This window comes from Hetaerina americana, unplaced genomic scaffold (assembly GCF_022747635.1).
Source record: "Hetaerina americana unplaced genomic scaffold, ioHetAmer1.1.p SCAF_6, whole genome shotgun sequence".
Lineage (NCBI taxonomy): Eukaryota > Metazoa > Arthropoda > Insecta > Odonata > Calopterygidae > Hetaerina > Hetaerina americana.
In genome coordinates, this window is record NW_027287205.1 from 76,942,885 (window position 1) to 77,013,589 (window position 70,705).

The 70,705-nt window shown below is 35.8% G+C and overlaps 3 protein-coding genes across 4 annotated transcripts in view; 2 read left to right on the forward strand and 1 right to left on the reverse strand.

The window, feature by feature from the left end:
* Nucleotides 1-1,941: 1,941 nt before the first annotated feature.
* Nucleotides 1,942-9,163, forward strand: LOC139695023 (histone chaperone ASF1A-like). Its single transcript, XM_071593608.1, has 5 exons — nt 1,942-2,121; nt 2,258-2,373; nt 2,988-3,103; nt 3,731-3,907; nt 7,907-9,163. Exons 2-5 carry the CDS (start codon nt 2,265-2,267, stop codon nt 8,174-8,176), a joined length of 672 nt encoding a protein of 223 aa, XP_071449709.1. The 5' UTR covers nt 1,942-2,121; nt 2,258-2,264; the 3' UTR covers nt 8,177-9,163.
* Nucleotides 9,164-22,446: 13,283 nt separating this feature from the next.
* ohgt (E3 ubiquitin ligase component cereblon) lies at nt 22,447-44,212 on the reverse strand. 2 transcript variants are annotated; one of them, XM_071594114.1, is made up of 8 exons: nt 44,033-44,212; nt 40,784-40,929; nt 34,762-35,066; nt 32,786-33,052; nt 26,496-27,510; nt 25,164-25,360; nt 24,705-24,785; nt 23,780-23,817 (listed from the first exon to the last, which is right to left on the reverse strand). In XM_071594114.1, the coding sequence occupies exons 1-7, from the start codon at nt 44,070-44,072 to the stop codon at nt 24,713-24,715; spliced, it is 2,043 nt and encodes a 680-aa protein (XP_071450215.1). In that variant the 5' UTR covers nt 44,073-44,212; the 3' UTR covers nt 23,780-23,817; nt 24,705-24,712. The 2 variants fall into 2 exon arrangements, with proteins under 2 accessions (XP_071450214.1, XP_071450215.1); XM_071594113.1 differs by lacking the exon at nt 24,705-24,785 and having other exon boundaries at nt 22,447-23,817.
* Nucleotides 44,213-57,234: 13,022 nt separating this feature from the next.
* The window catches only part of LOC139694964 (endoplasmic reticulum resident protein 44-like), a 16,335-nt gene continuing 2,864 nt past the window's right edge, over nt 57,235-70,705 (forward strand). Inside the window, exons 1-7 of the mRNA XM_071593514.1 lie at nt 57,235-57,356; nt 58,055-58,130; nt 58,572-58,727; nt 62,379-62,566; nt 65,772-65,887; nt 66,731-67,023; nt 68,127-68,386. Coding sequence (XP_071449615.1) covers nt 57,294-57,356; nt 58,055-58,130; nt 58,572-58,727; nt 62,379-62,566; nt 65,772-65,887; nt 66,731-67,023; nt 68,127-68,386 — 1,152 coding nt within the window. The 5' untranslated portion in view covers nt 57,235-57,293. The remainder of the gene's footprint in view (nt 57,357-58,054; nt 58,131-58,571; nt 58,728-62,378; nt 62,567-65,771; nt 65,888-66,730; nt 67,024-68,126; nt 68,387-70,705) is intronic.

Here is a 70,705-nt window from a genome sequence, read left to right on the forward strand (position 1 = left end):
GAAAAATCTTATTTTTTATGAGCAAGGCTTGAATTATCATCTAATATCTCTATTGATACTACAGTGCATTGTTCTCTCTTCCCACTGCCTCGGATAATGTTGAAAAGTACTGTGATCTGTCATCCCAGATTTAACTCCCTGCCTATTTCTGTCATTCTCATGCAATTACTAGGGAAAATGGCGAATGATAAGGTGTGAATTGACTCGTGGAGAGCCTAGTATAACTAAGAAAGAAAATAATGGATTCAAAGCCACTCACTTGGCTAGGCTTCGAAGCAACGCTACTAATAATTTTGAAAAACTACCACCTTGCCTCGTGGTATTCATTTTCTCCAATATGATGTTGAAATAAGTACTTGCTCTAAAAATCATAATCATACATTTTGAATTCGTTAAGAGATAGTTTCGGTGAAGTCTTCAAGTGATTCCTGAAAGATAATTTATCTTTTCCCAGAAATGCTCAATCTTCTTTTCACTCTTGGTGAATAGTTTCCCACATGAGTCACTTGAAATGATTATTATTAAACTAGATTCAATTTGAGAAATGGTACAACCATATTAAATGTCAAAATGAATATTTCTCGACAAATAAGCGTGGCTTCTTATGTATGATTCAGATACAAGAATTTATTAATGGAGTGAATTGGGTTAGCAAGTAACCTGGTATACACCCTTGTCTTGAAATTAGGGATACAATCCGATTTTAACTGAGCTGGCAGCCAGTTGTACAATCGAACGTTGTTATGGAATGAGTTGTAAGTTGTGGAAAGTCTTCAATAGGTAGTAATCCAATTCACTTCATACCTAATGGTGTGGTTATGGAAGTGAATCTTAGTTAGTACTATTTTAGATGAACTTTCACATGAATCAGAACCTGAAAGATATATAAACTATATGATCATGATTCCATACCTAACAAAAGAACTGAGGGAATCATGTGATGGTATATTGGCATGCTCACATGTAAATAGACTTCTCAACAGCCCAGCTACAGGTATCTCTGGGGTGGCTATTGTAAACAATTTCCTATTTTATGGTTCAATGAAAATTAATATGGTCTACGCTAAAGACTACACAAAACTGTAACTTCTGTTTAAGCGATTCCCAAGATTTTGATAAATGGCACCCCATTTGTAACCGTCGTGTATGAAATACCTGTAGTATTTTTCGTTGAAAATGTTTCATTTTGTGAATCAGAGGTCCTTCGCATTTGTTCATGAAAGGTATCGTGCATATATTTCTGTATTTTAATTCACATTGAGTATTACTTACATTTTTACGGATAATAATTTTCGACTCATGCAAACACGTTGTGGGGTCATTGTTTCAAAGATAATAAGAAAATTAAATAGTTTTTATGAGAGAAAGTTATTTTATAATGCACTCAAGATGCGGCATTGATTTTTCATGACAAGACCAGCTTTTCCTACCTTAGGAAAATCCTTCACACTTACTCAAACAACCTTAACCGTCGATGTGAAAATCTTTTCCTTCCTAACTACCCCCCACAGTGATACTCCTTTCCTAAGGGTTCCCTGATACGAACGCAACATTGGTACTACTTTAACCTAGTAGCTATGTAAGTAATTAATTACATAATAAAGAACAATGTGAAACTAATGATGTATGCAATTATATTCTTTGAAAGCGATCCAAAAGCTTACGATCCGTTGATATGAACGACTTATTCTCCCGCTAATCAATTAGGTTGTTTGAATCATTCTGATTTCGTTACTCATATATTTTCCTACGGAAATATTTAATGACCTATTATTATATTGTTTTATTTAATACATTAGCATTTGCTTTTCAAGTTTTCATATTAATTAATTTGGTGGTTTTTTTATATTTTTCCTGAACAGCGAAGGTTTTTAAAATCAACCAATAATATAAATTGGTTTAAATTTAACACATTCTCAACAGCGCCAGCCAATATGCGATCAGCTACTTTTATGTCATGGTGCAGTGACTTCCCGCCAAGTCGTGTCGTATCATTCGGTGAAATATAGTTTGCTGATTGTTACATTTAAAATCGCACTGAGTGAACTAGAATAGACAGTATTAGTGTTCGAGTGTGGTTATTAAGTGATTAAAGATATACTCTTGAACTGCGTTCAGCAGGTTTGTAATTTCTTTTGGCAACCGTGCAAGCTTAGCTGAATAGTTCATTCGTACAGAATTACTTCTTGTATTGTTTGATTTTGTACAATTCCATTTGTTAGATATACGAGTAACCTAAGCATTTTTCTATTTCCAGCACTAAAATGGCAAAAGTTCACATGTGCAATGTTGTGGTTTTCGATAACCCATCGCCCTTCTTGAATCCATTCCAGTTCGAAATAACTTTTGAGTGTATTGAAGATTTAAAAGAAGGTAAGACAAGGTTTTTAAGCTGCACCATTCGGGTGATTAATTGGTTAAAATGTGATGTTTGCGTTGATATGTCTGGTGTTCCGATGTACTCGAACGTTGATTAATCGTGCTCCATTTTACGGAGAACACCATATCTTTCTGGTTTTCATTTAGTTCAGACAAGTTATTACGCGAAGGTACCCAACGTTAAATTGAAGTAAAGCGTCTTACTCCAGCATGTAACACCGGATGTCGTAATTTTGGAGCATGGGTTTGTGTATTCACTTAGCAATGGTAAGAATGGGCTCGAGTGTTGACACTACCACTCACGTTACATATATTTTCATTGGGTCCACGGTTACTGATAAATTAGGAAAAAGGGGCATGCTACATTTGATTCTCAGTAACCGATTACACTGGTATGTAATTCGGTCTGAAGGGAAATGAACACGAACAATAAACTTGCGATCAGAAAATCTGACTTATTGTAATTGGATTAAACTCTTAATTTCGGAATACCTTTAAGGATTTTCATGAAATGCCGTTGAAGTGGGCATTGATTTTCCATTGAATTAATATCATAGTTGACAATAATGGAGATACTTTCAAAGTCTCATCACCTTTTTGATTTGCAGACCTTGAGTGGAAAATGATTTATGTTGGATCTGCTGAAAGTGAGGAGTATGATCAGGTGTTGGACACCGTTTATGTTGGACCAGTTGCTGAGGGAAGGCATATGTTCGTTTTTCAGGCAAGTCATATGGAATTTATTTCTTATTAATGTTATATATTTGCAATTTATAATGATTTATACAATTAATATTAATCAATATTGTTATGCAATACTTAACATTTTGAAATCGTCGTTCGCCTCAATACCTTGGTAATTGATACATAAGTGAAGTACCTTATCCTTTCCCAGCTTACCTACCTTTCCTATTTATCAGCGTCTTCAAATTGCATAGTCTATTATTATCCCCTGCATCCGTTTTCCCTGCCGTATTTTATTTCGGAAACAACTCCTCACTAACGTTAACACATGTTAGTTTTCATTTTTGTGAGGTTTTTCGCGATTTCTATGATGTCTCAAAAGAGACGTTTCTAGCTAAACTGTTCCCTACCGAATATTTGATGTAAAAATATCAAGGCGTTCGAGCTACTTAATGACCGTATGGTTTATAAATGCTAAATATTTACCCTGTTGTTAATAATTTCACGACTTTTCACTATGCACCTCGATAAATGTCGTGAATACTACTCATTTCACTTTTTCTTAACGTTTATCTGGTTTTCATGAATGCCCTCCGAAATATGATCAAGTATGAATGTGACATCATTTTTTCAGTATGAATATCGTTAACTTTATTTAACATTACAGGCTGATCCTCCTGACGTCCGTCGAATCCCCGATGGTGATGCACTTGGTGTTACGGTAGTTCTTTTAACATGCTCTTACAGGAAGCGAGAGTTTGTTCGTGTTGGCTACTTTACAAACAATGAATATTCGGATCCCGAGCTCAGAGAAAATCCTCCTCCTCATCCAGATTTTACAAAAGTAAGTTAATTGTTGAGTTAAAGAATAAATTTAGAATGCGTATGCACAGTTTGCTTTTTGAATTCTTATTTGGACTCCTGCAATTTCTGTTAAACCAATGAAATACCCAGGAAACCAAAAAAATGTGGTGAGATTTTTTGCAATTGTCAGGGAAAATAAACTTATGGCTTGTTCACTGAATAAATAAATTTTGTATTTTTTCACTTAATTTTTATTCTTACACTACCGGTTTTCACCCATAGGCGGCATTGTCAGGTATTGATGACCGATAATGTTGCCAATGTGTCGAAAGTGTAGTAGTGGTATTATAATAAAGTTTTTGTGTGAAAAGAAACATTAATTTATTCAGTGATCATTAATATCAATAATTCAATAACTTCCATAAAGTAGAGCCTCATGCCATCGAATTCATCATGCCTTGTTAAATGATTAGAAAGTGTTAATGCATGATAACTAAATGCTGTGTTAAAAGTAATTATAGAATTTTCCTGTTTTCTTAACATGGAAATTACTGGTGAATGCTTCTAAAACTTCTCTCCATTGTGAGTTGGACTGAAACAAGCCTACCTTTGATTTTTATTTTATATTTTCACTGGTGACCTATGGTGAATGAAGGTTAATTTTCCCCATGTTCCGAATAAAACTTCTACTCTTAGTGGTTTGGTCTGTAAATTTCGATTGAATCAAAGGGGCACGAGTAATATGATACCTTAATTTACCTACGAGGTGACAAATTTTGTTTTTTTTTTAAGAAAAAATTGAGTGCCATCCAAGCTGTATATACTAATTTTTCTAATTATATAAATGCAATCAAATTTGTTGTCTCAGGCGTAACTTTGTGGAATTTGCATAAAATATTGAAATGTAATGAAATAATTGACTTTGTAATTCCACACACTTTATTTAAAAACACGACCCAGGTTTCGACGTTGAACGTCATCATCACCTGATCAATTATTTCATTACATTTCAAATGCAATCAAGTTGGTGGTTTCCGGCGATACTTAATGGAATTTGGTGGACATTTTGGTTGAATAAGGTATATTTTGTTATACTACAATGAAATTCAATAACTTAAGACCATGGTTTCGATGATTACCTAATTCAACCAAAATATATAAATGTAATTTGGATGACATTAGAACACCTGCAGCATGTGCAATACTGTGTAGCATTACTTTCTCTCATTGACAGACAATGGAATAATGTTTGGCTGTATTACGCCAGTCGGGAATCTTAGGATGACTTTGCAAATGCAGCAGTAACTTTCATGAAAGGTACCTTCGGACTAAAGTGACCTAAAATACAGTAAAACTTAAAGTTAATATGCTTAAGTGACTTAAAATACTGCATTTCTCTGTAAAGAAGCATTGTCAAATATTTCTAGAATTCCTATGCAACCAACTGCAGGTGTGCATGTATAAATGCATAGGTCTGTGTGACAACTATATAACAATGTAATCATTGATTGATCATTCATAAATTAAGAATCTAAAACATTTAAAATGAGGATGCTATGCAGAGAAATTTGTAACACAAAATGCTGGAATGACATTTGCTGGTAATCAGGCATGGTAATCTTAGTGCTACTTATAAGAAATCAATAGCACCTGTCATGTTCTGGACATTTTTTCAAAGGACCTGATTGGTAATTAAATGAAGAATACAATGTATCTTTCTACTGTCCTTAATTCACGTACAACCAGTTACAACACTCGAGCATCATCACCAGGTAGATTGTATTCTTCATTTAATTAAAATGAATTTCCACAAAGTTAAGCTGGGAACAATTGAAACCTGATTGGTTTCAACACAAATATGTAGTCAAGAGAATACAGCACAAGATTTTATGGCATTTTGTTGAAATGGTTCAGGATTATTGAGGGAAGGATGAGAAGTCTTGAAGGTGAGGGCTGGAGGAATTTCGGTATTTTTGAGTTAATCCTTCATATGGGTGGCAATAATTAGGGGTGGAAGATAATTAGAATTGGTAGTGTATATATTTGTCTAGTATGTTTCTTCCTGCATATTATTCTTTTTATTTAATAGACCCGTCTTGAAATAGTTCTACGGCATGATTTGAATGTATGTATCCTGTTATTAAATATTGTTGCCTGTATGTACTTTCTTTCATGTGATTAAGGTTTGTTGAGTGCTTGAGCAATCTACGTAATATTTGTGTAGGGGTAACATGATTTGGTGTTGCATGTGATTTTATTCTAGTTAATGGGTGGTGACCTAACGCCCCTGCCGCATGCCCTTGCAAGGTATTGTGTTGATCTAGCATTAAAAGAGAGAGAGCATGGAAGTGAATATCATTTATACAGAATCAGCTGTTCTAAAGGCACAGTGGCATTGGGAAGGGGGGGTGAATGCCAAGTAAAATGGCACTTAACTTTCTCTTTTCATAGATGTTACATGGTTGGCAAGATCAAAATTTTAAATATCCAGCTAACTGACCATTTAAAATAGGTGGAATAGAATGAAAAGGATGGCATATTTACTGAGTTAAATTTCTGCAGAAACTTTACTTGCATTGATGAGTAGGGCATTTTAAAATGTTCTGATGGTATTTTAATTTTTTCTATCCTACCCCATGTAAAATGCATTCCAATTGGAATAATGAAAAGTATTTGTTTTCCTTGAAACATCCCTTTGTTGCTCTTGAAGTACTGAGTGCCATAGTGAAGCCTATAGTCCATTTGCATGATTTAAGTGTGGGATCTGCATGGGGTTTAAGCAGCATTAATGTAAGAGCCATAGAAGTCAATGCCTACCTGTACTTTGATTGATCCACTAAAAGTGTAAGCATTATCATTATTTAATTTAATCTTAGTCTAAGTGCAACCTGAAAAATTCTATTAGAATAGAATTGCCTCCTTTATTATGCTCTTGGTAAGTTTCAAATTAAATTATTAAAACATTTAGATAAAGCTGCCATTAAATTCTTTGCACAACAGCCATTTACTTAGGTTGCTAAAATTCTCCAAAATTGACTGGTTTCCCATGGTGTGTAATTACTTGAGCACAGGGAAAGGAACTGGCCCTCGTACAGTGATGTGTGTATTGCACATACCATTCAGTACTGTGAGAGCTCAACCCTCTAATGTTGATTGCTGTGAGTAGAGCAGTTGATGTCACTTAATATCTCCTCTCGAGAACTTCAGCACTCCTCCCCTGTAGTGCATAATTTTAAATAAATATTTTTTAATGAAGTGCAATACTAGTGGTGGCTGGCTTAGGTAAGTTTTTTATGGATCCTGGTATTACACACTAATATACACATCAGCCCTAACTAATTTTTTTAAAGTCCTTAGTTGTGCTGCATATTACAATCACTCATTCTTTAACTCTAATGCTTTGTTTCTTCCTTAGTGGTATTCCAAGTGCCTTATTTTCCTCCCTCTTGGTCACTCTCCAAATATTCTCTACTCTATGATAATGTCCGGTATCCACTTGTCCTACCTCTTTCAAATTTCACCCAATTTCAACCCACCTTGGCCTTTTTTGTTTTCCTTGCCATCCATTTTATCTTGTCCATGCCCACCTTAAAGTTCTCCAAGCAACACTGCTCCTATTGCCTCTGCTACCTATTTTCCAAGCCTTGCAAAAATGTGCTCCATGTTGAAGTTTGTGCTCATTTTTCCTTTGCATCGTTTACTTAAGTAAATGATGTATTCGATGAATGATTATTTGTTAATTTTCCCATTCGATATTTCATAAGTTTTTGCTATTATTTGTTTCCCAAGTTGTTTGGCTTTTTGAGTGGGTAATACTCAGCAGAGATGTAGGTTTTACGTCGCCAAACTGGTCTTGTGAAGCTGGGAACATTTTGGTTGTATATGGGTAAGTCATTTGTTTGTTGTTTTGATCCCCATCCTGCAACAGTTACTCCTACATTTGAAGTAAACTTTGATGTCTTCATCATCTCTTGGGTATTGATTCTGCTGAGATTTATTATCTCTGTGATATATTTATATTTTGATTCTTACTCCATAGGTAACTCGCAATATACTGGCATCTGAGCCCAGAGTCACCAGGTTTAAGATTGATTGGGATGATGCCGATGGTAGCAGCACATCAAACGCGAAGGAAAGTTCTGGAGTTGAGGTTGCTCCTGAAGAAATAGCTATGGGAGGTACAGACACTTTGGATGGAGTGAATAGTGGGGACGTTTCTGAAGCTGTAGGATCCATGAAAGTAATTGTCGGGTTCGCTGCAGGTGCTGATGGGAACAGCAGTCAAGGCAGTGCGATGGAAGTAATGTGAAGTGTCATGGAAAGCGTAGTGAATGGAAATATCAGTTAAACATTAATTTAAACCTTCATCCCACTGAACAAAAAGACTAGGTGTTGAGGGTGATCCCCAGTATTTGGGAAAGTTATTTGAAACATGTGCGGACAATAGTCATTGTGAAGTGTATCATTCTTTGAAACATTTTGTCAAGTTTATTTTTCATAATACATAGGATACTAGGTAGGCACAAAATTTTAAGCTGATAACAACTGCATTTAACCCAGTTTGCTGGATTGAAGATTATTGAAATAATTTTTAATGCCTTGGAGAAAGATACATGGAGTATTAGCAATTTAAAATAGAAATTTTTGCTTTTTTAATGGTTTTTAGATGTGGTGAATGTGTTAATTTGATTTCCCGTGGATATAATCCAAAATAAAATATTGTTATATTTTAAAGTGATCTTGGTACAGGTGTAAAATCTTAATGAAGTTTTGAAGCTTAATGTTGAATATTTTGTGATTAACTTTTTTAACAGCTGTTGGTTTGAATGGTCTTCAGAAGTGTTAGAAAATTTGGATGTGTTGCAGGAAAAAACTAAGATAATTTTCTATAGCAATTTGCTGTGTATCTTAATTTTAGGAAGTGGATTAGTGTGATATAGTAAATGGGTAAGGATTTTGTGGACATTCGTATATTTTGTGAGATAGTTCTGTCTCTGGTCATTGTTTTTAGTTCTGTCTAAATTGTCTACTAAATGTACTTGTGTGATGCAGCTTGCTTGAAGTTGATGTTGTGCTCTAACTGTGTGTCAACCTTCAATACATATACTATTTCACTTGTGTAGGGAATTTTGTCTGAGAAAGTCATTATTTGAAAGAATTATGTAATGTTTGTGAGGTTTTTGTTTTAAAGATTGAGCACTGGTACTGAATGTGGATAGTAATGATTAACATTATTTAAACTAATTGTATATGTCAGAATTAATCCCTGTATATATTTCTTATATTTCAATACACTTGCATGTTTATAGTAAGAGTTTTTTGTTTTTTCTTTGGTGTATGGTTCTTGAGGAACTACTTCATTTGGAGATAGCTGAAACCATGTCCAAAAAATGGATCGAATCTGAGCTTTTTGGTTGAATGAGTGTTGTGTGCTGAAAGGAAGATTATTTCGGAATATATATTTAAACTTTCTTAATATTTTACTGGCGTTTAATTTATGGCTTGTGTGATGATAATTATTACATTGTCATGATCATAGTTTTCTTTCAATTCCATTTGTAATGGCTGGTGTCCTGCTGTGGCTACTGTTAAAGGTTCTAGCAGGAAAATGCTGTTATCTGGTTTTTTTACCTGAAATGTCTTGTAAGGCCAGCTTATCTTCCCACAACTTTCTCATTAGTGTATGCTCATCGTCCATCGTTCAATCAAATCTTATTTGGGTATTACTCAATAGTTAACATGAGAGATTTTGAGGACCTTACAGGAGAGGAAATATTACTTATATAGGGTGGCCACTGTGTTGTGAAAGACTGGCATTATTTAAATTCTGAAAATTGTCAGGAAAATGCATAACATAAAGGGAAATTGGGGAAAATTTTGCACAGATGGTCCAGAGGGACTTCCTTTTTGTTTTGAAATGTGTTTACTGCACAGGGAGCATTACATTGTCATACCAATGTAAGTAAAAGTGAACGGAGTGATTAGTCGAGCACGAGTGCTTTGGAAAAAAATTTTTATGAGATCTATTCTTGACAGCTTGCAATAGCTGAGAGCCAAGATTTTGGCAAATGACCATGATATTATAATTATCACTGCATTCAGTGCACATCATTTGGATAGACAATAATGGAAGTAGTGATTTGAGTAAAAGGGAAAGACCAAAGGGGCCATTTCTATCTACACCTTCACATTTTTGTCATTATATAATATCTACAATAAAATGACGTAGTAGGAAACATAACATCCCAGTTTTGTTTTAATTATAAGATTTCAAGACCATGCACTTAGGCTTAAAATAGCATTGGCACTAGATTGGCATTTTTTTGTTCACACCTAGCGTCCTGTGGCATCATGCTATGTTGAGGGGGTTGAATTTATGGTATATTCATTCTTCTGATAATTTCCAGTGTCATCCAGAACAGGTCTTGGGCATCTGGAACTGTCTCAAATGGTTGCAGAGGTTGGTTACAGCTGCTCTACTTACCATAGCAGTTATGAGATCACTGATAATAATAATAATTTTATTTCCCCTATTGACAAGTAAAAAGTATGGTACAAAATATCATACAATTATGTAGTCGTATAGGGTACGTCAAGAAGTACAGTAACTGGATTACTAGCCAGAGAAAAGAAAAATAAAATTACACCTACACACACAATTAAGAATTTACACAATATAAAATTCAGAATTACCCAGAACTGAAGTAGTTGTTCACACTGTGAAAACATTTTTCATTTAAGTACATAAATAACTTATTTTTAAAAGTAGAGAGTGATTTCTCATTTTTTAAACTAATGGGAAGCCTGTTGAATATTTTGATGCCCAGAGAACGAGGTCCCTTGGACATCATTATCATGCTAGCAGACACTACACACAGATGATTTCTTGTCCGAGTCCCATAGGCGTGTGTGAATTATTTTTCCTGATATACTATTTATATCAGTTGAGGCTTTCTTTCCTACCTTGGTAATGTGTGAGCCAAGCTCTGAAATGCTGCATGGTTTAAGAAAAATAGACTTGTAAGACCTAGGGAGATATTGATATCATGAGGAGGATCTTGTGCATTAACAATCAGTAGCTTTAAGAAGGAACTATTGAATCCGTTTGCCAGTTTTATTGGATCCGCTGGTTTATTTTTATCATTCCTAACTTGGTCTGGTAACTCTACTAAATTAGATCTAGAATTTTGTTTAATAATATGCCATGCCATTTTTGTGTCATTGGTTGCATTTAAGATTAGTTTATCATTATATTCTTTCTTTGATTTCTTTATCATAATACGGTACAGCTTTTTTAAGTTAGAATATTCATGGTGCAGTGTGTTATCTGCAGAGGACATATTATATTGTGATTTTATCCTTAATACCCTGGACAAATGCCTAATTTCTGGTGTGCTCCAGTTTTTTTGAATGGGTTTAGGGTGCTTAAATGGTACAAGGGGAAAGGCTGATTCAAAGTGAAATAAAAACGTTCTGTAGAACAGGTCAAAGTTACTGTTCAGGGAGTTATTCTCATTCAACAACTTCCAATTTTCTTGACTCAAGAGAAGTTGAAAGTGGCTGACATTGGAGTCACTAAAGACGCTCTTTAATATGGTAGGGGCAACAGCAGATTTGCTAATTTCAGACACATTGAAAACTGACATAATTGCCCTGTGATCAGACAGAGCTGGGTTAAAAACAACAGTTTTAACTTGGGATTCTGGATAGTCTGTGAAGATGTTATCCAACAGGGTTTTAGAACTAGCTGTAACTCTTGTAGGATTATTCACCAAGGGTTTTAAGTTATAGGAGGCTAGTCGAGACAGCAGTTCTCTTTGATTATTACCATCAGTAAGGTAACAATTTCAGAGTGTAAAAATCATTCGCCTTGACTGGGATTCGAACCCAGATCCCTCAATATCCGGTCGAGTGCTTTAGCCACTTAAGCTACCGAGGCGTCCTCTTAAACTCTGAAATTTTGGGGCTTTTAAAGGAACAAGATTTTGTGACGAAATACCGTACATACAATGTCACAGGCATTCATAGTCGTGCGCAAAGCGCCACTCCACGAGGTTAAAGCCAACTTTAAACACATATGGTGTTTTCACTTTGACAAATTCCAAAGAAACTGCGGGAGATGCCGCAACTAACTTTTAACGGAGTCATCCGCTAATGTGCATTTCAATGCAACAATTTCAGAGTGTAAAAATCATTCGCCTTGACTGGGATTCGAACCCAGATCCCTCAATATCCGGTCGAGTGCTTTAGCCACTTAACCTACGGGATGCCTCGGTAGCTTAAGTGGCTAAAGCACTCGACCGGATATTGAGGGATATGGGTTCGAATCCCAGTCAAGGCGAATGATTTTTACACTCTGAAATTGTTGCATTGAAATGCACATTAGCGGATGACTCCGTTAAAAGTTACTGTTGCGGCATCTCCCGCAGTTTCTTTGGAACCATCAGTAAGGAGGTTACAATTGAAGTCTCCTGTGAGAATTATTGTAGGCCTCTTAGAATAAGTTGTCATATTATAGAGAAAATTGTCCAATTTATCAACGAATATAGATATAGAGGAACATTGAATATAATGTGGATTAACTTATTTTTTCTTCGATTTCAAGAAGGAATTTTTTAGAGTGAGTTGTTGAATTAATGAATGCATTGCGGAAAATTGAAGTAGATTGCAGGGATAAACAACTTATCCACAATCTGTACGAGTGTAAGACTGCTCAGGTGCAAGTGGCAAATAGAGAATCAGGAGGAGTAATACAGGGATATCCATTATCATCCATGCTTTTCGACATGTACATGTGTGTGTGGGAAATGGTTGAAGGGGCATGAGAAGAACTGGAGATAGGAATGAAAGTCAGCGGGATATTCATAAAATCAGTCGGGTTTGGGGATGGTCAAGTATTAGTTGGCCAATCAGGGAAAGGGTAACAGTAATCATTGCTGAGTTCAGACTCAGTGCAGTAAGCATGGGATGAGAATAATTGTAACAAAATATAGATAATGCAATTTTTGAGAAAACCAAATTTCACATTAAAAGAATTCCAGTTCGTCAAGCCATCTTCAGGTACGACCCGAAGATGGTTTGATGAACTGAAACACATTGTATGTTACAATAAACCTGTAGAAAAGTGCAAATTTGTTTCTCATAATTTAAAGAGTAAACTAGACCAGGTGGAAATGTTTTGGACCAAAATGGTGCCAGTAGTAGAGACAAAGGAAGACTTGCATCAGACAATAACGCTTTCAAAAGGAGGAGGAAATTGACTGGGACATTATATGATACAATATTCTTGCTAAGAATAGACTCATTAAATTTTTATGGGGATGTGATTTTGTATGGTGCAGAAATGTGGCTGTTAAAGCCAGATGTATTTTGTGGATTAGGGGCTTTCAAAATGCAGGTATGGAGAAGGATGGAAATGGACTGAGAGGAAAGAGAAGCAACAGGCATGGTGAGGGAAGAGAGGGTATTTCTGTGATAGAGGGGAGAACTTTAGATAAATGAGGATGGGGAAGGAATAGGATAGGAAAATTAGACTGAGTGCAGAGAAGCATATAGAATAGAAGAAGCCCATGTAGTGGCAGACGTCGTTTTGTTTTGAGAGGCAAAGAAATTATCTTTGTTTTGCTGTATAGTGTGTCAATCTAAAACCTACCTTAAATTGTTAATGTACTTCATTAATATTGATAAATGGTGCAACCATATTAAATGTCAATATGAACATAACTTACTATTTCACCCAAATTCTTCATTATGATGAAGATTGTCACCAAATAATTCAACAGTTGACTAATGTGGGTTAGCAAGTAATCAGGTATATACCATCTTTTCTTGAAATTTGGGATGTAATCTGGTTTTAACTGAACTGACAGCCAGTTTTACAATTGAATGTTAATGTCATGAAATGAGTATAAGTTGAAGATGGTCTACAAAATGTAATATACAGATTCGCTTTATCCCTAATGGTGTAGTTATTATGGATGTTAGATCTTAATTGGTAAGTTTCTAGATTAACTTTCACATGAATGGCTGAATACTAATTATAATATATTCAAAGCAAATAGTAAATGCAATTTACTTGAAAACCAAGTAATTGGCTTCTGTCTCAAAAAATTCATTCATTTCAATTTTGGCCAATGATGCAGTTTGGTTTTTGATGTTGGTGCTTTAATCTGTCTGCTGAAACTAGCCAGGGTCACTCATGTGCTTTCAATGGATTTCACAGTTTTGGATGCTAGCCAAGCAAGATTATGATGTGTTTAGGTTGTTTGATATTTTGCAAATATGTGCTGTACCGAATTGAGTCATATTATTTAAATTTTCCTATAAATCACATGCATTTACAAATATGTGGGCTGTGCAGTCATAGCATAATAAGCAATGCACAATGGTTTGCAGTGATCTCTAGGGCCTGCATTCCAGTTTATAGCACAGCTTCCTTTGTTAAAGGAAGACAGATTTGAAACTAAGAGTGACTGAGCTATATTATCCATCCATATATGTAATTAGAGCAAACATGTAAAAATGATTGTACGTATCCGCTAAAAATGGTTGCAGTAGTGATATTTTCAGTTTCCATAGTAGGTATATTTCTTGAGATAGTCAATAGACACATGGTGAATATGGTATCCCTGATTGGTTTAGTCTAAAATGAAGCCATGTGGTTCAATAGGTTGGCTCTTTTTTGCGCAATGTTAACAGCAGATGTTGGAGATTTAGTGTGCTGATATCTTACAAATTACCCCACCACTCTGCTCTCTCTGGGTTAATATAACAGGGGTGCCCCAACCTTTTGCTCTGCGGGCCAGAGTTTACATTGCCCAAGGACAAGGATCAAATTTTTTTTATATATAACTTTTTTATTATATATTTTAATTATTTATTTATGAATCAGTCCTCTGACTTGAAATGAGCAAGAGAAAGTTTAGCATATTACCTGTCATGTGTCAATAAGTTACTTGACAAAAGCCCATTTTTTTTAAGTGTTGCCATTTGTTCACATGAAAATTTCACAGATCCAGATCTGAAATTGTAATATATGATATTATTATTACATACTTAATATTGAATGAATAATAATGAAAACATACACACAGTAATCAACCCAAAGGTTGGTTTGGTAGGTAATGGTAGAGTTTACCCGATACTAAGCCCTAAGTGTGTTAAATTCACACTTCAGGGCGGGGTCAGCTCCTTTCTGGGTGTCGACTATGGATTCCCAAGTAGTTCTGTTACCCGAGAAATCACAAAGCTTGGGTAAAGCTGAGAGTACCGTGAGAGGTAGGCCCGGAAGTTGAACCTCGGCCCTCCAGTCAGCAATCCAACACTCTACCCCTGGACTACCACTTCCTCAGAGTTGACTATGTAAGGGTTAAGTCATTGCAAACACCAGTCGAATATTTGTACAAGAATAACACAACTATGAAGTATATTGATAAATATCAGATCAAGTTTATTTCATTTGATTCATTTTATACATGTGCAACTAAAATTTTCCTGAAAACTTTGAATCAACACTAGATGAAGAAATTGATTTTTCTTACAATATTAAAAAATTATATATCTACAACTATATGAGATATCAAAATCTGCAATGAACAGAAAATAAATGTACATATAGTATCAAATGAAAACAGCAGTTCCTTCAATTATTTTGACACCAAATCGTTTATCAGCAAAAAATAATTACAAGTTCCTTCAGAATCATTCATTTAAAATGTACATAATTTAAGAAAGTATATTGAATTTCATTATACTGTTTTTACAATGACTTGCACCAAGTGGATTTTGGTGTTTTGCTTCTCAGCTAATTGAGAAGTACCTATTATACTAAAGACAGGCAAATTTCTAATTGAAATATGTTGAGAATAAATACATGAATAATTTAAACAGCTATGTGAATCTCTTACATTTTATGGGATTCAACTGTATCATTATCACATTCTTACCAACAAAATGTAGGCCAGCAAATCAGTCTACTGTGTTTTTAGCACACTGTAAAAAAATCTGGATGGAAAAATACTTCCTAACATGTAATTGTGCATTTTGAAACATGACCAGCATGGTAGAAAATATTGGAAATATAGGTAGCAGATTTCATTTCTCAAAGTGAAATATAAAGTACACAGCTCTAGTTTTTCATCAAGATCTTACCTGAAAATTCAGTTAAGGAAATGAATTGAGCATGCTAATTTCACTCATTCAACTTTTAGATGACATGAATGTCTTACTACTAAAATCACACAAGTATTTTTAATGAAAGCAGTTAACTGATTACTGCTGGATTGTGTGGTTCAAAGCAACACAATTTGAAAACATCAATGGGTTTCAATGAGGAAAAATAATCTGTGGAACAAGGTATGGGCATTTCGTTGAACACCTTCACCTTCTGTGATTTTAAGCAGTTGTGGATACATGAGGAAAGGAATATTTCCTTTCTTCCCACATAGTCTTAAAATGGTTCATCCATAATTAGTAATTAAAGACTAACATAGAAATCGCTATTGATATTGGTTCCTTACATCCCTGTATATATCCAGAAGTAATCATCACAGAAAATTATTCAGTATGATTAAATGCTGTTTGGGTACCCTTTTGGTATGACTTAATATCAATTGAATTCAAATATCAGTGCAAGTAGGTTCTGCAGAGGTAAATGCCATCAAATAGAAACTATGCAGACTGAATGAAAAAGCAAAGAGGACTAAGATCTAAAACAAAGGTCACTGGAATAATCGATTACCCTCATATCATTATATTCCATTGTGAATCCTGTGCATCCACAACGACACATGCAATTTAATTCTTGGCAATGCAAAAATTGAGATACTTTGAATCATTCCGCTGATTCTGTCCTCACTAAGCCTGACAGTGAAGGTAAATTGGCATCACATTTACCAAAAGAGGGGTTTGGAGCAATTTTTTTCTCAGAATGTCAATCATTCCAACCTTAACTTAAACTTTCCCACAGCAGTTTCAAAATGCTTACAAAATTTGAATATTGTTTAGCATAATGACTTGTGTGAAATGACCTTTAGAAAAATGAAGTTTTGAAGGGTCAATGCTCACTTAAAGTTAGTGATTCATGCACATTCTATGGATCACTTTGGAGAATCACTTGAATGCATGCATGATTTTGTTCATGCAACATTCATTCAAAAGTCAAGTTTGTTATATCATTAGAGGCCCATATTAAGATTACCCACATAAATATTACTATAGCTCTTTCCAACTGCCACAGAGAATCACAACTTCTTCAATTCTTAGTTTAACACTTGCCATTCACTCTCAAACTTGTATACTTTGAATCAAAATCCCACAGTTCAATATATGGTTAGATATTTTTCCATGAATAACAAGATTTAAAAATATTGGTGGCAACCCTGCCCCGACATGTTTTTCCCCGATATTATTTCTGGCTTTAATTAGTATCAACCTTTACATAGAGACGTAAATGATGTAGGTAGGCATACGAAAACACCATCTCCAGACATACTTAGTTTTTGCAGACGGTACTGTCATTTGTGGCAGTTTTCAATGAATAAATGTTTTCTTAATGGGTCAAGGGTGGATATATCAGTAATATAAATTTATATCATGAAAGGATATGTCATCTGTTCCATGAGATAAGAATTAATGTGAACAAAAGATTGGCAATTAAGGAAATAGAAAATGTAAACGAAGAGTGAAATAATGAATAACTGATTGTCGCACTTTTCCACTTGATAAAATTTTATTTTACGGCTGGGTTTCGATGTATTACATCATCATTGAGCAACAAAAAGTTACCTGATGAGGATGTAATACATTGTACCCGGATGTAAAATTAAATTTTATCAAGTGGAAAAGTGCTACAATCAGTTATTCATTACGTTAGACTTCCATCACATCACGCCTGAAGCTACTCGAAGAGGGAAATAATTTAATGTCAATTTGTAAATTATTGGTCTCATGGAACCTAAAGATTGGGCACTTAGGTGGAAGTCCCAGTTACCTTTAAAATTTGTGATTTCCTGGTGAGTGGGAATATTGCATAAATAAGAAACTGTCACCTAATTCAATTTTTCCTTCTTATAGACAGCTGCCCATGATTAAAGAGTGGATGAGTAAATGAAAATGATCAAAACAATACCTCCAATCATTGAAAAGCATATTCTATCATTTGGGTACTTCATTTTGGTTCAGGTATCAGTTCAGTCCTTGGTTTTGATTCTCAGTTGATTTCCATGGACCAGAATTATACAACTTGCTTCTTTAAAATTCCTTCAAGAAAAATTAAATTTTTCTTCTGTTTAACCATGAAACTGTATTCAATGGTTCCTGGCTCAACCGCATATCAAGCGTATATCAAACTGTATATCAAGAATATAAAACAGCAAATGCACTTTGAATAACAAAACCAGACTTTGACATTAAAAATATTCATCTAATATATTTTTATTAATATTCTGAAATATGGTGACAAGATAAGTCCTTGGATTCTCTTTTGAAGGAAATAGGCTTTACCTAGAAAAACAGAATTTGAAGAACAGATGCATAACCAAGACCAAGACAAATTTAGTACACCTATAACTATTCCACTGTAATATATTTCCTTTGGAAGCAAGGTTGTTGGATAATTGAGGTAATGCTTTTCATGTTTTACTTAATTTTTTTGTGGTGAAAGTTGGGCAATTTGGAGTTAGGATATTGAAGGGTTTTTCAAAGTTTTAATCGATTTGCTGATATTCTGCTGCACCTATTCTGAGGGCCATCATATTTGCTACACTAAATTGCTTATATGAGCACAGTGTAGATTTAGGGATGAGGCTAGGGAAGTGAAAGCATCGAGGAATGCTGTGGGGCTATCGGTATATGGTAGATAAGCTGGAGGGACTGCTGCATAAATTTAGACCAATCAATTTCGTCGGGTTCGGGGATGGAGTATCCTGGGCTGATGTTGAAGTAAGAGATGGAAGGAAGACTATATGAGGTTGGGTCGTGTGGAATGGGATTGGCTGTGTGTGGAGATATAGTATAATCATCTTGGGGAGGGGTTGTATGATCGGAGGCTTCATAAGTATCAAATGTATCAAGGAAAATTGATGGAGGTTGAATATAGGAATAGGCAGAATTTCAAGATTGGGGGCAGAGAGTGGGGGAGGTGGGAAAATAGAAAGGAAAGCGATCATTTTTTCATGCAAGTACATGAGGAAATACAAAATGTATGCAGTTATTTTTAGCTTTTTAAAATGATAAAAAAAAACAGCTTATTATTCTTGAGGAAAACTGAAATTAACATATCCAAATAGTGTCTATGATTTAATCAATGCTATCCATCAATTTCATCACTGCTTACTGAAAGGACCACAAGGAAAGAAAGAATGTTTTATTTTTTTATTATCTTGTTCCCTGTCACACGTCACGATTTTTGGAATTGCTTATGTTTTTTATTAGGATACTACTTACTAAATCTGAGGAAATAGTAGTATAATCCCTCTATTCCCAGTAAAAGACCCTGAGGTAGGCTTTGATTAATTGTCAATTAATATAGGTCCTTTATGCTGCTCTAAAATAAATAAAACATCTCCTTATCCACCCAAATCACCCTCTTCGCAGAATAATTAATGTTCATATCAGAGGCTCTTAAATCTTTTTTGCTCCCCCACCAGCCCTATTAGGGTAAGAAAATTGCCTCAGAATCAATTATTATTACATCCACTCACACCAGAAAACTAAAATAACATGCTTTCTCCATACAAAATTAATACAGCAAGAGATAACTTCGCCAAAGGTCATTTTAAACAATGCTTAAAGGGAGCCTCAATAAAAACTAGCTTAAATATAGCAAAATGTGAAATATTACCATAAAAAAATCATGATAATCAAAACCACAGAAAAAACATTTGCTCGCAATATCCTATGAGATCATACATTAACTATAGGTTCAGAAACTTAAATTTGAGGTTAATGCATTCATGAATATTTAGACGGAGACCACAAATAATTATGTAAATGGTGGTAATTTAAATCTGAAACTTCACTGCATTAATATTAGTGATATTTTTGCAGTGAATGATACTCAGATATTTTTAGTCCAGATGCTATAATCTCAATAACTAGTGAAATCTTGCACTCAAAGCCAACTATTTACTGTATTAGGCACTTTTTCAACTGAGTAGGCAGTTGATAAAGGAAAACTATGAAAAAGAGATTTACTCTGGGGATAGGAGATTTCTTGGTAACAAACCTGGAAGCTAGACAGCAAGAAAAGCATCTTGTTTTGAAATAAGTTCAAGCATTTATCTTTTTCAAAGATATCACATCACAATCATCAAACAAAAAGTATTTCTTAAAATGAAACTGACTGGAGAATTGTTGACTCGGTACCAAATTTATGACAACAATTAGACACAGATACACCAGTTAACTGAAACGCATGATGAAGATTTCAGTGAATGAAAATGAATGGAGATGCACATTATGTATCAGAGGGGAAGATTGCTTCTTCAACAATCTAAAAAGTAGATAACCAACAGTAATTGAACCACTATGACAAAAACTGCACACATTATTTAAGTATGAAGTGAAGATAAGCAAACTTTTGATCAGAAAATTGTTTCAACAACACAGAACTATTAACGGTAATTATTTTAAGATTAATCAACAAATTGCATCAATGAAAAGGGAGGTTTCACTGCACTTTTATCACCACTCAAGTTTTCCATGGACTGACATTTAATTTACCTGAACTTTCCAAGGTTTCAGCTCATCATTTATATAACCTATGAATTTCAAATCATTCTGCTTCCTTGCTCATTTTAATTATAAAAAACTCATTAAAATTAGTATTCAGTAAAATTTACAATCATTATTCTCACTCTATTAATTTATATTTTTAGATATTATGGCAAAATTATAAAACCAAAAATTATTCTTTTATCAACAGTGAAACTTTTTCACAATGGACATTGGCACTAATTTTTAAAATTTCAGTACTTTGACATTATATAGGGATATTCACTTTTATATTAGCTCAGCGGTGTTGCACATGCAATTGGATATAAACAATCCAGAAACACTTGAAGCACAGAGGCAGAATTGAAAGTTTCATGAGACTTAGTAAATGTCTGTGAATTTTTGTCATATTTTGACCTTTGCTTTAGGATCGGAATAAAAGTTAGCCAGGGCCTCTAATAGAATGGACAGGAGCGTTTTGATAGAATGTGCCATTCTATCAAAACTCATTAAAGAAATTATTTTTGTCTCATTGTCAGCATCTTCCTAATATTTTTAAATTCTAATTTTTGAATAAGCCATATATTTTATAGTGAACAAGTAGTCCATTATACTTGTAAAACATTTTTGTATAAATAGGGAGAACAATAAAATGGAAAATAATTAACTAATTTTCTTTAAATCAATAAATGATAAAATTTGACATCACCTCTCCATTATCCCTTGGCTGATAAGGAGAAATTATTACTCCAGAAATGGTTGCAATCCAGTGCAAAAAACTTTTGCTATGAAAGACCACCAAATCATTATTAGCAGTGTTTTTCATTCAGGAAATTTGAACTATTTCAGACTGCCATTCAAACCTGATGGAATCATAATTACCTTATCAATAATCATTACAGGTCCTTTTTTCCCTAATTTATCCTTCAAATATCAGTGCACAGCCTACAGGGGTTCATTTCCATATTTTCTTCCAACTAGCCATTATTGCTAGTACAGAGGATGGAAAGTTATGCTATTTAATCACAAATAATTCAAGAAACAGTAGCAATGAAAAAGAAGTAGGGAATAATTAGATAGGAAAATGAAAAAAAATGCCTTTTCATAATAAGAAAAAAAACCCTTTCATTGATGACAAAATACAACAGCCTTAAAACATAATGCTCAATGCAAAAACTGAAAAAATAAAACATAACTTTGTTATCTACAATTCTTCTCTTGAATACATTGCTATTGAACATAATTAATTAACAAGTGTAGTGAAACGGATACATATATGAACATAAATGGGGCAATTTAATTGGCTTTATGACCTACTAAATATAATAACATAACATAATCCCACTCAATGGAAAAAAACTCCAATGATAGTATTTGCAATAATATTAGGGATATGTTTATATGAGAGGACATTCCCCAACTACAGGCGATGAAGAAAATTTAATGGGAAATATCTGTCTTGAAAATTTCCCTGAACACTTATATCATGTAATTAGTTAACTGATTGTGGAAGAAAATATAAATATTAATTAGTCTTTAAACTTCTCACAGTTAAATGATGCATTCAAGTTCAGACTTAGGGACTTATTGGCATGCAACATTATTGGAAAACCATAATACTTCATCTATCATTTCACCACACCCGCAACTACATTAAATGGCTGCCATTCTTAGCTGGATATGTAGTGAACAAAAGATTTTAGTTGAATTAAATATTTTTGTTTATGCTCAATCCTGCATTACAGGGATATATACACAGGGATGCAGACAGCAAACTAATAATTAATAATGGTAGCAAGATTTACACCCACATTCAGAAAACTTTATCACATACTTTGCGGCCAAAATTCACAAACTTTAGTCCACTGAACATTATATACAATATTTAATGATTTTGCAACATTTAACTCCTACATAAATTTCATCAGATCTCAAGGAAATGCACATCCAATCAAAATGTGGTAGCTTCACAGGTGAATGCTTATTATGAAATCTGGGCATGGTTAGTAGCAAAGATAATATGCCATTTTTTTGCTCACACACAAAAAGACCTCATGATTTTTTACTGGGCCACAACCAAAGTGGTTTACATAAATCTTAACTTTGACTACAAGGTCTACCATCGGTAAGGATAAATGATCTGGCCAGATTTAACAGTCTCACCAAAATTTTCTGATAGTAAAAATAAAAACGGTGCTCCCTCCACAAAATATACTGGTTACTTCATGCAACTTGATTAAACATTGAGACACAACATGGAAATGGATTCCTTACATTAATATAAGTGTAAGTGTCGTAAGTTTGCTAGCACACATACATTTTCGCATTATTGAGAGCAACTGATTGTTAAAAGTAGATGCCATATAATAATGGCTTGTGACAGACTTACGGGAATCTCATCTTTATTTTCTGTGGCCAGTGACAAGAGTTCGACTCTGCAAAACCAGGCTGTCATTTACAAGCAACTAGTAGTTGATTTCACAGACTACTAATGCATTCTTTGTATTTTATGCTCTACCAACCAATCAACACAGATTATGATAATATAACACCTGTAACACAGATAAGGTTCAAGAGCACCAGTGTACAAATTCATTGGCAAATCAAAATTGAATCAATGGAGAGGCATTTCAGCAGAACATTTTGTGCCTTATTTAAAAAGAAATTGGGCAAGAAAATAAAAGCATAATGTTCAAATATGCAATTTTCCCATAACACACACTTAATCATCTGATGTGTATTATTCATCTGAGAAAATTCCAAAACAACAGATATAAAATTAAATTTCATATTATTTTCCCAATATCTTTTGTTCCCAATTCAATCAACTAGTCTTTACAAGTCAAAGTATTCTGGAAATATAGATGCTACTAATTTACTTCAATCACACATGAAGCATCATAGATTTGTACTAAAATATACTTGATCAATACAGTTATTCCAAATATATTATCTTACATAATATGTTTATACACTCAATTTTTCTAGGTATTTATTAGCAAAGTTTAGAGAAAACACTTAATACAACAAAAGTATTGAGAGAAGAAGAGTGACAAATATTTACTTTACATAAGTAAATCTTCTTCATTTAGTTTAGTATGACCAGTAATTAAAGACTTGCGGCAAAGCCCCCAAAAATGATGAGGACGAAGCTGTTGGTTGCCTTCAGGTGCAACAGTAAACAACCATCCCATGTGTTGGGTGCAGCGTGAACATTCAACAATACTCCATGCATATCTGCGGAAACAAAATATTTTCAGATTATGAAAATGGAGCAGACAATTTGATTGCCCAAATAACCAGACCCATATTTTTGTCATTCATAGTATGTAACGTAATAATTTATTATTCACAGTTAGACCATTACCTACCACATGTAGGTGTTAGTTAAACCATAAACAAATTGTAAGGTAACATAATAATCTATAGTGAAACTGAATTGGAGCAATTCCTTGTGGTAACTTGTTTCGGTTAACATCCATCATATGACCAGATATATTTAGTACGCCTAAAGCAATAATATTTACTTCGTCCAATGATTTATACATACAAATGACAAGACAATTAGCATGTATTCTTCACAAAAAAACTAACAAAAATTGCAAGATGGAGTGCATGCATGAGGTAGATATTGAAGAAAAGCCACTCTTTTTCCATGAAAACGATCCTCAGTAAAAAAAATAGGAATTGCATCTACCAAAATGAGGCTGATTAAATATGAGAGACATTTGAGGCCAGGACTTTGTAGAATCCCATTTATGACGATAGGAAAGTAACACGAGACAGATTTGACATAGATCCACAAAAAAATTTATTTATTCTTCAACAAGTTTCACAACGCTCTTACATCTTAATGCTAAATCATTCCTGAAGATGCAATAGCAGAGTGGAACTAGTCAAAGGATTCATATATTTCCTGTTGAATGCTTAAGTCTGAATACTGCGTTGCTTTCCTATCATCGTGAAGATGATCTATCAAATAATGTACCTATTACCATTGGGCATACGCCTACCAAAGAATCTTGATTGAGGATAAAACCATTTGTGAAACTGGGCCACTTCACTTAAGAATGACTCCCTTTACTCCTGCTTCAATAATTCTCCAGTTCCTCAACAATTTTTACCTAGACGTTTATTCGCTCGTGCGAGAGTTGATCCACTGGGAGTGCGCAGGAAAAAATGGCCTGAGAAAATGTTTGGACCCACTGAAAATTGAGAAGAGAAGATGGGCCCATTTATTTTATGCTGCGGAAATGAAGCAGTAGTTCAGTTTTTAAATTCAAAATCCTAATTCCAAGATGCTTATCACAGGTCAATGGCAAACGACTTCGGGAACTAATACATGAGAGGAGCAAGAAAAAATACCCGTCTGTCTCTTAATCCCGCCCCAATGTCACTTCCCTTCCTGAAAAGTGTTGTCCGAGTGATAACTTGACCAATAGGGGGACCTACTTCAGCGTCAAAAATCCCTCTCAGTGAGGGCGCCAAACAGTTTAGCAGTTTAACTGTATATCATTTGAAATACTTTTTCTAACGTATTAAGATCTAAGAACTAAGAAGGAAAGAAAAATCCTGCGTCTTACCCTGGGAACCAAGAGTGTTCCGTGGAAGGAGGATGGGTCACCACTTTTAAACCCCTTGCTTTGGAGAGCGTTAAAGCCTCATGAACATAGCCCCCAGGATTCACATATGTTCCTTGAGGTCCAGCGACTGACATACAAAATGCATTCCTCTGATCAGCAATTTTTTGCCCACAATTGCAGCATTTAAGTCGGTGACACTAGAAAGAGATATTTTAATCAGCTTTACACAAAATCGCACATATATTTCTGAAATATTCTCATGCCTCTGGCCATAGAAAGCCGGGAAAAGGCATTACACATACCACATCATAATGTGGAAATTCTGCATTGGATATTCTCAATGAACTTATTAGCTTACCAAATATATAAAAGGCAAACATTGAAAATCTCATTCTGACCAAAATGAAGAAATGATACAAATAACATGAATGCAAGTCCAATTGGAAGTTGACATTTTTGTCAAGAACCCTTTTATGCATAGACTGCAAGAAACCCAAATCAAATCAGGTCAATTAAATGGCCAAAGAGATAGACAATATGGCATTTTTAAAGCAGAGACATTAATAACACCACTATCTTTAAATTATCACTCACCATAAGAAAAATTAAGACGCTGTAAGAACAAAATGATTTTAAAATACTGCCATCATTGTAAAATATCCTTACCATCTTTTTAGAAAATTTATAGGCAGCTAAAAGTAATCAACAAGGATTTCATAAAATTTTTCAACCACAGATTTATCAAGCAGTAGTATTTATGGGAGGCGACCGACAGCTAAAGTCATTTGTGCCATTAAGGATGGATAGGAAAGGGAGGGTGGAGAGAAACCCAGAGTCGGCATTTGCTTACTCTTGTCGAAAGGTGCCGTCCGTCGCATGGGACGGACGTCCCATGCGACGGACGTCATACTTAATCAGAGCTCTCCACAAAGCACCTCAAGTAGGGATTGGGACACCACTGAAAAATATTTGTTGCCTCCAGGATTTGAACCTAGCAGATTTATCCAGATCACCCATAAAATTCAATGAATTTTCAAAATTTTCCTAGTATTTCAGACTTACTGGATACCCTTATTTATGTTTGCAAAAAAAAATTATCGATATTATTTGAATAATATGGAATAACCACTCGTATACATTGAAAATAAGCATTTGAGTGGTGGTAACAAGTTGACCAAGAACTGGGCCACTGGTCTGAATGCTGCTGTTTATCTCAGATTATTTGATTACTCATCCCTCCATCAAAATTGGCAAACATAATCTTCAAAGATGCTCTAGGATCTAATGTAATTTTTATCACATTTTGTCAAATATAATTAAATCTTCACTTACCTTTTCTAAAATTCCCAGTTCCCACCTTAGTCGCTGAATCGCTGAGTTCATGCGAAGCAATTTGACCCTCTGGTTATCATCCAAAGGGAGATTCTGCACCACCCAAAAGGAAAGCTCTACAGGATCCTCAGACAAGCATGGAAAGGAATTATCCAACCCCTTATCTGAGCACTTGAACCCCATGGGTGACCTCACAAACAGCGACCTGTCCCTTTTCTTGCTCAAGTGCAACGACTTGAACTCCTGATGCATTCTCTTGACCAAGGTTTCCCCATCATACAGATTGTATATCCAGTCCGGCCAGGCTGTGAGTGCAGAGTCCTTCTTACGACACCACCTGCCATCAACAGGTGCTCGCCTGCTCAACCTCCTGACCTTTGGGTCTTCCTCAAAGGACTTCGAGTCACCTAACCTCCCCTTCAGGAATCCCATGCCCAACAAATGCTCCTTTATGGTAGTAGACTTCTGAGTTGCCGTATGTCCTTGAGCACCACTCTTCTCTTCCGTTTCAGTCATGATGGGGGTCGCTCCAACGGCAGAATTTCCTGTTTCTGTCAACACCTCCTTCTTCCTACCACCATCAAGCAAACTGGGACTCTGGGAATTGGAACTTTCTGATTCTGTGGCCTTGCTTCCCTCGGCCTCAACAACTTTATTTGTATCCACATGAAAAACTTGACCCTGCTGTTCAACAACTCTGACTGACTCAACCTCTTTGAACGGACTGCTCCCCACATTGTTTGGATCATAAAGACGCTTCACTTCACATATCTTTTCCCAGGATTCTGTATCATCACCCTTCCTCTTCTCCTTGATCAACGAGCAAATGCTGGCCACCAAATTGACTTGGTTTTCACCTTGATAGGGCCGCTTCAAGGCCTTATCTCTGAAGTTTTGGATTTTTGGGTTGGCAGGCAACTCATGCCTCCGGCGATCCAAGCAGGTTATGCGGCACTCATGGAGTGGATGAGGCAAAACGACTTCAGGTAGAATTTGCACTTTGGCTAAAAGATTTCTGTAATTAAATGTAAAGAAAATTCCAAATCAATTGATTACAAAGATAAATCCGTCATGCTCTCTTAAAAAATAAACAGCACAGATGGACATTTTGACAAAAAATAATGTACCTTGGTTAGGGCTGAACCTAATTAAACATTGGGGTTCAGTTTAAGAGAAAAATGCCCAGCAAGCAGACAACTTTATTCTTAAGATTATCAAGCATATTTATGAACACATACCCCTGATTAACAACAAACTGATTATAATTTGGGAGAGCAAAATTTAGCACCATGTATATATCATATTAAATTAGGTAGACATACATTCCCTTGCCACTTCCATTTCAATACTAATAATATGATGACAGTATACATAATTCACGGACAAATATAAAAATCCCTTAAAACATGGCAACACTTTGAAAATCATCCACAAATAATTTTAAATGTTTTCATGCATAATGCTGATATGAACATTATTAGATGAAGCACCTTTCAAAACTTCATTAATAGGTGAATATTATGTTTATCAATGGGATTGCATAATACTTTTTGATATTTGCAATTTAGATATGTAAAAATTTCTACAGGAAGAAATTTTTCTAAAAGAGAAATAGGAATGTGTGATTCTGACAATACTTGGCTGATTTCATCATTGAAAATATCATCTACTGTCGCAAGTATGCGACACAATATCCCTTCCCTGGCTCCTCCGAATACTCCAAATGACCAAAGACACAATGTTGCAAGTACGTGACTTGGTACTCCTTCCCTGGCTCTAAGTTGGGTGTAAAAGCCCTGGTCGTCGGGCGAAAAGCGGTCAGTTGGTTATCTGGTGGTGACCGGTAGGACACGATGCTTCAGCTGTGTTGCGCTTGTCGCGACAGCATGTCCTATTGCTGACTCAACTTCGGATGAGGGCCCTGCCTAGGTTACGTGCTTCGTGACCGCGTCCACCCTGCCTTATCCATTCCTTTCCAATGGACTAGAGTTCTGCCTAGGTTACGAGTTTCGTGACCATGTCCACCTTGCCTTATTCCCTTCTTTTCTGACGGATGGGGGCTCTGCCTTGGTTACAAGTTTCGTGATTGCGTCCACCCTGAAATACTCCCTTCCTTGCCGATGGACAAGTACTTAATCCATGTTACAGTGTCTGTGACAGTGTTCGCTGTTCCCGCACTCCTCGTTGGACCCTACCTTTGGACGAGGGCTCTGCCTGGGTTACGAGTCTCGTGGCCACGTCTAACTTGTCTTTACCCTGTCCCGGGTAATGTTCTGTCATTTTAATGTTGTCCGCACTCGCGTTGGTTTACCGAGGGTCTAGCCATCCATAAACTGCTTACACTTATGTAAATGGTGTAATATGACCGCTGTTGTATAATATACGATTGTTTTGGTAAGACTCGGCATATTTATTCTAACTTTCCCCGATACCCTTTGTGCCACACTAGACACAATACTCATATGTTTATAATATTTTATGATAAAATATACTAAATTTATAATTAATGCCAAGCAATAAAACATTTTAACCCTCCATAAAATTGTGTCCCTATCATTTTAACAGTTTTAAAACTAAATGACATGGTTGATACGTAACGCTATGCTGATGCATTAAAATATTTTTCGTTTAAAGTATATTGCACTTATATGTCGGTCTTAGTAGCAGAAGAGGTTTGTTTATAGTAAGTGTCATCTCCCACTACACTGCTGTTAAAGTTTCAGTCATATTCATCATGTGGTTTCATTTACATAGTTGATTGAAACATTTGTTTATTCAAAAAATGGAAGAAATGTATTTTGAGCAGTATTTAACAATTAAGTAAAGGATTTAAAATGCGATTGCACATTCACAAATTATGATCATTGTTTGGGACACATAGTGGAAGTGACTTCCCCGGCAATGGTTGACAAAATCCATGATACAGTTATGAATGACTGACAAATCATGGTTTAAGAAATAGTTGAGGCCACAGGCATTTCACAAGCGCAATGTTTTCAATTTTGCATGAAATATTGGGCGTGAAAAAAATTACAGCAGAATCATCTAGACTGATTACTAGCAAACAGGACAAATGATAAATGGAGAGTATAATAAGGGTAAGGTGTAAATTTCTCAGCCTGACATAGAGATGGCGTTCTTATCAGCAAAAATTTATGATTCCTGCCTGAGTGCACCTTATTAGTTCGTAAGACAAGTTTCAACTTGTCTCAAGTAGTTTGTTTACATGTATTGTTACAGTAATGTCTTTTGTGTTTTTAAATAAAATGGTAAAACTTGAATTGCGTGCAGTCATAAAATTCTTCTTTTTGGATGGATTATCTCCTTAGGAAATTCATCCTAAGTTGATAAAAGTGTATGGGATCTCTGCTCCTTCAATATTAACTGTTAAAAAGTGGATAGCTGGTTGCACATCCCTCGTAGATGACCCATGAGAAGGAAGGCCAAAAACCGTAGCCACACCGGAAACCATCGAAAATGTGTACGACATTGTGTTGGAAGATAGGCGAAAGAAGGTAAGTGAGATAGCAAGGCTGTGGGGATACCAGAAGAAAGGGTGCAAAACATCTTGCCCAAAGAATTAGGGATTTGAAAGCTCTGTGCAAGGTTGGGGCCACATTTGCAAACAAATGAAAATGATTTTCACAGCAATGTTTGGACCGATTCAAGAAGGAACTGACCAATTTTGTGCATCGATTTGCCACTATGGATGAGACATGGGTCCACAACTACATGTCAGACATAAAACAGCAGTCAAAGCAGTGGGTTCAGCGCCAAAGAAAGCGAAGTGGATTACATCTGCCAGAAAGATCATGGCCAGTGTGTTTTGGGGTGCAAAAGGGATCCTATTAATTGATTACCTTTATTAAGGCTGAACAATTACAGGCGAATATTACTCCAACCTTATTGACCAGCTGGATGTCAAAATTCACAAAAAGAGGCCTGGCTTGAAGAAGAAAAAAATAATCTTTCACCAGGACAACACACCTTCTCACTACAGTGTGAAGGTGCGTTGTCCTGGTGAAAGATTATTGCTCGGCCATCTCCCCAACTCTCCTGATTTTGCACCCTTGGACTTCCATCTGTTCCCAAACTAGAAAAAATTTGTTTCTGGGAAGGGCTTTGTATCCCATGAAGAAGTAGAGAGAGCCATAGATGGATATTTTCACAGCCTTCCAGGCTCTCACTTCTAGGAAGGAATACTGATGTTGGAGAAATGCTGGACCAAGTTTATTGAAACCAAGGGTGATTATGTCGAAAAATGAAATAATTTTTTAAATGAAAATTGCAGTCTTTCATTGTCAGGCCGAAAACTTTTCACCTTACCCTCATATATGTTGTTTTTACACCAGTTGAGCAAAGAAATCAAGAGAAAACATCCACATTTGGCGAAGAAAAAAATCATCTTCTATCAATGGGTGGACAATGGGTGCATACAGTGCAGTTTCATTGACAAAATTATGAAATTAGAGAGTTCATTATTTACCATATTCACCAGATTTGACCCCAGTGAATTTTTTTTATTTCCAAACTTGAAAAATGGCTTAGCAGAAAATGATTCACATTCGAACAAGGAGGTCATTCCTATCACAGATAACAATTTCGATGACCTTCCAAAATTATACCTTTTGGACGAGAAGTTGGAGAAATGCTGAGAAAAGTGTACCATCCTAAGAGGAATTATGTTGAAAAATAAAATAAATTCTACCCAGAATGTTTTACTATTTTTTCTAAGGATTTAGCAAATGACCCACACTATTATGCATTGAATGAAGGAAGTACTTTGTTACCATTTCCATTCTCTTGCCAATATATTCCTACGTCATTATAGCAGTGAGCAGAAATCCTCAAATCTCTTGCACAAAGCTAAAGTAATTCATTGGCACTCTTAAACATTTCCTTAATTCAGAAAAGGAATAACAATCTAATGTGCTGCCAATTCAAAACACTTGAACAGCCAACACAATCACTTTCTAGGCTTAAGTTTTAGTTTTCCCCAGGGCCTACACATGAAATAGCATAATGCCAAGTATGATCTGGTCTCATACCTAAAATGATCATTATTTTCATTATTAGGAATACCTGATTCATTTACCTATCATATTTCTCACTTTTCAAACATTTCAACTAGGTCCAAATTTTTTCCAGCTGGCACACTGGAATGCACTCCAGATAAACGATTGAAGTATCTAATTAACACAGGGAGTAATGTAGCTTTCTTACTCATAATATTATTTTTTTCTGTAAGCTGCAACTGTACATTTTTGATCCCAAATATAACTTTTTTAAATGATGAAATATCTATGTTATTTACCGCATTCTAGGCCATATTTAACTTATGTCTTGAAGAGAGGGGTGAAGCTCATTTGGGGCATAACTCTTCCACTATTTCATAGTCTTGCATATCAAAAGATTGAGACATCCTAGCTCATTTTAAATCTGCAATTACTTGGACCTATCTTCCAAAAAAATATTCCTTTCTATCTCAATCTAAAGTGTTACGAGGTAAGTAATTATGATTATTATTGGTCTTCTACCGGTTAAGTTAGGTTTTGGACGGACGCAACCTATACAACTGTACAAGAATACATTTACCTGTCTCTCCTGACAAAAAACACAACCTGACATCCAACAATAGTCAATTCTCTTCAATTCTGTGGACTTCTTTCCTCTCTTCATTCCGTCCAATATCCATATCTTTTTCCAGCCCCTTCCTAGTTTGCCTAACATTCTCCCTTCTACCAGTCTTCAACATCTCACTGCCAATTAATGTGCTTTACATTTATTTTTCTTGCCTCCTTATCATTTCTCCAAACAAACCCTTATTCCCCCCACCATGCCTCACACTTCATTTATTTTCTTTTCTATCCACTTCATCCATCTGCATCCCTCTTTCCAACTGCATTTCAAAAGATTCCAATCTACTTCCAATCTATGCATATCATCCTGCTTCAATGACCATGTTTCCGCACCATGCACTACTATGCTCCATATCAAAGTTTTGACGAAACTTTCTTGTCATCCTCACTCAAAGTCCCTGCCCTGTCATAAATTCCCTCTTCCATATGAAAATTGCTTTACGTCCCAACTACTTACATTGACCATTTTGGTCCAGAACACTTCCAAGATAGGAAGTATGGAGCGTCCCATGAAAGCAAATAATCATTAAAAATACACAATTTTACAGCATACCACAGCACCATGGCTCCTGGTTAATCACCAAAAAGTATTTAATAAAGAGGACAATACTTTGTAAAGGACTAATCAATAAGAAATTAAAATTATCTCACCCATCAACTTGTCGATGAATACTGAGTAGACGAAACCGCTGGCTGCCCTTGGCCTTCAGAGTAAATCCACAGAGCACCCTGTTCTCATCTGGTGTCATCATTGTGTCTCCTTCATCACCTTGAAATTCATAAATCTCAGCTGTGGTACCCACATCCCATAAGGGGTAGTCCTCATTTATTGGCCTCCTGGGCAGACTTCTGGAACTATTCCTTCGAATGGAAAGGAAGTACGCACTCCTCTCCTCATCTTCATCATCAGAATCATTCCTAAACATATCAAGAAGAATATGGCAAACTCGACTTTTTGATTGATCAATAAGATCAACCAACCAACCATAACCAACATAAACAAATAATATAGGATAACTTTGAATCCTTAACATAAAAAAATCAAATTAAATTTTCCAACTGAGTTCATACATCTATTGAATTGTCAAAGCTTTAAAATGATTAATCAATTATTAAAAATAAATGTTTCTATTTCTTGAAAAATTGGAGACCCTCCTTTAGGGATTAACCTTTTGTTCCAACAGAAGATTCACTACTGATCAGACTCATTTAATTATCCAAAGGTGACGATAAAAATGATCACATCACCCTTACATTCCCATCCTATCAATTCAGGGCTTGCAAATTCAATTAAAACATAAAATATTTAGGGAAGCATAGATAGGGTTCTTTAATTGCAATAGTTGAATCCTGGTGGGTGGAATGACTTCAACAACCAAATTGTTGGAAATTCTGTTTTTTTTTAACCATGTACTAGATGTAGCAAGAGGGATGATTTGAGGGATATATTTGGAAAAACAATAGTCAAATGAAACTTTGCGGGAGAAGGCATGCCTTTGGGCTAGAGTCTGAGAGGAATATGAACTGCAGTAAATGGTGGGGATGGCAGAGAATGTAGGGGTTTTGTCTACATTAAATGAGGGCCACCGGTTACACTGTCATAGGTATACGACCTTTTGAAATGCAGTTGCTCTGGGATGAAATTGCAAGTGGGCTGGTGAGAGTGAAAGGGGAGTGGATTAGAGTGCATGCATGCAATGCATCGCAGCCGGAGAGGGATATGACATGGGAACTTTGAAGGAGAGAGTTGTTCTTGGAGGGTGGTGAGGATATAGAATGTTGTGGAGGTTGAAGGGTCACCTGTAGGGAATATTGGGACATTTGTGAACAAGGGAGGAGAGTCTGGCAAGATTGGGATAGGGTCTTTTAGTAAGTAATTTTGTCAATTATGTATCACAGGAAAGAAGGTTGGGCAGAGGTTCTATGGTGCATGGGTTTTCAATTTGGGGCTTATCATGACTAAGGAAAAGGAAGGGATGATAAAGTGATAAAGAATTAAGGATAGGTAGCCATTGAGGGAGGCTTTGACGGTTTGTCAGGTTAGGCCCAGTGACAAGTTATTCTTGTGAAGGCAATGGGTATGGATCACAAGTGAATAGGGGTCACACCTTTAGTGTGTAGATAGTGGCAGCTATTGAAATGGAAATACAGATGGTGAGCTCGATAAAAACTGATTGTTTGAAACAAATCACTTCAGCATCAAAAAAACAATTATGGTGCAGGAAGTAAAGGAGATCGAAAGAGTGGACATGGAAATATGGATATTAATATGGAAATAGATTCGAGGTCAAAGATTTAGATTAAAACTATGTATCAATGAAACAGACCCACAGATATGGTACGAGTACCCAAGAGAAGAATAACTTTTCCTCCAGAATGACCGCAAACAAATTGCCTTAATAGGGTCCTATTGCCCATTGCAGTGCCTTTTATCCATAGGAATATTTGGTCTCTAATGGAAAGAGCATTTTTTTAAGCACAAAATATGTCAAATTGAGAAGGAGAAGAACAAAACCTCAAGATTGAGTGGCCTTTGCCTCCTTCATTTGACCCATTTGGCTAATAGATAAAATTTATCAATCAAATGGAATAACTAACATGATAATGTACAAAAAAAATATTTTTACCTTATAGCAACTATTCCAAAAGTTCTTCCACGCTGGAGAGCAACCCTGAGCATGGAAATGGCTTGAGGGTGAAACAAGGTCATTGGAAGAGTTTGCCCGGGTACCAATGCCATTGAGACGCCTGAGTAAGGTGGCAATATTGGGATTTGGCATATCTGACCCCGCGACCTATCGTATAAGCCATGTGTTGAAGTGCCAACGCCAGAATCCACGTCAGATGTCCCAGGATCACTTAACGGTGCTTCTGGTGCCTCAAGATCCATTAATGTGTGCCCACGAGCTTCTTGTAAATTACTCCCCAGGTACTGAAAATATTAAAATTCATGAGAACAATTGATAATTTTCTTGTTATTCAGGGTATTATCAACAATTTTTAGTTTTCATTTATATTATTCTTTATCATTCCTGGGTTTCAATATTTTAATTTGCAGGGATGGCTCTTTGATGCATTGCAATTCAAGATGGCGGGTCAAGGTGGCGAAAGTCGGTGTAGCTCCTGAGTGAAGGTTGTCGAACGACAACTTTCAACAGCAGGTTATCATCCTGCTTTCAAAGGAAATATTTGAGTATTCCGTAAATGTAATTCCCTACAAACATTTGGTAGATGAGCGCAATTTTGAATGCTCTGTGATGACTTTAATTATTAACAAATATTCTGTGACCCTTTGTTCTTTATACAGGTCACCCATGGGAAACTTCCCTTTGTTTTTAGACAAATTTGTCAGTCTTTTAGAAGTTACAATTGCTAGGAATCCCAATGGTATGATAATTATTACTCGTGACCTTAACATTGACATGTTGGCTAACACTACCGATAAAACTGAATTTTTGAATATTCTTCAATCTTATAACATGTGTGTACATAATAAGGAACCCACTCGCATAACTACACATTCTTCTACCTCACTTGATGTTCTCATTTCTAATTTAGATGGTAATGAAGTAACTACTAGGACAATCCCCTCACATCTTTCTGACCATTATCCCATTGTGGCTACTTTTCTAATGAATGCTAACATTCCTTTGGAGGTTTATCCCACTCGACCTTTCAATAGCTCTAACATTCATCATTTTATGAATCCCTTGTGGCTTGAGGAGTGGCACAATAGGTATAACACTGCCTCTTTTGATGAAAGCTTTGATGATTTTTATACTAAATTTCTACACTACTTTAACATGTCATTTCCTGTTCAGTACAAAAAAAGAACCAAGTCTCCTAAGTGTAAACCTTGGATAAGTAATGAAATACGTTTCATGGCTCAGCATCTTAAACAGCTGGCCATTTCTAGTAAAACTAATTGCGAACTTAAGACTGAGTATGCAAAAAGGAAAAAGCATTACCGCCATATGCTACAGTCAGCTAAACATTGTTATAATGACCATAGGATAATTAACTCTGATAATAAATTAGAGAAATCTGGAAAATTATTAAAACCTCCAGAAATAAACCCAGGAAGCAGTCTCAAATTCAGATTAATGATTCATCAGGAATTATTATATCAGACTTTTCCAAACTTGCCTGTAACTTTGCTTATCGCTTTCAACCTTCTTCTATTGCTAAGCAGAGCAACTCTCCTAATTTAGAAGCCAATGCTGCCACCCACTCAAAGTCCCTACTTCTCTATCCCCTCACAAAATCTGAACTAAAAAAATATAGTGAAGACTAGGTACAAAACGAAGCTCTGGTTTTGATAGAATTCCCAGTTACATTATTGAGATTATCTATCGACTTCATTATGCAGCCTCTTAATTTTCTCTTGAATGAATCTTTCCGATTAGGAGTGTTTCCATCTCCTCTGAAGGTGTCAAAAGTCATTCCAGTTTATAAAAACAAGGGCGATAGACATGACATTAACTCTTACCATCCAATTTCTCTGCTGAACCAATTCAGCAAAATATTTGAGAATGAATTCTATGTTAGTTTAATTTCTTACCTAGAGGTTTCCTATCTCCTTTCACCATCTCAGCATGGTTTTGGGGAACATAAATCTACATCTTCTGCTAACCATCAGTTAATAACCCAGATTTTAATCGCCTTAGATAAAAAAATGAAAATTGCTGCAATGTTTTTCAATTTCTCGAAAGCTTTCGATTGTGTTGAACACCAATTACTTCTCAAGAAACTCCAAAGGATGGGTATTCGTGGCATACCAAATGCTTGGATTAAATCCCACCTGTTTGATAGAATACAACACATGGTTGTTTCAAAAAATGGTACATCTTTTGTTTCCCCAAGTAAGGTCCTTAATCGAGGTGTTCCCAAAGGCTCTGTTCTTGGGTCTGTCTTGTTTCTTTCTTATATAAATGACCTTGTTGATAGTTTTCAACATATAAACGGTGCTACCCCCTTGTTATATGCTGATGACAGCAACATTATTCTTGTATCACCTACTTTTGATGAATTGATAGTTAAGTGTAAACAGGTTAGTCACACCTTAGTCTCTTGGTGTCATAATAATTTCCTAGATTTGAATATAGAAAAGTCTCACCTAATATATTTTGCAAATAAAAATAAAGCAAGCAAAGTACTTTCTATTGAAGTTGATGGGAAGGTGATCCCACAGGTACCAAATACCAAATTTTTGGGTTTCCACATCAATTCTCAAAATGGCTCAAATCTCTTGGGATGAACACACAAGTACTTTAGCCAGTAAGTTAAACTTGGACTGCTTTTTAATAAGGTCCATTAGATCCACAGTTTCAGTGGCTGTTCTCTGTGCACTATACTATGGTGAATTTTATTCTCTCATAGCCTATAGTATCCTTCACTGGGGTTCTTCATCTAAGGCCTTAGCTATTTTCAGGGTCCAAAATAAGAGCCATTCGGCTAATGAATTTTGCAAAACACAATGCCCCTTGCTGTCCCCTGTTTAAAAAATTGAATGTATTGCTAGTGTATTTATATTTTTCATGTTTAGGTACTTACAAAAAGAAATCTGAGTATGTGGAAAATTGTGATATCCATAAATATTCTATAAGGCGTAATGAGCAGCTGCACATTTTATAAGTAGGAGGGCGGCTCAATAAGTACCCATGTTTGACAACAAAGGGCGTTCCTGAGGGAAGTTAATGTTATCATCGAGTGCTGCCATCTATCAAACGACAGTGAAACAAATTTCAGACTGATATAAAGGATAGTTTGAATTTGGCAGCCATTTGAGTAAGATGTGTTTCGTGATTTTCGCTAAGATGGAAAAAGAACAGTATCGTTCGGTAATTCGCTTTTTGTTTCTGGATGGGAAGAAATGCCAGGAAATAAAAGCAAAGTTGGATGCTATTTATGGGGACACTTTGCCATCTATGACAACAGTTAGATATTGGTTCAAAGAATTTAAATGTGGGCGAACATCTGTTTTTGATGAGGAGCGACCAGGATGCCCGGCAGACGTGGTTACCAAGGAAATCATTCAAAAATTCCACACCATGATTCTCGCTGATCGACGAACAAAAGTGCACACGAAGTAGCAGAGGCCGCGGGTAAGTTACCCGGAATGGCAATTAATATTTTACATGATAAGTTGGCGATGAAAAAATTGTCGGCCCAATGGGTGTCGCGATTGCTCACGGAGGACAACGAGCTGATCCAGCTGTCAACTTCGAAGCAGTGTTTGCAGCAATTTAAGCGAGATCCGAAGGAGTTTTTGCGTCGAGTTATCACTGTTGATGAAACCTGGATTCATCATTACACACCAGAAACTAAGCAACAATCAAAAAAAGGATTTCTCCTGGTGAATCTGCTCCAAAGAAGGCGGAGATGGTCCGATCGGCCGGAAAGGTCATGACGATGGTTGTTTGGGATACAAATGGTGTCATCCTCATGAATTTTTTAGAAAAAGGAAGAACGATCACTGGGAAATACTACAGTGAGTTATTGGACCGCTTTGACAAAAAATTGAAGGAGAAACTGCCGCAATTGGCGAAAAAGAAATTGCTGTTTCACCACGATAACGCTCCAACACATTCATCCGAAGTTGTCGCCACCAAAATGCATAAACTACGTTATGAATTGTTGCCGTACCCCCCCATATTCACCTGATCTGGCTCCCTGCGACTTTTTCTTATTCCCTAACATGAAGAAATGGCTCGCAGGAAAAAAAATTAGCCCAAACAAGGAAGCTATCGCCGAGACAGGCATATTTTGGAGAGTTCGACAAATCCTATTTTTTGGAGGGGTTAAAAACATGGCCGGCACATTGGGAGAAGTGTATCTTTCTAAAAGGGGACTTTGTTGAAAAACAAAAAAATGTTTTTGAAAAAATGGTTTCTTCATTTCTAACACGGGTACTTATTGAACCGCCCTTGTACGTACAAAAAATGTAGGTGCTGGCCCAAATTTTATGGGCCTTCAACTTTATCACAAACTCCCAGCTGAGATTAAGGCCCATAAAAGTGTGGCTACATTTAAAGTCAATCTACTAAGGTTCTTAAAATTAAAAATATTTTATTCAATTGCTGAATTTCCACCTAGCAAAGCCTGAGAACTTTGTAAGATCATCATGTGCCCAACACACAGGATCTCCATAATTGATGCTACAGATTTTGGTGTTTTATCATTAAACACACATTTAACTTAAGCATGAAAAAAGCACACCGGCTGAAAGATCAATTCACTAAGTTTTCTCAAATTTGGTGCTTAACTACAATTTTTACATTCTGCTCACTGGAAAGCACTACATTTGCCAGAACAGCAAAATGATTAACATTTTATTTGTGTGGCCTCATGAAAAGCTTCAGTCTCTTTTTCTTCTACACATTGACGATGCAAGAATTAGTCTACTTGGTCATGCTCGCTAAATGGATAATGCCAGAACTGAAGGAGGAGATTTCAAATGAGGTTTGTCAAGAAGATGGTGACCCTCTGCATTTTTATAATAAAGCGGTCATACCTGAATGAGCATCTTTCCAAGTTGGAATGGGTTGTATCTACGGAATAACGTCAGTATTTTTAAACTGAACTTTCAGCTGGTATGCATTTTATGAATCTTGCTTAAAGTAGTACTAAATAATGAAATAACATACGAATTATTTCTTCCACATATAACGTTTATTAAAACAACTTATATAACTTTATAAACATTTTACATGGATGAAATCCTAAATAGATAAAATATATTTATCGACACCATTTATGAACCATTCTGCTCACTGGAAAGCACTACATTTGCCAGAACAGCAAAATGATTAACATTTTATTTGTGTGGCCTCATGAAAAGCTTCAGTCTCTTTTTCTTCTACACATTGACGATGCAAGAATTAGTCTACTTGGTCATGCTCGCTAAATGGATAATGCCAGAACTGAAGGAGGAGATTTCAAATGAGGTTTGTCAAGAAGATGGTGACCCTCTGCATTTTTATAATAAAGCGGTCATACCTGAATGAGCATCTTTCCAAGTTGGAATGGGTTGTATCTACGGAATAACGTCAGTATTTTTAAACTGAACTTTCAGCTGGTATGCATTTTATGAATCTTGCTTAAAGTAGTACTAAATAATGAAATAACATACGAATTATTTCTTCCACATATAACGTTTATTAAAACAACTTATATAACTTTATAAACATTTTACATGGATGAAATCCTAAATAGATAAAATATATTTATCGACACCATTTATGAACCCCTTGTATTCAAGTCTTTAATGCATGTTTTCATAGTGGGAAGAGTTAATCAACAACTTAGGACCTGAGCACAGAAGTTTTATGTACATGCAAAATACTGATCAATACAGAAATTTTGGAGCACAAAAATCACTTTCCTAGACCAGGATTCTTGATTACCGGCAGAGTGCTTTCACCAATTTAGATAACGAGGAATTATTCTCTTACATTGTTATTTCTTGTGAAGGTGAATGACTTTTACACTGCAAAATTTCTGACTTCTAGTGCACCAAAGCATAAGACTAAACTTTACAGCAGGCATAATAAATTTTCAATATGATTTCAACAGATGGTTTCCGTTTGAGATGCTATCTTGAGATGCATTAATAAAAATCCAATTATTAGAGATAATTAATATACTCACGGAATGCTTCACTGGCAAACCAGGATCAAAATTAAATCCCTCAGCTTCCTCGTCACTTTCGAATTCATCGTCTGCTGCAGCTTCACTGCTTTCTGTCCTAAGGTTGTCAGCCAGAATGAGCTCATCCTCTGATTCATCTATTGCTTCTAAAACAATATAAATCAAAGTCAATGCCAGAGTGAAACCCGGCTCCAAATGGTATCCAACCGCTTTGTTTTCCCACTTCCTAACAGAAGGAGGGATCATTTATAAGCTTTTAATCAGTATTAAAATACCTGCTTGGTTCACTCAATATATTCAAATACACAAGTACATTCCAATTACCCAGGAAAAATCATAATAATAGGTTTGACATTAATTAAGAGTACTAACTAGAACTAAGGACTTGCATTTTCTATCGAGGCATTTCTGCAGGCATTAGTTTTCATACACAAAATAGAATATTCAAATCCAAAAATACTGAGAACTCAAATTCATTATGCTTGAGTTTATATTGATACATGTGCACAGATCCATTATTGCAAACAAAAATAAATATTTTTGCATTGTATAATTTGAAATACTCTGTCATACTTTGTACAGTGGCCTATGGGTAAGGCAAGTTTTCAGTTGGAGGTTAACATTAATAGAAGTTATGGGATGTTCACCTGTATTTTCTGCATAATATATCATTCTTTTCCTTCAGAAAGTCAAAAGCAGAGGCAGCGATTGTGAGGGACAAGAGAGCTAGTTGTGGTCTAATGGGAGCATTTTCAAACAAAGGTTAATTTTCCATAACCATACCAAAAGTGCCATGTTAGAATGCCACATTTTTATATCATGTGCTCCGCCAGAAGCACAACTTTGTAGTAAACTTAAGGTGGCACAGGGAGAGCAAGCGGCCACTTTACACCAACGTTACGTGTGGATTTCATATTCTTGCAAGCTTAGTTCAGGGTGAGTTCTGACTCCACAAACTAGAATCAATTTTCAGTTTCATTGCTTCATGAACATTAAAAATCCCTTGATTTCTGGATCAAAATTTAGTTATTTCAGATACAAGCCTATCACCCAGCATTTTTCTGACATTTCTTGTGCACAAAAAGTTTCAGCAAAAACCTGGAAGGTGCATGCAGGTTGAATTTTCTTGGGGGTATTTGTGGTCAACAGCTGGAAACAACTGAACCCACATTTCTTATCCTAACAAGACAAACTGACATCCTACACCAAGAGAAGCCCCTCTTCACCTCTGCATATTTCCTTCATTCCATCCAACATCCCTATCCTGTTCCTACCCCTTCCTTGTTTGCGTAACTTTCTTCACTCAAGTCAGTCTTCAACATCCCACTGCCAATCAATATACTTTTCATCCATTTTTCCGGTCTTCTTATGATTTCTTCCAACAATCCCCTCTCCTCCCCCACCCAGCCACACACTTCCTCATTTGTTTTCTTTTCTGTCCACTTCACCCTTCTCCATCCTCCTTTCCAACTGCATTTCAAAAGCCTCCAATCCAAGCATATCATCTTGTTTCAATGACCATGTTTCTGCACCATGCATTCCTACGCTGCATTTCAAAGGTTTGATGAGCCTTTTCTTAACATCCTTACCCAGTGTCCCTGTCATCAATTCTCTCCTCCTTTATAAAGCTACTTTGCCTTATGCAATTCTTCTTATATCCATTCTAATTAGGTAAATTGCCACACCTGCTCTAGTTTTTGCCCTCCTACATTAATGCTTATCTTATCCTTCCCCTTAGGTAGTAGGACTGTTATTTATCCCCACCAACTTATTTAATTTATATTCCCTTTCTATTTCACAATGAAGTAGTCAACCTTTGCAATCATCTCAATGAGGAACAAATGCTTTTCGGACTGCTACCTTCCGCCTAGCTCCTACTCCTTTACCTATCTGCCATGCCATCCTCAGGGCCTATGATGATTGCACCTCCCAGCATGGCTCTGGTGACCATCAGATGATTCAATCTCTTCTATCATGTAATAATGTACACTAGGGATAGAATTAGTGCAGTTGCTACCACACTGGCTTCCCTTTCCGAAGGCCCGGGCACGAATCTCGACGGGCAGCAGATTTTATAAGAGGTATCCTGAATTCTACTTGATTATTGCATAGAGAGCACCCCAATTGGAGTTGTTTTCTTTTAGCTGGAACTTTAAACTATTGAATCCTTGGCTTAATTTCGTTTAGAAAATCTCTATTTCTCTCCACCGTTTTCCTATTCTGTGAATGTTTTCCCTACAACAAATTACGGACCTATCGTAATATCATGTCTTCACGGATACCATATTTCCCAAAATATTCTTCGTCACACACCCCCTCTACACTTTTTCTCAAATCTTGCTTTCCTTTCCATTAAACCTTCCTCCCTATATACTCTTTTAAAACATTACCAGAAAATATAGCCCCGATTTACAAATAATTGTCTTGAAAGTTGCCTTCGCGCCATAGGATGAAATGATTTTATGCAATTACGACGGTGCCCATTATCATAAATGGAAAAACAAATTTCCATGGGTTTAAAAAATCTTATTGCCTCAAGGAATTAGAAACAAGTAGATTTCCAGACACCTTCATTAAACAATAGCTTCTTGATCAAATTCCGTTAAAATTAAAAACAAATGGGTTACTGTGATAAGTTTATTTGATAATTGTTACCAGGCCCAAAATAACAACAGATGAGCATAAAAAATAATGGTTGTGGGACCCTTAGGAAAAGTTAAAGATTCAAGGTAATCTGCAGTGACATTTTTGGCGTTTTCGAGCAAATATGATAAAATATAGGGAAATATTACATTACTAATTTACTTTACTGGGGCAATTTTTTAACAACTATTAAGATGATATTTTCCATCACTTTGACTGATCATCCAAAATGGCTGCGCAATTTCGCAATTAATTAATCTAACTTCTGAAAATGTATTCACCACTTAAGGATATTACTCTGAAAGCATAAAAAGGGGATTGCAAAGAAACAACACTGGCGGAATAATGACAATTAACCTTCAAATATGGGACAACAGTTGTCACCGGCTACAAGAACTCTAGACCCTACTTCATTCCAGTAAATGCTTCGGGTATTCTCAATAGTTTGAAATCATAAGAGATTAAGGCATTTACAAATTAAATGAATAAGTTCCCCAGATAGCTCTCTAACGATATTCAGAAAACCATAAAAATACAATGACAGTGAACTGGTTATCATTCAAATTGCATAACTGAAAATTACACATAAATCGTTGGAGACAATACCTGATCCAGAAATCCAATCATCCTCGTTACCCTCCATCATTAGAAGTTTTGTTTGTCAACATAAGCTTACAACATGAACGAACTAATAAGTTGTGTAATAAGCAGCGCGACTGTTTCTTGTATCGATCGTCAGAAATCTCCGAAATGGACACAAGTGGAACCCACGGAGACGAGAATAGTCTGAAACGTGGTACCATCTTAGTTTTAGCACGAGCCGTGTGAAAATCCGTGCCGCTGCAACTGCTATGACGTCAACCCGTCGAAGGCTTTCATCATCGTACCCGCGAATTATTGAAATCTGTCTGTGAAATCAAATTTATTAAATTTATGTGGTTCACCTAGATTTCATTATTCACGATCTATATATTTTTGTGCCCCCGTATCGCGATAGCATGCCTGTAATAGGGTAAATACACAGTTTTTATGAGCATCACATTAAGAATAATACAATAGTTTTTCCGAGTCCCAGAGGGAAAATAGATGTAAAATTATAAAAAAAGAATATATTGCACGTGTTAAAACACTTCCATGCAGAAGTTTTAAATGAATTTTCCGGTTAAATTAGGTTTTAAAGTTACGTTTTAAAGCCATAGTCTAATTTAAGTGGTAAAAGAACGTTTCTGTGGTTGGCCTCCTAATGCTGAATTGAGTCTTTTTTATGAAGTTTCATGTTCTATTTTAGTTTTCTATTTATTTCAGCTTTTGCGCTCTAAAACAAAAGTAATATATAACATAAAACGCAAGGGAAGGAAGTATAATATTAGAAAATAAAAATAAAAATGTGGCGCCCAGTTAGAATGGGGCCCAGTGCCCCACACCACTTGGCACCCCCAAATGCCAACAATGCTACTACTTTGACCATTTTGGTCCAAAACACTTCCATGATACGTAAATTGTTCCACCTGCTCTAGTTCTTGCCCCCCTATTTTAATGTTTAACTTAGGCTTTCTCACTCTGGAAAAGAACATAACCTTTGTTTTATTTGTATTGATCTCACCCCATATCTATCACACTGAATGCACAATTTACTCAGCTATGCATACAACCTCTTGGCTAACTGACAAACCAAAACTTGGTCATCAGCAAACCTAACTGATTTTACGAATTCCCCGCCCACTTTCATTCCTACCTCCACTTCTTCCCATGCCTCTTTAATCATTTCCTCTGCATACAGGTTGAACAGCAACGGTGATAATGGGCAACCCTGCCTTACACCTCTTCCTAACACTGCCCATCTGGACTCCCCATTACCCACTCACACCTGAGCAGTCTGAGATATGTAAAGGCTGCGGATTAGCCTCCTTTCCCTACAATCTATTCCTATTTTCCGCCAAATACTCATTCGTTTTTCCTAATTCACTCCATCAAACACTTTTTCGAAATTTACAAAACAGGCAAATACCTCCTGGTTGTGTTCTATATTCCTCTTGATTAATAATCTCATTACTGCAATGGCATCACGTGTACCTCTCCCTTTCCTAAATCCAAACTGATCAACCCCTAAGTAATCATTTGCCCTACTCTCTATTCTTTTGTTCATGATCCTGTGAACAACTTTAGCTGCGTGGGATATCAAACTTATCGTCCTATAGTCCTCATATGATGTAGCCTTTACCTTTTTGGAAGACGAACTAACACTGATCTCACAAAGTCTTCTGACCAGATTCATTCCTCATCGATGCTACGAATCAGTTCATTGACTCTTCCTACCATATTTTCTTAAACCATTTAGTAGTTCCACAGGGATGTTGTCCACCCCCACAGCCTTATTTGATTTCATCTCCCATAATGTCCTTTCTCTCTCAACGTCGAGTATGCCTGGAACTAAGCTATCTTCATCTACATCACTTTCTCTTTTTAAGTCTAACCTTGCTGTCCTAACTTCTTTAGCAAACAGTTCTTTTATATATTCATTCCATCTCTCTTGGATCTTTTCTGTGTCAATAATTATCTTTCCCAACTTATCTCTAACTTTTAGCACAGATCTTCCCTTCTCCATTCCTAATTGTGATTTAACCTTGCTGTATAGTGCACCAATTTCACCATTCCTCTGCAAGCTTTCCATATCCTAGCACTGCATCTTCTACCATGCTTTTTTAGCTTTATCTGTATCCCATCTCAAATTATTATTTAACTCTTTGAACTTCTTTTTGCCTACCTCTGCGTTTACATTCTTCCATTTCCTTCTTTCATCTATCTTTCTAATTATCTCATCCGTGATCCATGGTTTTCTTGCCCTTTTCTTATTAATAGTTCCTATACTTTCCTTTGCTGCTTTCAAAATCCCTTTTTGATAAATTTCCATTTTTCCTCAGTAGTACTCTGCATTTTTATGACATAATCTAACTGATACCTTTCTGAGTCACATGGCATTTTCCATATATATGTGTGCCTACACCTTTTGTGGTGTCTAAACCATGTGTTGGTGATGACTAACCCCTGTCTTCCACAGAACTCAATTGCTTTCTCCCCACATTCATCCCTCTTACCTAGACTGTAGTCCCCGACCTCAATACCATCTCTTCCTTGGCCTACCATCACATTCCAATTCCCCATCACTATCAAATGTTTCCTTGAATGATCACACGTGACTCTAACTGATCATATATCCTATTGACTTCTTCCTCCTAATAATTGTATGGTGGTATGTATACCTGAACATTGACCAAGTTCGTTGGTTCTGCTTCTGGTTCTGCTTCTGGATCTCTACTAGTATAATTCTATCGGTTGCTTGCTCTATGTTGACTAGGGGTTTATTCAATGCTTCAATAAATATATTGTTAAAATATTATGACTTTAGTAATCACTTAGGACCTGTAAATTCTGACTACAATATCAGATAAGCCATTTTCTGTACTGTAACCTAATAATCTTAATTTCAACTTTGTTCTTCTTTACAGCCCTTGTCATACTTGACTCCGCATCACATTTAGATTGCACAGTTGTTGCAGTGATTACTTATCCTTGGTGCTTCATTGAGGCAGTGATTAACCCCTCTGCGTGGTTCTCATTACATGGTATGTGGCAGTCTTCAGGCCACATTTGTGGATGAACGTATGCCAGAAGTCCTGCTTTGCTCTCTCAATTTTGAATTTTTTTCTGCAGCACCATCGAATCTTTTTTATATCTATGCTTGCCCTTGGCCTCTTAAATAATGAGTCTTCCTAATCGTTCTGTTTTGACTACATGAAAAGGTGCACTATAAGGAATATAAGTCTAATAAGTCTGTCCTAATGAGATAAGTGAATTCTTTGCATTTACCCTTTGTCCTCAGGTTCTGTTCATATTTATTGCTCGATATGATCTCCCTATCAAATTTCCCTGGAACCATTCACCCATCATTCTTTCTTTTTGTTTTGACTAAACAGTTGTGAGGACAAAAGGCCACAGCAATGTCTATTCTCAGTTGTAAGAGTTCTTTCTTGAGAAAGAGAATTTATTTCTTTCTCAAAACAGTGAGTATAACACCTGATGGATTCCAAGAGGTATAAGCTTTTTTTGAGTGAAGAGGGTTTATTTGAAGATTTGGACAGAGAAAATGAAGGGAGCATTGTATCTGATGGTGCAAGTTCAAGTGAGGAATTATCGTTGAGAGGCACTTTGTTGAAAAGATACAGCTGACCAGGAAGAGGTCCAGGCCTCAATGTCAGGTGTGCTCTGCATGAGGGAAAAGAAGGGATGCAGAGTACTGATGCCCCGACTGCAATGCAGGCCTATATTTAGAGGATGGTTTCAAATTATATCACACAAAACAGAACTTTTAGAACTCACCTTGTAAACTTAAATACGAATGAAGAAGTATGAATATGAAATGTTACGTAAGAAAAATTTTTATTAAATAGAATAGGCAATTTAACATAATTTTGTTTTGTAAAATTATAGAATAAATATTTAAAAAGATATAAATTATTTTCATCAATGCTGCAGAAAGAGAGATTTTAAAAAAATACCACAATAAGGGCCCAAACAATTAAATTCCAATAGCGGCTTGAAGGGTTAATGGTTTTATGTAAAAATAAGTATCTAACCATCAACTCTGAATATTTTTATTCATTTTTAATATTATATCTATATCAATGTAATGTCTGTTACCTCAAGGAAATTTTAAATTGTTTTAATTGCATCTGTAATAAAATGGCTTTTTTTTAATTGTAAGTAATTTTCAGACGTATTATTCATTTTTGAAAAGGATAAATACTTGATGCAACTGAACATATAAAGCCATAACTGTGGGAGCTTCTGTTTAGTCATACTATTTTAAAGAAAAATTATATCATCATTTGATTTGGGATTATAGCTACATTGCCCAGAAAACCTATGTCACAAATAGTATACAAACTATTTAGATTCATTTCTGACGCATGTAATCAATAAAAAAATATTATGCCCAATGCATACCTGAATATGTATTTGTTAGAGAATGTGGGACTGGTGTACTGAACATTTAGACATTAAAAAATTGGTCATAAGCTCATGTGAACGGGTTATTTCATTTACTCATAATTAAATTATTAAAAGTTTTTATAATACCAATAATGCGCTAAAATAAAAGAATAAGTAATCATAATAACTATCACATTTGAACAACATGTTGAAACTCCCGCCCGTATTGTATTTCCTTCTAGTTAATTAAATGGCCGTGTGAAATAACATTGTGCTAATATCGCATCTTAAAATTTATAACGCGAAATTTAACACGTAGTATCCAATTTTTTGGTAAACCGTTGGTTTGCATTTGAGTGTTCTCTCATCTTTACGTAATACGGTTTATGATCATGAATTATTACTTTATAACAAAAGATGTACAATGTTCCATTACTGCTGGCTAAAGGAAATAATTTGTTAAAAATGTTGTGACGCGATGTTATTTCTTTTAATGTTATATGTAGACTGGTTAATTTTCGAGTTCAAAAAATTAACTGTGTCATTATAGAGTTAAAAGTGAAGTAATTGTAATTAGTAGAACGAAAGTGTCCACATCCCGATATATCGTTCTTAAAATAAGATGAATTGTTGAATTAACAATGCTTCATTATGTTTCTGGGCTAGTCCCTACGAAAGTTTTTCGCGACCTTTTGTTTATACAGTAAATCCGTTTATGCATTTCTGTTATTGACTCCAAAATCGGCATTTCTATGGTCTTCTTCAGGGAATAGTTAAAATTTTATGACCTATATTATGATGAATGATGAATAAAAAAGTTATTGCTCTTCCTGGAACGGGTGATAGTAGTGGTAAATTTTGAAACATTAATTCCGTTCGAACTGACCAACCCCTATGAATTCTTTAACATGCCCCTAATTTGGTTTAATAAGGTTATAGGTATTCTAGCAGTTTGGTAGGTCTTAGATGGGCGCAGACTTAACATGGTAAAAACCTAAATTTCCTGGGCATTTTAACAAAGCATGATACCCCACACTACAATTAGTCCTCGCTAAGTTCCTCAGATTTCCTTCCTCTTTACATTACATCTAACATGCGTTTCCTATTACTACCCCTTTATCGCTTAATTGCAAGTTGATTAAATATGCCTTACTTCTACCATCTACATCCAATTGCCAATCAAAATGCTTTGCATCCATTTATTCTGTCTCCTAAAGATTTATCCTACAATCCCCTCTCCACCGCCATGCCTAGTAATTCATCGTTTTTTTCCTCATGCACACTTCACCTTCTCCACGCTCATATTGTAAAAGCCTCCACTTAAGGTCTGTCATCTAAACTTCAATGACCAAACTTTATATTCTGAGCAAAGCCATGCTCCATATCAAAGTTTTGACAAACCAATTCTTAATGTAATCACTCAGTGACCCTGCCAAAAATTTCCTCCTCCTAGTGAAGGCTTCTTCGCCAAATCTAATTTTTCTACTTCTGTCACTACTAATTAAACCATTTTGGTTGCAATCACTGGTGAGATTGGTATACACTGCTCCACCTTCTCTGGTTTTGGCCTCACTATTTTAAAGTTTAACTTAGCCTTTCTCATTCTGGAAAACAACAATACCTTTTTTATTTATATCGATTCTCACCCCATATATATAACACTGAATTTACAATTTACTCAGCTAAACTTACAACCTCTTGGCTGACTGACAAACCAAAACTTAGTCATTAGCAAACCTAACTAATTTTACAAATTCCCTGTGAACTTTAATTCCTACCTCCTGTTCTTCCCATGCCTCTATAATCATTTCCTCCACATTTATGTTGAATAGCAACAGTGATAATGGACCACCCTGCCTACACCTCTTCCTAAAACTGCCCATCTCTGTCTCTCTGTCCCCCACTCCTACACAAGCAGTTTGAACAGGTTACAGATTAGCCTCCTGTCCCTCCAATCTATTCCTATTTTCAGCAATGTACTCATTAGTTTTTCCTAGTTCACTCTATCAAACACCTTTTTGAAATCTACGAAACAGGCAAATACATCCTGATTGTATTCTATATTCCTCTAGATTAGTGATCTGATTGCTGAAATAGCATCAAGCGTGCCTCTCCCTCTCCTAAATCCAAACTGATCATCCCCTAAGTGATTATTTGCCCTACTCTCTGTTCTTTTGTTGATGATCCTGAGAACAACTTAAGCTGCGTAGGAAATCAAACTTATTGTTCTGTAGTCCTCATATGATGTAGCCTTTACCTTTTTCAGAATAGTAGCTAACACTGATCCGACAAAGTCTTATGGGAAAACTTTTCTCTTACTAATTCTACAAATTAGTTCATAAAAAATCATCCTCCCCTCTTTTCCTAAACCTTTAAAGTAATTATGCAGGAATGTTGTCTACCCCTACAGCCTTATTTGATTTCAATTCCATTAATGCCCTTCCTATTTCACCATTGAGTAAGCCTGGACTCAAGCTATCCTCATAAAAATAATATTCTTTATATGTACTGGCCAAATGTCCATAAAATACATTTCCTCTTTATATTCCTTCCATCTCTCTTGAATCTTCCCTGGCTAGAATAATGTTTTTCCTTACTTATTTTCAATTGTTTGCAATGATTTTCCCTTTTCAATTCCTAACATTGCTTTAACTCTCCAGGACAGCAACCCAAATTCACCATTCCTCTGCAAACTTGCCATATACCTCAAACAGTATTTCCATTCCATTTCGTTCACCATATTTGCTTTATGCCTCGGTTTACTATGGAACTCATTATACTTTCTTCTACATAACTCTTCTGTTTATACAGTATGCCTCAATTTCTTTCTCTGGTCTATCTCTCTAATCGCCTCATGCGTAATCCATAGTTTTCTTGTCCTTTTCTTATTCACTATTCCTATAGTTTCTTTTGCAGCATTCAGTATCCTTTTTGATGTGTTCCTAATTTTCTTCTTTAGTTCCCAGCTCATTTTCCTCAAATGATTTTCTCTACAGCCTGCTGATACTCCTGGTTAATACTTCTGTGCTCCATTTCCTAAACCATCTTCCCTGTTTTATTTTAGAGTAAGCTTCCAAGGTGTTGCATAATGAGTTGCTGGAAAGCTTTAGGTGTTCCATTTCATTGGTTATTTTCAAATGACAACAGTTTCATCCTTATTCCAGAAGATGCCTTAAATGGGGAAGCTGGTTATACTCTCTCCACCTCATGGAAGCAATTATTCCAGCATACATGTACGCAGAGTGATATCTCTGAACAGGGCTATACTGACTCAGACAACAGGGCCTATCAGAACACTCCTGACCCTAGCATGAACCTATATAAATGCAGCCAAATCTCAACAGAATCACTTCAACAAGTAGATTCCCTCTAGAATGAGTGCAAAAGTATCATCATCTGAAGGCATCCAATGAGGTGGAACACTGATAGGCTTCCAGCAATTGTCCCATTTTATCTTTTCTAATCAGGTGCTACACTTCATAACTACTAAATTGTGATCTGCATCCACTTCCAGGAAATTTCAAAATGTTCATTCTGTTCCTAAATCTGTACCACCCATAACATAATCTGTTATCGTCATAAATTCCCTGGCATTTTCTACGTGTACTTAAGTATTTTGTGCTGTCTGAACTAAGTGCTGGAGATGATTAGCCCATGTCCCCTGCAGAGCTCGATTGCTTTCTCCCCCCAGTCATTCCTCATACCTAAATTGTAGTCCCCCACCTCATCAAGATCTAGTCTTTTGCCCAGCGGTGTATTCCAATCTCCCATCATTATCAAATGTTTTCCTGCCGGAACACACGCTGGTATTTCCTCTAACTGATCGTATATCCTATCGACTTCTTTCCCCTTATGATTGCTTGGTGGCATGTATACTTGATCAATGACCAAGTTCGTCAGTTTTGCTTTTACTTCTACTAGTAGTATTTTATCCATTACTTGATCTATGTTGACTACACTCCTTCCAACCCCTTTATTTGGATTAATGGCAAACTCTCTCTGGCTCTCTTCCCCTCCACCGTGTATTACTCTATAACTATCACTTCAGTAAGCCCTCCTATCTATCCATCTCACCTCCCATTGACCTTTAATATATATATTTCCTCTCCCCTGCTCTCACTTCATATTTTCTAATTTTCCTATCCTCTACATTATCCTAACGTTCTTTTTTAATATATATAGCAATGAAGCCAAGGAGCAAGATGGCCTTGGCCAGCACAAACATAGATAGAAACATAGGAAAGGACTCTAACACTTATTCCAAAATTTTTGGTGGCACAACCATCCCCTTCTGAGGACAGAAGGCAATCTCTGTCCTGAAGGAAGATCATATAACTGGGGAAATTACAGAGGTGCAAGCTGAAGGTAACTGGAAGTGCCTCCTGTAATTGAAGCCAGGCCCTCCAGTCAGAACACCTGCACTAACCAATGGACCGTCACTTTCCAGGAGTGAACTATATGAGTACATGCATACTTGTACAAAATTAGTCAATATTTGTTTTGTCTCCAACATTAAAAAATCAGATCATACAATAGATGAAAAGTAAATGTGTGCTCTTTTCTGTTAAATCAATCCTTTAGGAGTGAAATTTAATCATGGTAGAGATGAAAGGCAAGTTGACCAATTTAGTGGTCATCCAGGTTCATTTGTGGAAAGGTAGTCACCAGAAGAAATAAGTATGCAGTTTTTATAATTAATTATAATAAGTAATTGGGAATATGCCGAGAATGAAGAATCTAATTGTAATGGGGAATTGGATACAGTTCTAGGAAAAGGGAGAGATGAGAAAGGGGTAGGAGAGTGCAGTTTAGGAATCAGTAATGATCGCAGAGCAATAAGCAATGATATGGAGAAATTTCAGACACTCGGGAATATACAAGCCCTCAATAAGAAGGTAAGAGAGTTGTCAGGATGCAGTAAGAGAAAATGTATTCCTACGATTCCTACATTACCATAAGAGATATGACAAGGACATCATCAATAGAGTCAGAAGAAAATCAGGGATGTGGAAAGAATGCACAGAAGAAGTTAATGGCAAACATATTAGGCTGGTCAGTTCAAAAATAGAGGGACTACAATGTAGGCAAAGATGGCTTGGGTCCATTAACACTAGAATAGAAGTAAAACAAAGCAGTAGGTAGTAAAACAAAGCAGTAAGTAGCTTTTGATCCTGATCCTAAAGAAGTGCGAAGCAGATGTGAGTAAAATAGGATGGCAAGTTCAATTTCACATTCAGCAAAGATAGTTCTACGATTTATCAATAGATGGATACAAAATAATACAAACAACTATCTAAGGAAGATCAGTTTGGGTTTTGAAAGGGGAGAGGAGGAGCACATCATGGTGATTAGCACATTGTAAATGAAGAAATTGAAACTGTAAGCATTATATAATATAATCAGAATGTCTCTGCTTTTCATAGACTTACCAAAGATGGATGACCACATAGAGTGGGTAAAGTTAACGATATATAGTGGAATATACGAGTCAACTGGAGGGCCAGGAGACTTATTTGAAACTTCTACATGAGTCAGATGGCACAGAAAAGAATGGCAGAGGAAAAATCAGGATGGGCAAGGATTTGCACGGGGGTGAGGGAAGGAAAATACCTTTAAATACCAGTACTATTCAACATATATGTGGATGAAATGTGAAGAGTATCATGAGAAGGGTTTGAGCCAGGATTAAAAGTGGGTGGCAAGATTATTAAGCCAGGTTTGCAGATGATAGGGATACCTCTCCCAGGTAGACTAAATCCCAAGCCTGGCATACTCCCAGAGCTCTATGTTGATTACACCAATGTTTCAGAGTCAGCCTCTTCTCTCAATGACCTGCTGTTTAAGCATAACAGTTTCAGGCTTAACTTTGTGGAATTCCTTCATGATGAGGGTAGAAAAAGAAACTTTGCACTTTCAAATAAAGATTTAATACTTCACACGACCGCATATCATCAAGATCATGACCTTGATGATGCGCAATACGAAGCCATGGTCGTGTGAAGTATTAAATCTTTATGTGGAAGTGCAAAGTTTCTTTTTCTACCCTAAACCTGCTGTTTAAGTCAATCCATACTACTCTTCTCCTAGATTTGTGGTGCAAGCAAAACTTCCTCCATGTGGATGAATAAAGCTTAGTATAATTTATTTACAAAAATAAGCCAAAAGCTACTAACATCACTGTTAGTATTGATGGGAAATTGACTCCACAAAATACCAGTTCTTGCTTCCTGGGTATTAATATGATAATAAATTATCTTGTGTTGGTCATATTTACAATGCAACAATTTCAGAGTGTAAAAATCATTTGCCTTGAGCGGGATTCAAACCCGGATCCCTTGATGTCTAGCTGAGTGCTTTAGCCAGTTAAGCTATCAAGGCGTCCTCTTAAACTCTGAAATTTTGGGGGCTTTAAAAGGAACAAGATGTTGAGATGAAATACCATGCATATAATGTAACAGGCATTCGTAGTCATGCGTGAAGCACCACAGTCCACGAGGTTATAGCCAACTTTGAACATTGGGGTGTTTTGCCTTTGACAAATTCAAAGAAACTGTGGGAGTGCTGCAACAGTGATTCCTGTTATTATAAATTAAGCTCCATTCCCGCCCCGTAAACCCTGTGTGGGTGTGTGGTTGCGACTTGTGAAGGTCAATTTGTTGTGCAAATACCTGATCAAGGGAATAATTGTTTGAACTATTTATTTTATTTTACATTTGTTTGAGTGACGGGTCACTGGCGTCGGGCTTCCCGCCCCGTAAACCCTGCGTGTGTGTGTGGTTGCGACTTGTGAAGGTCAATTTGGCGTGCAAATACCTGATCAAGGGAGTAATTGGTAGAACTATTTATTTTAATTTTCATTTGTTTGAGTGACGGGTCACGGGCCTCTGGCTTCCCGCCAAACAATAACTTTCCCACCCCCTTCTATATTCCACCTATAAGTGCCCTTAAGTGTACGGCTTTGGGTTTTACTTTCTTTCTAAGCTCCATTTGTTTCCTCATCAGAGTGGTCAGGCACACCATTTGTAGTGATGTCCTATCAGCTGTATATTATGGTTATTTCTGTGCACATGTAATGTGCAGTGTTATTCTCTGGGGTTCCTCACCAAAAGTCAGTACTACATTTGAAATACAAGGAAGGGCTGCTCGAAAAATGTGCAATGCATCTTTTAATGCAAGCTGCCACCCTCTCTTTAATAAGCTTTGCATTCTGCCTCTTCCATGTTTATTTATATATATATAACAATCATCAGCGTTAAGTGCAACATTCAATTCTGCAATAGCAATGAAGATTAACATACATTAATCTCTAAAAACCTGCATCAATCATTTGTAAGAACTAAAAATGCAGCACTTGGGCCTAAAAATAGGGGCCTCATCCTTTGTAATCAGTTACCTGACAATGTGAGGCATTTCAATAAAATATCACTATTAAAAAAACTTTGCAAGTGTCTATTAAAGGATATGTTCTACTCCATCGATGAATATCAGCAACTCTAATTTGCAGCTGCATATCTTCTTTGACGTGTCCTATATTTGTACAACAAAACCTTAGACAAAAATAAATTGATCGATTGATTGAGCAATGAAAAGTTATGTGTGCCACCTGAGTATTGCAATTTTGAGTATTACAGGAGGAGTGCAAGAGGCATTGGATGAGGATTAATCGCAAGAAAACAGAAGTTAAGAGATTCTCAAGAAGAAGGGGAGTCAAACATTAAAATTGAAGGGAATAAACTAGAGCAGGTGGAGCAGTAATGAATTTGCACAACATTTTAGAGGAAAAGGGGTATAGCAATGGGGTCATTGGGAGAAGAATTGTGTTAATAGAAGAGGCATTTGCAAGAATAAGTGAATTCATCATGGATATACACAGTAGAGATATGAAGAAACATTAGTAAATACTTTAATATGGAGCATACTGCATTCTGGATGAGAGATTTGGTATTTGAAGCCATCGAATAAGGGTGGATTTGGAGGGTTTTGAAATGCGAGGGTGGTAAAGAATGGAGAAAATAAGTTGAACATAGAGATTTGGGTAGACAAAAGGCGACGTAAAAATAATGTGGGAGATGAGAGAAAGTTACAGATGGGAAAACGAAAAAGACAGAAACATGGATATGGGAAATATTGAAAGGTGATGGCATTATGGAAGGGAGAACTTTGGAGAGGGGATACAGGATGAAAGAGAGTAGGCTACTCTGCCAGCAAGAAGGCAGACAGAAGAAATGAAGTATTAGTGCAGGGAAAAGAAAGAGGAAATCCTCGCAATACTTAGAAGTAAATATTCCAAAAGAGCCGTCTGAAACATATCGCTAAATAGAAAGATTACTTTGGAAGAATGACTATATGTATTGGACATGTGTTTCATAGAAAAACCTTATTAAGGTGTCCTCTACCACATAAAACATAATGTGACAAAATGGATCACTTTTAACTGTAACTATAATTTTATTGGTAAGACATAGAAATTTGTCCATAGTGAGTAGCAAGGAATGAAAAAAACGCAACGCACGTATTAATGAAATAACGTTCTAAATTTAGAAAGAGTAGTAAGCAAAACTCATATAAAATATTCATGCTGATACACTCTCCGAGAACCCCTTTTTAATCCGAAATCAATTACGGAGATAAAAAATATGCGGAACGTATTATAACTATTAATATAACCTCAGATCTCATTTACGGCGATGGAATTATACAAGGCCACTGTTGAAGTTTGGCGCAATTTTTATAAAGTTCGACTAATCGAGTTCTCGTAGTATCGCTTAAAGATTCGATATTCTGTCTCCTCTGTGTTATTTCGAGAGTAGTCCAACTGCTCGCATAACGTGTATCATACGCTCGTTTCCTTTTAAGTAGTCGTGAGTGTAATTAGTCAATGAAAATGTATTATTCGAGGGAAAGTGGCGATCTAAGGCTAAACTATGTATTATTTATCCTAGTGAGTACTTCATTATTTTTATAGAATTCTAGAAATTGATTCAAAGAGGCTGATATGACGGTTCTGTTCATTAGATGGGCCGATGGACAACCTGCCACGATGATAAATGTATTTATATACCGGTATGCTCGCCGTTGTCACATCAGTGCTATATCTCGTTAGTTGGTTATTAAATTTGAAAAATCCACTTTCCAACAACTTCATTTTTTTGTTGACGTGGGGAATATGCGGTGTGGTATTAAGATTTATTATTTTTCCAAGTTATCTTATATGTTATCTTTTGTTGGTACATTTTTCGGGAAAGTTAGGTAATTAAAGTTTGGTGATACGCGGTTTGGTGGCGTATAAGGTAGACTGTAATTGCGGCTTATATTGAGCTGCTTAGTTTCCTAGAGTTTTAGTGTTATTCCCATCATATAATTAAAAGTTTGTCATAGAAAGCAATATCCCGATTCGGAAAATAAATGTATTTACTCCCGATTTCCATTGTAGTTGTGCCTCATTATGTGTGTGCATTATTCGGTAGCCCCTGCAGATTGTTCAATTTAATATTTAATGTACCTGGAATGCTCACTTCCTCCTTACGTCACCTTCGTGTAAGAGTGTGAATGTTCGAAGTATTATCTTCCTGGCTCCCGTATGTGTTCCGATACCTGTATGACCTTATATTATTATCTGTTCCTTCTTGTTCAATTCAGGTATCATATTTGTTCTACAATCCGACCGATAGTGGAGCGGTTCAACTAACAACAAGTAACATGGACACAATGCTTGGTAAGTTTTGCAAGTTGGCAGAGTTTATACATTCAAATATTTATCCCACACACTGTCTAGAAATCTTGTACTCTATATACCACATCAGTAACTTAGCATAAGCACTTAAAAGATGCCTTGATTAACCCAAAAAATGATAGCGCATTCAGTTTATTCTGTAATGCTGGTTTGTTAAATTAAGCCCATTGGTATGTTGATGACCATTAATAGTTTAAGTGCATATGGTCTAATAACAAAATTTGCCATTATGTCCAGAGCTAAATATGTGTTTAAAGTTAATATTTTAAAAATAATGATGTGAATTTATTACAATGGAGTACAGCTTTCACCGACAAACTAATACGTAAAAGTTTTTTCAATGAATTCCTTGGGTGTAGTATTTAAGAAATAATTTTTGAGTTGATGTTTACGTTTAATTAATCGACATTGATTCTTTTGCAGCTTCAAATGAACTTGTTATGATAAACTTCTATGCTGATTGGTGTCGATTCAGTAACTTATTGGGACCAATATTTGATGAAGCAGCAGACAAGGTATCTGCTGAATTTCCTGAGCCTGGGCGTGTTGTCTTAGGAAAGGTTGACTGTGATAAAGAAGGTAATATTTCCCATGATTATATCTACAAAATGTATCTCCCAGGTTGGAATTTTATCTATTGATACACTTAATAATGCAAGGAATTTTGAAATTAGTAAGTCAAGTGTACCTCCTTTGCTTAAAGCTCATGTGTTGAATAGCCCTTGTGTGTTGACTTTACATTTTAAAGGTAGCATACGGGATCATGTGAAAAAGTATGGTGCTTACTTTAATTTGAGAACATAATTATACCATTAGGATTTTGGGGGAAACATTTTTCGAATACTGAACAGCCTTTTGAAAATTAGCATGTCATTAATGAAAGATGTGTGAGAAACAAAGTTGGAAAAAGTAATTTATCAGAAAATATTAGAGCCAAAGAGCCCAATATTTTTATGAAAGACTGTTACTGAATTTCATTTTCTTTCAAGGACATGCATTAATGTGAAAAATATATCTAATGATGAGCAAACAATTAGTTAAGTATTGAGCATATGATTTTTTTGAAAAAGTTTTTTATATCGTTTTTTCATCTTCAAAAGGGCATATAATCAGTGAAATAACTTTGCCATTCAGTGCCTCTGTTTGACTATTACTACTGATAGCATTATCTTTGAGTGATCAAGTTTCTGTGATACACGAAGTCACTGAAATTAATTATCAGAAATCGACAAATTGCAAAAAAATGTTGCATTCATCAAGATCACAATCTCAAGAAACCATTTTTTTTTCTGGAAATTTGATCAAAATGTGCTAATGGTACTAATAAAACTAGATAAGTGGCTTTCTGTATGAAACTATCTGTATGCACTAAAAGAAAGTTTACTTTTTAAAGTTATAAAGTTAAACAGTAAAAATGTTTGAACAAATGTAATTTTTTAAAATAATAAGATTATATGTGCATCTATATGTACGTTATCTGTATATGTAAGTAAAGGCAATGAATGAGTAGGCCATCATGCATTACTTGCATGCAAGTATCTTATCTGGTTTAGTCAGTTGAGATTTGCCTTTTTTCTATCCTTATCCATATGTAATATAAAAGGGATTGTTGTATTTTAAATGATAGGCTATATTTATAATAATTGCTGTTCTCAGAACAAATGAAAATAACTGTTTGTATGACAATTTTGTGAGCAGCATAAGATGAGTTAAGTTATTAGAAATATCACTTGATTCAATAATGTTAGAGTTAATTATTTCCAGGACAATTTTTTTCTTATTTGGACAGTGCTTCTCAGCACCACTGGAAATTGAATTATAAAATACCATGCTGATATTCATTACCTAAACAAGTTGCTTGGACAACAAATCTTCATGTTTGGTTTATGTTGACTTAACCACATTATTTAATTACATTAGATTAACTAATTTTAGTGGCATTATGTTATAGTAATTCATTGTGGCTGTGATAACATCATTTTAATCCGTACTGTATGGTCATGTTTCTTGCTTCTGAGAGAAAATCTCAGTACTTTTCTCATAATTTGTCTCTTTAAGGTCACCTATTGATTCTCTTTTCAAATAGATTCTGATTAGTTAACATGGAGACAAATGGTCCCGTCCAATTTTTCCAGTTAAGCTAGCTTTATATTTTTGACCCTTGTTCATCAATGAATTATGTTAGACTACATTAGTGTATATAATATTTTGGAGAACATTGGAAAGTCTAGTGAGAGGACCGCTATCCCATCTATGATCCCAAATTTTTTATGACTATATGGACATGTGCATAGGGTCATTACCTTTTAATTGCATAAACTCATATAGAACTTAAAAAAATGCAATTTATGAACTTTTAGTAGATGGTAGAGACATTATTTGAATACATATATCCGACTTGGATATCTAAAACAAAATTCTTTTGTTCTCACTGTGGGAAATTACATTTGAAGGGGCTGATATGATTTTGTTTACTGGCATGAACATTTTATTTCTTTATCAATAAGAGCCATTGGTGATCAAAGGTTTCTCAAATCAGCTGAAAAGAGAGTTGTAACCACTATGAAAATAATTGGCATGTATTCCAAAGTTCATGAGTGAGTGTGTATGCATCCGTCAATACATATTTTGGGAAATTAAATTCTCTCTGGGATTTATCCTTTTAAAAAGAAACGCCTTCACCTATTCTTCAGAATCACTTTCGAGATGTCAACGCTAACACAATGAGTTTCCTATTTAGTAATAGGTAATCCTTAATGAGTAAAGCATGAGTGATGTGGGAAGAGAACTGTGTTGCGGATGCCTCTCTGTTGTTGTGCTCTGCTGTGTAGTGGTTTGTGAAGATTGAAAACATTAAGATTTGAGCAGTGATTAAGTACTTTGTGAAGAAAGGTTTATAAAGGAAATTTGTGCTTTCAGAGCGCTCTCGGGGACTCGGCTCCTTCACATTCAACTGTTGCCAAGTGGAGAAACAAGTTTAATTTTGGTTGGAACAGCTTAGATGATGATTCACGTAGTCCTTGGCCAAAATTTGCTTTTAACCCAGAAATTATTTCATAAGAGCATTAAGTGGCCATGGAGGATCGCCGACTGAAAGTTAAAGAAATCACTGTAGCTGCAGGGATGTCATCTGAACCTGCATATCACATTTTAACATAGGGATTGGATGTGAGAAAATTATCTGCTAGATGGGTGCAGTGACTCTTGATGAACTAGAATGGAGATATTCAAACAATGCTTGACCCATTTTAAGAGCAACCAACAAAATGTTTTGCATGGGTTTATGACAACAGATGAAACTTGGGTCCACTAGTATACCAGAGACAAAACAGCAGTCAAAGCAGTGGAAATATGTTGATCCACCACCACCAGACAATATGTTTGAGTGGAAAGGTGATGTTTGCAGTTTTCAGAGATGCAAAAGGGATTCTGCTGATTGATTATCTTTCCACTGGTCAAACAATCACTGGAAAATACTGCAATAATCTCTTCAAACAACTACAGCAAAATATATATTATGAAAAGGCCAGGTTTGGCAAGGAAGAAAGTCATCTTCCATCAAGACAATGCTCAAATGAAGAACTAGCAGCCAAAGTAGACGGGCATTTTTCTGGCTGATGGACTCTAAATTTCCAATATGAAATCAAGACATTGGAGCATCACTGGACCAAGTGCATTAGTGTACTGGGAGACTACATTGAAAAGTAAAAAAGTGACAAAAAAAGAGGTGAATTACTAATTTACCATCCCCAAAATAACGATTATAATAAGATGGAGAAGCTGATTGTCAGCATTGACAGCAATAAATTCTTTGCAAAATCAAGTAAGGATAATTATAAAAAGATTTTCTATCATGTGAAGTTGATTTGTAGTCATCATCCTACCTAAGGAGACGATGTTTGATGACGGTGCTTAGTTGAAACTGGGTTTTGAAATAAAAATATTTTATCAGAAATGGATACACAGTCAATTTTAACCAGTGTTCTTAATGCCCACCTAGTGATAGCAAGTTATTTAGATCTTATTAAGAATTATTTTCTTATAAGAAGTTAAGAGAACATGACTTTAAAGTTTCAGCCGAATGTATAAATTGTTGACTTGGTCCTCATGTTAAGTGCATTAATCTTTTGCTTAAATTAATGGAATTGATTTTTGTAGAGTGTATCTTTGTTCCTTTTTATTATTTGATCATGGCAATTATTACAAATCTGCAATTTTTTCTCATTTTAGGTTCACTTGCCAGTAGATTTCATATCAGCAAGTACCCAACCCTTAAGGTCATAAGGAATGGTTTACCTGCCAAAAAGGAGTATCGTGGTCAAAGATCTGCGGAAGCGCTCTTAGCTTTTATTCAAAAGCAGATGGTTGATCCAGTGAAGGAGTTGGCCTCTATGGAAGATCCCCTATTAACTGAAAATGTAATGCCACTCTGCTGAATAATTCCTCTGGTTTTTACATTCTCCATATAAGCAGGAAGAAGTTTGTATTTGTGATCAACGAAAGATCTTGAGATTACGGTGTTAATGTCTGCTTTATATTTTCTAGAGTGTGCATGCTTTAACTATTTTTCTTTTGATGTGTTGGCCAGGTGTCTCTGCTAATTTATTTATATTACACTTAGATATTTTTTGGGCATGGTAAACCTCACTACACTATTCCTGTTTCATAAAGTTTAACATTTTTCGGTTTGATGGTAAAAGTAGAATTGTGGATTTTGGCCTAGATGGACCTTATATTGATTAATAATTGTGGGAAATCATTTCCCAAGGGTAATTTTTATAATTAAATGGATTTTATCATTAATATTTAGACACATTTAAAATATAACTTTATGATTTGTATTTTCTATCTTTTTGTATAATTATATTGGGTTACAGTGACTATATTTCTTGGTTCACTGGACACAATTCACTTGCTTCCAAATGTGCTTTTATTACTCTGTAATATCAGCCTGCATCTAATAGGCCTGGGGTATAACTTTGACCTCTAAGCACTAGCTGATTTGCTGGAAAATACTTACCTGCTTCAGGAATAGAAAATGGTTGGCTTGATTACAAATTTTGATAGTATCACTATTTTTAGTTGGCAGTTGGCAACAGAGTTTTTATATTTCATTGAAAGTACTTCCTAAAACCATTTCCAAATAAATCTTAAATGTATACAATGTTGCAGGTTTAGTTCCTTATCACATGTGGTGCTGCTGAGGGACGGTATGCATCGAGCTAACAGTGATGTCTTCTCTCTGCTAATGCATGCATACATTATTTGTATCTCTCCAGATAAACTCGGGAGTCTGCAGGCGTTCAACCTTGAGTTATATTGAGTTTGTAAAGGCATTGAAAATGGCTGCTTTTAATAAAACATTTGATAATAGCTAAGTGTAGCATTAAAGGTTAAAATGATAATCTTGGGAGAAGCATAATTGGCAACTTCAAGTGAAAATGGAGTACTGTATGACAATCTCCCCCTCTTTAGATGCCATGCAATAATTCCAATTCGAACGCTTGATGCAACATTTAGTTTAGTGTGTGTTAAAGTTGATGTGAGCAGTAAATATAAAGGTACAGAATACACATTGAAGAACACTCATAATATGAGTCCTTATGGTTGAGTGCCTGTAGACTCCCAAGTTTACCACTAGAGGTACAATGTTTGAGGGATGACATCCCAATGTGTGTAAATTTTGAAGCTGCATCACATGTGACATGAAACTAAACTAGTTTCATCGTATACATTGTCTATTTGAGAATATTTTCAGGAAGTAGTCAAGGATAGATTAAAGCTGTATTGCTTACTAATGGCTTTGAATCCAGTCGTAATTAAAATTTGTAATAAAAGCAAGCATTTTCTATGACTGATGAGGGAAAAATTACTTAATGGGAAGTATTTTTCCTAGCCAATCATTTTGCAACTTGCAGGCTAAAGTTATACCCATATACCCTCAGCTATAAGATACGTGCTGGTTACAGAGCATATTTTGGAATGAAAAAAGGTGCATGATATGGGCCAGGAAATATAGTATATATTTCCAGACCTATGCTTAATTATGAAAAAGTGGGCAGGGAAGATGAAAAGGAGTGGTAAAAAGTAGAGTTTATGGAATGGAAGGGAAATGGTATCATACTCAAAATGTGGTCACTGCTTAAGTTATAAACTGTGTGGACTTACTGAGTCTTCTATGCAAAATGATAATACAGACTCTAGTGGAATATTATAGTTGAGAGTGGTGAAGGAATCTCACCGAAAGGAAGGGGTGTTGCCAAAATATGGATTAGGTATAAGCAACTCATGGTTGGGATTAGTTGGTTGGAGAGAAGAAGTAGCCATAAGAGAATAAAAATAACTGCAGAAATGAAAAGTTATATCATTGAAAAGTGGATGAGGTGTGGGTGTGGCTGATCTAGTATGCACAGATAATCAGTCTACATCAGTGAATTGAACTATCCACAAGAACATGGGCATGGTTAAGGAAATGGATTATCAGATGGATATCATATTCTTATAACAAGAATATCATTTGTGAGAAGGCAAAAATTATTTTTGCTGACCTCTTTAAGAAGATGCCAGGGTAATAATTGGCCGAAGAAGAAGTATTTAAAGGAAGCTGCAGGTGGGCAGAGAAGTATCAGAGAATAGTCAGAATCCAAAGCATTGTGTGGCATGGTGCAGCAGTGAGCTGCAACTCAAAGGCAGCAGAGGACTGCACCAGTCATAAGCTCATAAATTCTGAGAGTTGCCTGATGCTACAGGGTTTTCATTGTGACGAGATAGGTTTCTTCTGGAAAGAGATGCCTCAGCAAACATAAGAGTGGAGGGGAGAAGGCATTGCCTGACCACAACCCAATGAAAGATCGTCTCATGCTGCTATTTTTTGCCAACACAAGGGGCGGTCGGAAAATTGAACACCTGCCTGCCTGTCATTCAGAAATGAGCTTCCAAGAAGTGTCAAGTCCATGAGAGCAGACTAAATGTAATGTTGAGGTCATTGGAAACTCACATTTTATGTTAAGTAGTATCACCCTAATAAGGCAGTGCCTATGAGCACTACAAATTTATTGAATGATGATGCTATGAGGCATTTTCACATAATTTTGTAGCATTGGCAGAAACAAATGTCTCCGGAGAGCCTTCTAGTTTACAAGAGTTAGAAATCTATCATAAATAATTAACTAATTTTTTCATTTCCTATTTTTTTTCTACAAATCAAAATCTCATTCCAGGTTATTTCATTCCATGATGGAAGATAATGTGAATACATTCCACATTTCTAAACAATTTATACAAAATTTTATTTTTTTAAACCTCATTTACAATAGTTTTTAAACATAAATGTATTATTTTATTTTACATTAATTTGTATGGGAAACATTTTTTTGCCTTATTTAAAAATTCAGGAATGACCTAGGCGCATTGTGAGAGATTATACTGTATTTCAGTGTTACTCCAAGGAGCATTGGTAAGCTTCTGAGAGGATATATAGTAAGTATCCTCTCATTCAGTTGTCTCTCTATTAAGAAGGTTATTAATAATAGGTAATTTCTGGAACTGTATGTGCATTTTTTAGGGGTTTAATGATGACCTGATGTCTTTGAAATTGTCAAACTTTTTTCTACCTTTTTCCAGGCTAAGAAAAGGATCATTATTGGTTATTTTGACACCAAAGATGGAAAGGATTATGATGCTTTTAGACGGACTGCTACCAACTTAAAGGATGATTGTTTGTTTCTTGTGGGTCTAGGGTGAGTCAACTATTTTCCTGTATTCCACATTGATAAAATTTATTCATGCATTGTTAATTGTATTTTGTCATTAACCTTTCATTCCCTAAGTTTAGAAATTGATTTTTTTTGGCGATTTTCTTTGGTTGTTGCTAATAGATAACTATTTGAGAAATAAATTTGATTTAATCAATGGATAATGTTTACTCATTCAAAGCATACTAATATTAGGGAAATGAAAAAAACCAAGTATTATAAATGATCTATCTTAGACTTCATAAAGCCTTCAAACACACAAGTACCGTACAATAAGCTGGCATACTGACTGTGACAAGGTGGAATGAAAGGTAAAATTATAAAATGATTTCAGCATCTTCTCTGAGAATACAAACAGGAAGTAATGAATGATGGAATTAGTTGCGATTTCTTCCCGCACCTGTCTCTCTTCTCATACCATGACTAGAATCTCATTGTTTGTTTTTAGTTATGTAGGTTTTAATATATAAATAATGATGTGTTTTTAACTGCCAAAAAATATAAGGACATTTTAGGAGTGAATGACTTACATACTGGTCAACTGGAATTTTATAATTTTTTCCTGGTATAAAGTAGAATAAAAATGGAATATAAATGAAACCAAAGATGACATTTTGTGTAAAATAATATGTCCTTGGTCACAAGGTAAATATTAATGAAGCTTGAAAACAAGGAAATTAAAACTAAACATTTGTTTTATTTGTTCACTTATACATTTTCATGCTTTTCCTGTAATCTGGTCATGAGGTTTGCCTTCCTTGATGCTGTTTCTTTGATTGTGGAGTACTATTCTCATCTGTTAATGAATTCATTCTTTATTTATTTAAGGGAGTCTTTTTCCCGTTACCACCCCCGTGATACTGCCATAATAACCTTTCGACCCCCATCTTCGACTGGGGAGGAGGGAGACTCATTCAAAGGCGATATCACATCTGTGGATGCCCTGTCTGCATGGGCAGGGGCCTTGTGTGTACCTATAGTTCGTGAGATAACGTTTGAGAATGCAGAGGAGTTAACTGAAGAGGGATTACCATTCCTGATCCTCTTCCATTCCCCAGATGATACGAAGTCGGTGGCTGCCTTTAACCAAATTGTAAATAAAGAACTCCTTGGTGAAAAACGTGAGTAAATCATTGCTGATAGTCTCTGCTTAGTACAAGTCTTGAATTGGATTCATTTATTGCTTGGATTGTGCAAAATAGCATTTCAGTTGATGAATATAATTGAAAATTGTGTATAAAAAGACTAGTCAATGATGACCATGAAGCAAAATGAATCGAGAAGCATTTTTCTTTTAAGTTTTAGCCCTGTTTAGCTACTTATTGATCAGTTGTGATGGCGTGAAAGACAGGGTAAAGCTATTCAAGGCCTTAATTGTTGGTTGCTGGTGGGGAACTTTTCAAAATCTGTTATCTTGGGCAAAGCAGAACAAATGTGTAGGACTGATTGAAATCAAACACTTTTAAATTGTTTTACTTTTGTCTTTATCTTCTACTTTCAAGGGTAACATTTTAGCATTTACAATTTAAATGCTATATTGTTGGATTGTTTTTAACTCTGCAAACTATTCAACATCTTTGATTTACTTGAATGAAAAGTAAAATTCATTGAAATAAATTTTATTTATTTGCATGTCTGCATGCAGTTTGCCAAATAGTTATCTTTGAATCAGTTTTCTCTGTCTTTCAGTGTTAAATTATAAGGCCCTATTTAAGAGTCTTTCACTGTTTGTTATAGTTTTTACTTGTAAATTTTGTAAGAGTTATCAATAGCTTCAGTCACCATTTCGTTCTCACTGATGGATGACGGTCTTAGCTCCTAAAATTTGGGTAGTGAGATAGTCCAAGCAGTTGGAAACGCTTGTATTTAATGATGAAGTCTTTCACACCCATGAATTTAAAAAATAAGATCAAATTACATACATTTGAAAATTTTAAAAATTTACTAATGATTGAGCCATAATTATAGTCATTCACCTATGAAAGTGGCATACCAGTTGAAATGAAATGAATGCATTTGAGTTGTATGTAGAGTGAGTAATGAAATGTAAAAATGCAAATGGAAATTATTTTCTTGAAATTGGAGATAACATTTCTTACCTTAAGTTTTCCCTGAATTAATATTCAAGATTTAAACCTCGTAGATCATATAATGATTATGGAGCTTAGCGTTGTGAGATACAGTGTCTCATTATCACATTCTACCTATCCTCTAATTTTTGCAGAGAATGTCAACTTTTTAACGGCGGATGGTGCGCGATTTGCTCATCCGTTGCATCATCTAGGCAAGTCACAGTCTGATTTGCCATTGGTCGCCATAGACTCCTTCCGACATATGTACTTGTTTCCACACCCTGCATCTCGTATGGAAGAACCTGGTTTACTTAAGTCATTCCTTCAGGACTTGTACTCTGGAAAACTTCACAGAGAGTTCCATTATGGCCCCGATACTACCCATCATCATGCAGCTCCGATTCAGATTGGGGTGAGTATAACCTAGAGTACAGTGAAACCCTTGTCAAGTGGTGTAAGTGCCCGACTCCTTATCGACTTAATGCAACCAGTTTCATGTCAATCAGAAGTCATTTAACTATGGACATAAGTCAGATCTGTAATGAAGTGAGTGAAGCTGTTTATGTGTTAAGAAAGCTCCACTTTCTCATTTCAAATAAGTATCATTTAACACTTAACCATTCTTTCTTTCGATGTCGTTCATGTTATTTGAATTTTGGCATACGGGTGAATCTTAGCAATTAAGATCTAACATCCATAACTACAACATTAGGGGTAAGCAAATTTGAATATTTCTCATTGTACAACTTCCTTCAACTTACAACTCATTTCATTATGTAAACATTTGATTGAATATGTTCAACTAGCTGACAACTAAGTTGAAAGCTGATAGTATTCCAAATTTCAAGAAGAGGGTATATACCTGGTTACTTGTTCACTCACTTTACTCAATTGATGAATTCTTTTGTGACAATCATCATCATACGGAAGAGTTTGTTAATATATTGAGTACAATTCATATTGACCTTAATATAGTTGTTCCATTTATCTAAGTGAATCAAGTATAATAATAATCAAGCTGACAGTACCATACCAAACTACCTTTTCCATAATCTGCAGAAGTGGAAGACTGATGACCCTTTGGCATTCCATCAATTTTGCATAATCAAAGTGTCGATGCCTTATGTACTTGGATAGTCGTTGCTCAGTTATGGGATGATTGACAGATTTTCCCCTTAACTCTGCCTCTTTCATCCCATCAAGCCTTCCAGTCCTTTTTCTTCCCCTTACTCTCTTTCCTTAAATATTTCCGTGTGTGGCTAGCTAGCAATTTTGGTGTAATATGTGGCCCTTACCTTGCAGCAGTATTTGTATTTCATTTCCTTTTCTCATCAGTTCGTCTTCATTACCTCTTGAGTTTATCAATCTGCTCTACCTTAAGAATTCTTCTCCGTAACCATATTTCAAACCTTTTCTAGTTCTTTTCAACTTTATTTTTAACTGTCCATGTTTTGCTGCAATAAGGCACCATATACCAGACAAAACATTTAGCAAGTCTCTTTCTTGATTCAATTGTAATTATAATTGCTGTCATAAGTCCCTCCAAATGCCCTCCAAAGCTTCTTCACCTGTATTTGTCATCTTTCTTATTATTTAGGTATAGCTTTCTCATGTTATTATGCTTCCCAGAACTGAAATGATTTCACTTGCTTAAGAGTTTTCCTTTTATTGACATATGAATGATTGTTTTATTCCTACTCACTCTCAGCACTTTTCTACACTTATCTTCATTCCTAATTTTCTCCCTAATCTAATGATACTTTCCGCTGTATGTGGTAGGTCCTCTTCTGATTCCACCAGTACTGCTTGATCATCTGTATATGTATTTTTGCTCCTCCCACTGAAATGCCTATTGCTTTTTCCAAGGTCGTATTAGTAAGCTCTTCAGCGTTAATATCAAAGACAGTTGATGACAGACAGCAAGCATTCTTGTCTGGCAGTCCTTCCTTAACCTGTATCTCATCTGTCTAATAATTTCTGACTCTTACCACAACTATTCATTTTTTCAGTTATTTCATTATTCTTCTATCCCTCCAGTTGAAACCAATACTTTTTTAAATTCCTTTGCGGCACACTTCAGTTGACTCTGTCAAATGTCCTCTCCCAATGGACAAAATATATATGCGGGTTCCCATGCATTTCTAACATTTTTCATCTTGAGACACCAAAATACATCTCATATTCCTTTACCATTTCTGATTTTCATCCAAATTCTCTTCAATTTTCCTTTCGATTCTTTGAAGTAAGTCTTGTTACAGCTTTTGAACATGGTAATTAAAACTGATGTCCTATAATAATTACCTGTATAGTTGCTGAAAAATGAGGCGAGCATGGTATATTGATGAAATGGTGTTGGAGAGTATTAGCTAGTGCATGTCTTTGAATGGCAAACTATCAAACAAAGTACTCTCCCATACAGGAAGGAAGGTTGAAGGGAGGGACTCACTTCAGACATAATCCTCAGACACTCCCACTTTTTCGTTGTTGATATCTGAGGAAAAGGTTTTGCTTGGTACGTGGGTTTGTGCAATCTAAGTATCTCTGAGTACATGACATCCTAATCTGTTTCAAGGGCATGATTACCTGTGATAACTTTATGGGACTTAGGCAATATAAATTGCTGAAAATATTGTGATATGCACGAGCTTGAGAATTTTTCTCAAAAAACCATTCGTGTTTCTTTTTCAGCTTCTTTTCAGGATACTGTAAAATTTTTTTATTACATTTACAC

What these genes read in the sequence shown, in the direction of transcription:
- LOC139695023 (XM_071593608.1), top strand. Translation starts at nt 2,265, where the DNA reads ATGGCAAAAGTTCACATGTGCAATGTTGTGGTTTTCGATAACCCATCG. An exon ending in GGCATATGTTCGTTTTTCAG is followed by an intron (nt 3,104 to 3,730) that starts GCAAGTCATATG and finishes TTAACATTACAG; the next exon opens with GCTGATCCTCCTGACGTCCG. An exon ending in CTCATCCAGATTTTACAAAA is followed by an intron (nt 3,908 to 7,906) that starts GTAAGTTAATTG and finishes CTTACTCCATAG; the next exon opens with GTAACTCGCAATATACTGGC.
- ohgt (XM_071594113.1), bottom strand. Translation starts at nt 44,072, where the DNA reads ATGATGGAGGGTAACGAGGATGATTGGATTTCTGGATCAG. An exon ending in TGATTGGATTTCTGGATCAG is followed by an intron (nt 40,930 to 44,032) that starts GTATTGTCTCCA and finishes ATATTGTTTTAG; the next exon opens with AAGCAATAGATGAATCAGAG. An exon ending in GAACACTCTTGGTTCCCAGG is followed by an intron (nt 23,818 to 25,163) that starts GTAAGACGCAGG and finishes TTGTTTCCGCAG; the next exon opens with ATATGCATGGAGTATTGTTG.